This window comes from Pinus tabuliformis, chromosome 4_2 (assembly GCF_031772625.1).
Source record: "Pinus tabuliformis cultivar Carrire ecotype Pingquan chromosome 4_2, CPIR1, whole genome shotgun sequence".
In the NCBI taxonomy this organism is placed as follows: Eukaryota; Viridiplantae; Streptophyta; class Pinopsida; order Pinales; family Pinaceae; genus Pinus; species Pinus tabuliformis.
Genome location: NC_142304.1, coordinates 201,293,724 through 201,365,812, shown reverse-complemented (window position 1 = coordinate 201,365,812; position 72,089 = coordinate 201,293,724).

The following is a 72,089-nucleotide window of genomic DNA, read 5'->3' as shown; positions in this document are numbered from 1 at the left end:
TGGCTTCTACATTTTATACACCACACTTCCTCCTGGGCCTCTGGCTGGGGTGCCTTTTCTTGTCTTAAACTCTGCATTTCTAAACATAGGTTTTGTATTTGCGTGTGGATTTGTTGAACTCCCAACCCTGGATCCTATATTGGAGTTTCACACAACCTCATCGTTGTCTCCAATGCTTCAGCCTGGGTTGAGATCTTTTGCTGTGATAGTGTCGTCCTCAGATGTGGTGTCAATGATGCCACAAACCACGTGCAGTGCTACACATCTGCCAACATCATGTTAGCCTCGTGTATTGTACCCTTATATCTTTGATCCAGATCCCACGGGGTTTCACCAGGCAGCATCGCGATCTCCTTGAACCTACTGATCAATTGCGTCTCTGATTTCAATCGGCTAAATTATTTTTTCAATTCAGCCCGGATATCCATTATTCCTCCATTCGGGTGATCGCTTGAGTACTTAATATACCATGTGAGCACGCAGTCCTGCAGCACTCTAACCAGAGTAGCCTTTTTTATGTTATCATCTATTATGCCTTGGGCTTCCCATACAGCCTTTACCACAAACCATAACTGACTTGGTTCCTCATTTCCTACACCTCTAAATACTGGCAACTTGACTGTACTCACCATCCCAACCCTCGGTGGTGGCAGAGGTGGGGTTGGTGAAGATGGATTCGATGTAGGTGAAGTAGGGGATGGTGTGGACAGTGGTGGTATCAGTGGGATGCACTGCTTAATCAACTTGACTGTGCTTCTCAGAGAGAACCCTACGAGTTCTTTCTCGCTTTCTCATGAAATAGAAGTCAGATGGTTGTTCTCTGATCCTTCGATTCCTCGGTAGCCTCTTCCGCTCCGCGTTATTCCAAACATCAATAAATGTGCATAATCCATTTTTCACATATCAAAATTTTAATCCAAGTATTCAATGATTTGATGTACTTACCCCACGGTCCTTGGAGAAAACACCTTTCTGCTTCACCATAACTCATAGTTGTGTCTATCGCGAATTCAGTGATAAACCCTACTATTATACAATCCAACCAGTGATCTACTATGCATGAGATTTTATCTTCAGATGCTTCTAGCCTGCACACCAATTTTGGAGTCCACACAATGGGTTGATCTAGTCTACACCTTCCCACACTATCAAATAGCCTTGCGATCCACTCATATAACTTTGTCGAGAATGAAGCAAAGAAGATCTCGTGGATCTCTGTGTATATGTAACAATCCAACCACCTTTCTTCTGATATCCGTGGATTTCTGTTTTCCTGAACCGCGAACTCGGGAAGCTTTTGATCCAACCAATCTTCAAGCTCTTTCTTTGTAGGGTTGCAGTGTTCCAACATTAGACATCCCTTAGGTAGATCCTCATCCCGGCAATGGAACCATTTGTTGGCTTATTGGACCATGACCCAGTTTTGGAAGAGTTATTAGCCAAACAAATCCCTCAGCTACTGGCCCTTTTGGTAATAGCCCACAGAGTGTGGACTAAGGTCTCATCTGAGGTAGCAGGGAAGGGTGTTGGAACTAGGTTTTTGCACCCTTGGGATGTCTTGCTGGTGTTTTGGAGGGGTCACGAACCGTTCTGCGGCCTCGTGCCACTCTGGATAATTATCAGACTTCTATGATGATCCACCTGGGTGTACTTGATTATTAATGAAATTATTAGAGATTTGATCTTCTTGTTACAGTATTTAAGGAAACATATAAACTTAAAACCCCGTGCGCACAATTATAAAGAAAGATATAAACCCATATAATATATCATGCATAAATTCAGAACATAAGCAACAAACAGATCTGCAAGAAACCACACAATGGCTCAGAAATTGTTATCTTTATTGATCTTCTCTTCAGTACAACCAAATCCGCCGTGCGCACTCAGCTGCAAGGGTCCGCACACATAGCTGCAGACTCTACCAAGCCTTTTCACACACAGCTGTAGAGCCTCTATCTCTCTACCAACACCCTTGACTTGGACTTACAGATGCTCCAAGACTTCTTGCTTCATAAACCCACTACATTCCAGATCAAAAATACTTGCTAAAAACTACCTTCTAACCATAGAGCCTTACTCTATTTATACATTTCCATGGTCCGCGGACCATGGATAGGCTGACTCATTTTACATTTTTTTGGGCGGACAACCCTTTGACTTGACTCACTACACTTCGCACTCCATGCATCTCGCAGAGTCTTTACCATACCTTTACCCAAAATTGCGGTCTTTGAGCCCCAAAACCGTTACATGTGGCCTTCGCTATCCAAAAGTTGCTATCCTCCACAGAACCTCAGAATGTAAATGAAGGCTACAAAGATGAATGTTGTGTCAAGGCCATGGATGAAGAACTTGACCAAATTGAAAAAGAATGACACGTGCGAATTAATTCCTAGAACTCATGATAAATATGTTATAGGAACAAAATGGATATTTAAGAATAAGATGAATGAAAATGGAGAAGTTATTAGAAATAAAGAAAGACTTGTTTGTAAAGGGTATGCTCAAAAATAAGGTATAGATTTTGAAGAAACTTTTTCACCTGTTGCCAGACTTGAAGCCATAAGGATGTTTCTTTCTCTTTCTATTTTTCAAAAATTCAAAGTATATCAAATGGATGTAAAATCAACTTTTCTTAATGGAGATATAGAAGAAGAAGTTTATATTGAACAACCAGAAGGATTCATTCTTGGAAATGATGCAAAACTCATATGCAAGCTAAAAAAGTCTCTCAATGGTCTAAAACAGGCTCCAAGGGCTTGGTATTACCGCCTTGACAAATATATACAACAACAAGGTTTCACAAAAGGTTCCGCAGATAGAAATTTATACACAACTATTGAAAATGATAAAGTGCTAATTATTGTTGTTTATGTTGATGATATCATCTTTGGTAGAAATGAAGAATCCACGAGTCATAATTTTTCTGCAGTAAGAATTTGAAATGTCCTTGGTGAACTTACTTATTTTCTTGGTCTACAAGTACAACAAAAAAAAGATGGTATCTTTCTTTCACAAACCAAATATCTCAAGCAGATCTTAAAGAAGAAAGGAATGGAAGATTCTAAACAAGTATGTACTCCAATGGTAACAGGATGCGGTCTCAGTTCTAACGATGAATCACCAGCAGTAAACCAACCAACTTATTGATCTATGATTGGGATTTTGCTTTATCTAACAGGTACCAGATCTGATACCATGCATGCAGTAGGAATTGTTGGAAGGTTCCAATCAAACCCAAAGGAATCACATCTCGAGGCAGTCAAAAGAATTTTCAAATATCTTCAAGGAAATCAAGACTTTGGACTATGGTATCCTGAAGATAGAGACCTTACTCTTCATGCATATACAAATGCAGATTGGGCAGGAAATGTTGATGATCGAAAGAGCACTAGTGGAGGTGCATTCTATATGGCTTCTCGGTTAGTGTCATGGTTCAGCAAGAAAAAAAGTTTGATTGCCTGATCTACAATTGAAGCAGAATATGTGGCTGTTGCATCTTGCTGCACACAGCTACTTTGGATGATACAAACATTGCAAGACATTCAAATCACATGCACTCCACCCATCTCCATTCTATGTGATAGTACAAGTGCCATCAGTATTTCGAAAAATATTGTCATGCACTACAAGACCAAGCACACACCCATTGAGTATCATTTTCTACAAGAAAAATTGCTTGAACAAAAGGTTAAATTGGAGTATGTTCCCTCCAAAGAATAGGTCATTGATATATTCACTAAACAACTTACTAGAGAAACATTTGAATATCTCAGACAAAAGCTGGGAGTAGCTGTTGCATCATCCTGCTGTTAAATCTAGTTTTCAGATGAAGGTTATTATACATGGGTTTAATTAAGTATAGTCATGTATACACGTGGGTTTCTATGGGTGAAGGAGCATATATGTTTTTCTGACAGAAAAACAATGGGTCAGACCTGATATGGGTGCTTTGTCTGATATTAATGATTACAGTTTGACAATATGTTTTGTTCATTGATTTTTATTTGACTGGCAAAGATGCCTCGATGAATGACTTGTTGGCAATGCACAGGTAGCATGGGTTCAAGGGGAGCATTAGCCTTCACACACATTTAGCATTGTTGGCATCATGGTTTCTGATTTCAGCTATGGCTTCAAATACTTATATCATTTGTTGCATAAGTCATGTAAAGATCTAGGGTGTGATATGACTTCTTCTTTCATGGTCTATATTTGAATGAGTCCTATTGGACATTTGATGTAATTTGTATCCCCACTTTGCATGGGATGGATGATGTAATAATTATTGTATTTCTGTCATGTTTAAAAAATTGGAATATCCCCACTTGGTTGGCTAGATGAGTCAAATATGGTGTATCCCCACTTGGTTGGGTGATTGATGTATGTATGAGTCATACGTCATAGAGAATTCATACTCACTTAGTTGAGTTATAGAGTCATGTTATTCCTTTGAAACATATCTTTGCAGAATCAACATGTACTCAGGGGGAGCATGGACAACATAATGTATATCAAACGGGGAGAATAGCTTGGTCCACCCTTTGCCCTTGATGTCAAAGGGGGGGAGTATTTTGGTGTTGCTTGTTATCTCTAACAGTTTCTTCAGCTTGTAGTAATCAACACAAGCATGGTTGCCATCAAGTCCAAAGGGGGAGATTGTTGGCATTATGATATAAGTGTTGTCCTTGATGGCAACTCACTTACAGGTCAGTTCAGTTTTGATGAAAGGCAACCCACAGTGTAACAGTTCCATTCAGATGTAACAGGGCAATTGGTACATAAGAACAAGAAGATGGAACTAAAGTCTACTAATTTGAAAGAAAAATTTGAAGGTAAAGGATGGTGAAAATAAGTTTAAGATGTATACGCAGGTCAACTTAGTCAAAACAACATATACACACACTTTCAAAAGAAGAAAAGCGCATATATGTTTGAAAATCAAGGAAATTCAAGATGAGACAATACCAGGGGTTAATACCATGGTATTAGCCCACAATATTGAGCGGAGTAACAACTAATCGATCTCGTCAAGAATACCACAGGGCCTAAATGGTTTTGGTCAGAGGTATTGAGAAAGGCCTAAAACTATAAGGAGGAGAAGATCATAAGGCCAAGGAGTGCAAGTGAAAAGGGTCTCTAAGGAATACTTCTAGTTGAAGTATATTTTATGTTGCAGGGTCTATGTTTGTGATTTGATCTGAAATATTTTGTGCATGTTGAATTCAATGTTGGATTAGGATCATGAGACCTGAAATGAATTATCATTAAATGATATGATATTGGTTGGACCAGATCTGATTGTGTACACCTATTTTATTCTTTAAATGTCATGATCTAGGTTTGTCTAAAGTCTGGAATAGCAGTGAAGTTATGAGTTAATATTTTCAGATCTATATGTTGGTTCATCTCGATAAACACACGTGTACACGCAGGTTCTACTCTTCCAAGTGGCATATACAAAGGAAAAGCCTATTCTTCAAGATCTAACTGATCTATCTAATCAGTTCTGTTCTTTTACTCTTGCCTGTCAATGAAGCCTTCTTAGATCTGAATGTAAAACTGAATGCATAAGGAGTTTTATATTGATTGATTGATTGTATAAGTGAGAAGGGTGATTTATGCTACTACCTATGTAAATCTCTATCAATTTACAATAGATATTCATTATATTGCTAGTTGGTACATAATTGATTCAGAAGCTTTATGTTTCAGTAGTTTTGAAGGTAGACACAGGTTTGATTAAAGGAAGTTGCCTATACACATAGATTGGGTTCAGTAAAGTAGCATATACATTTTGATGCATGATTTTTGAGGTTGGAGTTGGTTTTGAATGATAATGCAGGTTTCTAGGTTCAACATAATGTTATGGTCAAATTGATCTGACTGTTTAGATTCACTAATTATTGGTTGATGCAGTTTGAAAGTTCTGATGGGTCCAATATGAAAATTTGATGAAACAAGGTCTTCATGTGTATTGTTGTCTACCAGGAGCATCCAATCTAAAAATTTATGAAACATGGTCCCTAGAGGAAGAGAGAAAGTTGTAGCCTTCTCTAGGTTGGTGCCTACATATTAGTAAACACATTGGCTAGTACAAGAGCTAGGTGGTTGTAGCTCCCTTCCAATAGAAGCTAGAAAACGAGAGAAGGTTGTAGCCTTCTGCAGGTGGATGCCTGCGTACTGGTATGAGTCTACACCAGTACAAGATTCTAAACATATTTTCTTATTATTAAAAGAAGATAGAGACGAAAATAGCAGGTGCTTTTCATCCACATTAGGCTTCCATCTTAAATCTTGTTATTTATGTGTGTTGCTTATGTGTGATGGTTTATTCTATTTTTTTATTGCATTTTTTAATAAGTTACTGATGCACTTATTAAAGATGAACACATGATAAATTAACTAAATCACAAGTTCTTTGGGTATATGCTGGTTTCTCTAATCACAATAGCATGTACATGCTAGTTCACTTCACAGAAGTAGCGTACATAAATCTATTTGGGAAATAAAAAATTATTGATCTAATAATACTGATTCACCCCCCGTCTCAGTATTATTTCCAACAAATCTAACACGAATCATGGCAAGGCCATGTGACTATGTGAACACCCTGAAATCATAGTTAACGACTCTGTAAACTTGGAATACCCTTACAATTAGGGCAATAGCAATGGAACAATGTATGATCATCATGCATGATCCAAGAAGAACCCCTGCCTTGTTTAATAGATAAGACCACTCTTTACACTGGCCCTCCAGGTATCCCGACAAATGTAAAGAGGTCGAGGTCCTGCAATTCGTTGCCAAGGAAATGAGAACACGGACTGTGTGACTCAGAAGGAGTTATAGTTTTGTGAATCTATAAGTGAAAGGTGGTGGATTATAGTTTGACACTTTTGATAACTTATAGTTTTTATAGATGCACATCAAAGTACAAGGGCATGGAATTATAGTGGAATGAAAGTCACTTTGGCTCTGTAAAAAAATAGATTTGGTCTGGCAAATATGATCAATGGCTATCTCTTTTGAATCATTGCTAGTTCATGGAAAAGATGCACGCAACTCAAAATTGTGGTGGAAGATATTCAATCTTGTGAAATCTCTCTACATGATTAAATCTCTTTGCATAAAGCTCTCGATAGAGTGAAATATCTTGCAAATTCAAAGCTCTCCAAAGAACACAAAGTTAGCCAACGAAGCTAATTAATTCATTAAATGTTGTGTGGTACTACTAATTAATTAAAGCTTGTGTAGAGTATGAACAAAACTCTAGACAATCAACGCTCTCCACACAAAACTCTCGTTCTCTACTTGTCCATGATGTTGAGGCTCCTTTCTTAAGCTTTTTTGTCATTATCGTGCTTGCATGTGGGCTTTTTTTTGGTCATTTGTTGTTTAGGATTCTTTGTTGTTATCATTATTGAAGTCGACGCATTTCTCCTACACACTGTAGTATGCCCTCATTGTTTGGATGGTTGTTTTTTATTAACTTGATGGAGCCTTTACATCTATTTTTGATATGGGCATTGATGCTCCGTTCCTTTTCTTTCGATCCCATTGTTGGGTTGTTTTACTCTAGGCTTTGTGGGTGGCCTATGCTCTCCACTCTTTGGGGTTTTGGCAGCTATTTTTTTCATGCTATATATTCGGGTGTATTTACGAGTCATGTTTTTTTTGGTATTAGTCATATGTAATTTCATAGTAAATACTAGCACATATTCTAGTTGGGTTTTTCTTCTATTAAAAATTATTACATTACAAATTAAATTTGTTGTTCATAATTAAATTAATTACGCGACCAACACTCTTTGAAATTGTTCTATCATGAACTGATATTGATAGCGTAAGCTGAGCTACAACACAAAGAGAGTGAATTGTTTGAAAGAGATGTACCTACATATGAAGAAATAGAAATCGAATACGATATCGAATCAGATTTACAATTTTTGCAAAAGATTAGAAATGAAAAATTAAATGTTGAGAAGCCTTAATAACTTGTAAAATAGCTATAAGTACTAGAAGAAACATATATCAAATCAAATTTACAATTTTTGCAAAAGACTAGAAATGAAAAATCAATTGTTCAGATACCTTACCAACCTCTAAAAAGACCACATGTACTAGAAGCAACATAATAGTATTAACTCAAAAATTATTCATAGTTAAATTAATTACATGTCATCCCCCAGGGGTGCAACTTTTTTACCAGCGTACGTGTTTCTAAGGTGTTTATGCCACTGTGTAAGTCACATGTTCAATCCTCATCTTACCCGTGTCATGCTTGGGGGCGATGTGGCTGCACCTGGAGGTTATAGTGGTAGACATTGGGGATCAACCCCATGTCATGCAAGTACAAGAATCACCATGTTACCGATTCCACCAGCAAAAAAAAAATATGCTCCAATCGTAAAAAGTTCCCTTTGCACTTTTGTTCTCCTACACATGCAAATGAAATGTTGAGTCTTTGAGTGCATATTTTTTGCAAAAAAATTGTACGAAGGGTATTATAAAATAAAACGCCATCCACCAGGAGAATTATATGTCATCAAAGATCCATTCTAAAATTAGAAATAATATTTCCAGAATATTAAAAAAAAATAATTTATGTGAAAATAGAAATATTAAACATTTTCCTGAAACTACCGAGGTAGAGACTTTGCACACTCGTTCTTTCACACATACCTCGTCATTTTCACATGCTTCATTCTGCATAGATTCATATCTATATGTAACTTCTCTCCTACACAACTTAATAAAGTTCCCTATGTGGAATAAAGTTCTATTTGCACCCGTGTCCACTTGCACATTCCATGTTCTCCACACACGTAAAGCTTCGTATAAGGAAGCCCCAGACACTTATAAAATAAAAATATTAGTTCTAAATTTGGTCATAGTAAAACTAATTATGTATCAACATGCACTCGTTCCTCTGCAAAGTAAAATCTTTGCACAAAGAAAAATAATAATATTAATTATAAATTTGTTTGGCCCCGCAAACCACCCACCCATCCCCCGCCACCCGTGCAAGCTCTATCCTCTGCACAGTAAAATCTCAACAAAAGCAAACATAATAAAATTAATGGTAAAAGAAAATTCATCCAACCCCCGCCGCCCCCAACCCCGCCACTCGTCCATGCAAAAGACATGAAACCATGTCATTTCATCATCCGCACATCCTACATTCCGCAAATATTCATAGTTATATGAAATTTCTCTCTCGCACAACTATAATTGCAAAAGTTTCAAATCAAAAGGAGTTTAAAACTAATTTTGTCCACCCATAGACACCTCCTCCTATGCATAGTAAAATTTATGCACAAGGAAACACAATAATATTATTTACAAAAATTTTCAACCCCCCTAGCCCATGTAAATTACCTACGCCCACATCAATTCAAGTATCTCCTTTGGGTACAACAATAACATAATAAAGTCAATTTTAGAGCACTAACCAATGAAATCATGCAAATTTGCGCAACCCTATTAATCGTAAATTTTTTGAGCCCCACCCCACCCATGAAAAGGATCTGCAACCACATCAATTATGGCATCATTGGGCACAGTAGTAACGTAATAGTGTCAGTGTCAAAGCACTCACCAACAAAATGGTCACTCACAAAATTACATTCTTTTTTTAATGATTTATCAGGAACTAACAAATACTAAAAATAAAACACCCTCCACCAGTGGAATTATGTCCCGTAAGATCTCCCTCAACCAATCAAAAAATAGAATCAACATTTTATAGAAAACTAGGAAATTATTTTTAAATTTATACAAAGAAAAATAGAAATATCAAGCATTTTCCCGAAACTTTTGTTAAAATTGAAAAAACACAACAAAATAATCCTAAGTCAATGCACTTTGACCATGAAGTGATTACTATAGTCCCTGGTAAGGCATATACTAAAAATATAGGTAATATGTATAATAAACAAAAGAATTTAAACTCACCTGATGTGGTAAAATTGCATTATTATAACGATGTTATTTATAATTGTTGTTCTTCCTTTTAATTGTAACTTATGTACTTTTTACTTTGGTATCATGTTTAAATATTAATTTTGATGATATCCTAAGATCATTTATGGACTTCATCTTTGAGATGAATGTGAATACGAAAATATGTATATCTATATTACCAATATCAATTGTTGTATTTTTACATTCAATTTTTGTGATTTATGTATAGTTAAAGTTCAAGCCATATAGAATGAGATCTATTTATGATTTCCACTCATAGTGAGTGTGTTGGCATTATGGCATAGGTTTGGCACTATGGCACAGGTGTTTTCCTTGATGGAAACTCACTCAAAGGGCAGATCACAGTTCATGCTCTCAGAATGAAAGAAAATGAGGTATTCGTAGGTTCATCTTAACAAAATCGTATATACACGCGGGTGTACCGTTCAAAAGGCGCGTATACGTATGCACGCACTTTCATGCAAAGAAAAGCGTGTACATGTCGGAAAACTTATGGTTGGTCCATGGTATTTAGTTCGTCATATTTGAACCTATGGTTTTGGTCCTTGGTATTGCATCCAAAGTGTTGAACCCAGGTATTGAGTCCCTAGTATTAGATCTCTATGGTTTTGGACCATGGTGTGAGTAAGGCCTAAGTCTATATAAAGGGAAGGAGATCATTTGGCAAGGGATCAACTGAAGTATTGAATATCTGATGAAGAGCAAAATTGAGAATACTATCATTGGGTTATGGTGCATCACTAGATCTAAATCAAGGAGGAACCTGAGCGCAAGGAGAAGGATCAGTTCTATTGATGGGTCAAGATATTAAGGCAGTTTGAAGAGAAGTATCTTTGTGAAATCTTTGATCTGTTTGATGCATGACGTGATCTATAAATATGATAATCTGGGTATAACTAATGTATGAATAAGTAAAAAGATAAGTTATCTTTTATAGATCTATACGTAGGTTCAGCGCAGCAGAGGTGCGTATACACACTGGTTCGCTAACATAAAATAGTGTATACGGTGGATAGCCTTGATACAAAAGCGTATGCATGCAGGTTCTATATATTGAAGTAGCGTATATCTCATGAAATATGTTTTAGTTGCTTCTGTTTATTGCTGCAGTATTCTGGGTTCAAGATTGGAGTTTGGTTACTGGTACCGTTTTCTGGTTACAGCATTCTAAGAAGTTATTGGTTGATTTAGTATTTGTTTGTACAAAGGAGTTTGGTTAATGCATATATACTTGATGTTTTATTTATATACATGGATCCAGTCTGAAAATTTATGAAACGAGGTCCTTGTAAGAAAAGATAAGGTTGTAGCCTTCTATAGGTTAGCACCTACATACTAGTACCTCAGTTAGTACAAGAGCTAAGGGGGTTGTAGCTCCCTTCCAGGAGAAGCTGGAGAACGAGAGAAGGTTGTAGCCTTCTGCAGGTAGCAGCCTGCATACTGGTATAAGACTGCACCAGTACAGAAACATTGTAAAAAGAAGTTTCTAATTGAAAGAAGATAGAGACGAATTGCAGCAGGTGGTTTTCACCCACATTGGGTTTCCACCTTATATCTTGTGTTCTTATGTGTAATTTCTTGTTCTGTTTTATTGTTCCTGGTTACTGTTCATATGGTTTGATGCACAGATTAATGATCAACATCTGAAGAATAATTTAAATTACAAGTCTGCTCATATACGCTTGTTTCCTTAACTGAAGTTGCGTACATACGTGGTATTTACTAACTAAAGTAGCATATACAAATCTGATTGTGAAATGAAAAATAATTGACCTGATAATACTAATTCACCACCCCTCTCAGTATTATTTCCAACAATTGGTATTAAAGCTGGTCCTTCAAAAGAAGCTTGATCGCTTCAAGGAAGATCTATCATCATGAGCAACTATGAAAAAGAAGTATCAATCAGGCCACCAATTTTTTATGGAAGCGACTTCGTCTATTGGAAGGTAAGAATCATTGTCTATCTTCAATATCTTGGTACAGAAGTTTGGGATATTGTGGAAATAAGATACACTTTTCCATCAGCAACTCCTACAGATACCGCTGGTAAGAAGCAGTATGAAACAAATGCAAAGGTTGTCAATACTCTATTAGGGATCCTATCTCAATTAGAATTCGTCAAGGTTATTCAGCTCAAAACCGCAAAAGTAATATGGGACAAGATTGTTCTGAGCTATGAAGGAGATGAACAGGTAAAATGAGCAAAACTACAAACTCTCAAAATTCAATATGAAAATCTCAGAATGTACAATGATGAAAGTGTGGCTAACTATTTCCTACGTATAGATGAGATTGTTAATTGTATGAAAAAATTGGGTGAAGAAATAAAAGAAGTTGTTTTGGTTGAAAAGGTTCTAAGGATCTTTGTCTTCTAAGTTTGAATCAAAAGTTTCCGCCATAGAAGAAAAACAGAATCTACAGAGCCTTACCATGTCACAACTATACGAAATCCTAACTTCTTACGAAATGAGAAAAGTGGGACCATCAGACAAGAGCGAAGCCACATTCAAAGCCTCAGGAAAAGGAGATTACAATGATTCAGGACATATGTCGGAAGAAGAGGAAGAGTCAAATTTTGTCAAGAACCTTCAACGGGGTTCTAGAAGATTCATAGGTAAGTTATCTTTCAAATTTTTTGCTTGTGGAAGAGTCGGTCACTATGCTGCCAAGTGTCCTCATAAATATAAGCTTGACAAAGGTAAGGAACCAGTTATATGGAACAGAAAACAGAATGTAAGTAAGAAGAGCTATTACACACATGAAGACAATGATGGACTTTCAAATAGCGATGAAGATAAACAAGGTAATGATTATAGACTTTTGAAGGCTTTTGAAGATGATGATTTCTTGGATGCTATAGATGAAGAAAGTCTTTATGAAGAAATTTGTAAAATCAAAATTTGCTTAGAAGAGAAAAATATGATTATAGATACTTTGACATACCAACTTGCTAAAATGGAGAAACACAATGAAAAGCTAGAATGTGAAATTGTGGGACTTAGAAAGGACATTGAGAAAACGAAAGCTCTTAATCTTAGATTTGCTAAAGGATCTGAAACTTTAGATGAGATTATCATAGTGCAGCGTTCTCCTCTAATCAAGATAGGGCTTGGGTATACTAAAGAAACATCTCAAGCACAGAAGCCATCTACCTCCAAAAGTTATCTTGAAGTTGCAAGGAGAAGTGAATAGGTTGACAATCGACAGCAAAGGCCCAATGGAGATCACCAGGTAAATCAGGGACAATTTACTTCAAGAATGAACAGAAATCACCAAGTAAATTGAGGGCAAGCTACTTCAAGGATGAAAAAAAGCTACAACCAACCACAGGTAAATCATTCTCAATTTACCTCAAGAATGAATGGCTATTACAATGGAAGGTTTGATGTTCGTAGGAATTTCTTCAATGGCCAATGTTTCTCTTGTCATAACTTTGGACATAAAGTAGCTCAATACGTTGCCTACAAGAGCATCATGACCAGAGAAGCATGAAATCAAAGGAGTGTGACTGGAATCATGAAAAGAACCTACAACAACTTTTCTTCTCTTGAAAATGAAATAGAATGTTCTATTTGTAACAACTTTGGTCATGAAGATTCTGAATGCAGGAGTAGGTTTGGGCAAACAACTCAAAAGGAGCAAGCTTCATTAAGCCCAAAAACATGGAGGAAGAAAGAACCGCAACCAGAAAGATGTGGTATAGCCTTATATGTGAAAGGACAAGAAAATCAGTGGTACATCGACAGTGGATGCTCGAAACATTTGACAGGTGATAAAGAAAAAATTTAATCATATAGTGTGTTAGAAAAGGAAAAGAAGGTCTCATTTGGAAATGGCACCCCTGCATTCAAAAAAGGTAAACGTTCAATTCTTTTGAAAGAAAAGGTCAAAGCTGGGAATGTTATGTATGTTGATGGCTTAAAGCATAATCTATTAAGTCTCAATCAAATGTGTGATCAAGGAAATGAGGTAATATTTCGATCAAATGGATGTATTGTTCGTGAGCTTGATACATGAGAAATAGTCATCAAAGGCATAAGAACTCCAAATATTTTATACATACTCAAGGTAGGACAACAACAATGCTATCTTAGCAAGAATGATGAACACTGGCTATGGCATAGAAGATTGGGGCATCTAAGCTTCTCTCAGATAAGGAAAGCATGTAAATATTAGGCGGTTCGTGATCTCCCTAACATCAGAATTCCAGACAATACAATATGCAAATCATGTCAGTTTGGTAAGCAAACCAGAACTAATTTCCCAGAGAACGAAGGATCAGCTAGCAGGCCACTTAAACTTGTCCATACTGATGTATGTGGACCATCTAGGAAAAGGTCACCTCGAGGTGAAGAATACTTTATATTGTTCATTGAAGACTTTTCCAGGATGTGTTGGTTAGGACTTATGAAGCATAAAGACAAACCTTTCGAAAAGTTAAAAGCATTCAAAACCTTAGTTGAAAACGAATCAGATGACAAAATCAAATGCCTGAGGTCTGATAGAAGTGGGGAATTTACCTCGAATGAGTATTTCGATTTTTGTGAAGAACATGGAATAAGAAGGGAATTCTCTACTAAGGACTCCTCAACAAAATGCAGTAGTGGAAAGGATGAACAGAACGGTTCAACAAATGGCTCGTGCTATGCTTGATGAGTCTAGAACTCCTGCAACCTTCTGGGGTGAAGCCGCATTTGAAGCAATTACTATTCTCAATAAGACAAACATCCAAGTAAAAAACACTCAGACTCCTCATGAACTTTGGTATGGTAAGATTCCCATGGTAAAATACTTCAAAATTTTTGGGAGCAAATGCTACATCAAAAGGACTGATGAAAACCTTGGCAAATTTGAACCTAGAGCAGATGAATGCATTCTCCTTCGTTACTCTCCCCATAGAAAAGCATATAAGTGTTGCAATAAAAGACTTGGAAAAAGTGTTAAAAGTATTGATGTAGTGGTTGATGAACAAGGAAACATTCCAAGGAAAGTAAAATTTGAAGAGTTCGAAGATGATGAGGACTATCCTTCTACAACAAATCAAACTCATGATGAAGAAGAAACCCATGAGGCACTAGAAGAACAGATAAGGATAGAAGAAAAGACTCCATCCAAGTACGTTCAGAAGAATCATCTAGAAACTCAAATTTTGGGGCAAAAGGGGGCAGGTGTACAAACAAGAAGAACCATTTCAGAAGCTTCAAGTTATCTAGCATTACTCTCCTCCACTGAACCACAAAATGTATGAGAGGCATGCAAAGATGAATGTTGGGTAAAGGCCATGGAGGAAGAACTTGACCAGATTGAAAAGAATAACACTCGGGAGTTGGTTCCTAGACCAAAAGATAAGAATGTGATAGGAACAAAATGGATACTCAAAAATAAGCTGAATGAAAATGGAGATGTGATTAGAAACAAGGCTAGACTTGTTTGTAAAGGGTATGCTCAACAAGAAGGTATAGACTTTGAAGAAAATTTTGCACCAGTTGCAAGATTTGAGACCATAAGAATGTTCCTTGCTCTTGCTGGCTTTCAGAAGTTCAAATTATTTCAAATGGACGTGAATTTTGCCTTCCTGAATGGAGACTTGGATGAAGAAGTATATATTGAACAACCAGATGGGTTTATTCTTGGAAATGATCCAAAACTTGTATGCAGGCTCAAAAATGCTCTCTATGGCCTTAAACAGGCTCCAAGGGCTTGGTATTATCGGTTGGATAGGTACCTCCATCAACAAGGTTTTATAAAAGGATCAACAGATATCAATCTATATATAAAAATTGACAGTGATAAGTTGCTAATACTTGTTGTGTATGTAGATGATATCATCTTTGGTAGCAATGAAGAAGACATGAGTCAAAATTTTGCCTTGGTGATGCAGAAAGAGTTTGAAATGTCCATGCTTGGTGAGCTCACATATTTTCTTGGTTTACAAGTCCAACAAAACAAAGACGACATTTTTCTATCACAAACCAAGTATCTCAAGCAGATCTTGAAGAAATATGGGATGGAGGATTCGAAACCAGTGTGTACCCCTATGGTAAGAGGATGCAGCCTCAGCGCAAATGATAAATCAGCAGCAGTACATCAACCAACCTATAGATCCATGATTGATAGTCTGCTTTATCTAACAGGAACCCGACCAGACATTATGCATGCAGTAGGAATAGTTGGAAGGTTTTAGGCAAATCCAAAGGAAACTCATCTTCAGGCAGTTAAGAGAATTTTCAAGTATCTTCAAGGAACTCAAAACTATGGCTCATGGTATCCTAGAGATACAGATCTCACACTTCATGCATATATAGATGCAGATTCGGCAGGAAGTGTGGATGATAGAAAAGCACTAGTAGTGGTGCATTCTTTATGGGTCCTAGATTAGTATCTTGGTTCAGCAGGAAACAAAGTTCAATTGCATTATCTACAGCTGAAGCAGAATATGTAGTTGCTACATCTTGTTGCACAAAACTCCTTTGGATGATGCAAACATTGCGAGACCTACAAATCACTTGTACTCCAACTATCTCCATTTTCTGTGATAATACAAGTGAAATCATTATTTCAAAGAATCCTGTCATGCATTCAAAGACTAAGCACATACCTATCAAGTATCGTTTTCTCCGGGAACAAGTTCTTGAACAAAAGGTCAAGTTGGAGTATGTTCCCTCGGTTAGAGTCGGTCTGGTCAGTCCTCCGTCAGAGATCAAAACTCTTTATGCATTTCATTTTTAGGTGTCCCGCTCCATTCACTCAGCTGCATTCCACTAGGGGCATGCCATGATCTAACGGAGAAGGTCATGCTAGTCATCTCCCCTCATGTCTGGCTCCTGCTGGCTTATGTCTTTGTGTCAAATAATCAAAAAATTCCATAACAATCAAGGTCTGGCCCTTTAACAGACAAAAGTCATTTTTGGTCATTAGGTCTAGGGATTGATCAACTTGGTCTTTAATATGTCCAGTAAAGCCATGTAAGCCAGAGTGATGCTATTGCAAAGTAATGATCCGCAGAGTTTCATCATCATATTGATAGACTTCGACTATTCTTCAAAACTCTGTTTTGAAGAAAAGTCAAACAGTGTCATTTGTGACAAAATTTTCAAAAAGGGTCGACAGTTGATTTCTTTAGGTGCAATCATGGTTTCCGTGACCAGATGCTCTGCCATGCAATCCATGCAAAATGTGTCGAAAATTTCATGGTTTGAGCCAAAATTTCAGAGGAAAAGTGAAAATCAGGGTTGTTTTAAAGTGAGTGAAAAAAGTGCCAAACATGACATTAGAAAGGTGGGTTTTTTGAAAAAGTAAATTTAATCATGACCTCCAAGTCTTATACACAAGTTTCCATCACGAATCAAACTCGTTGTGCAATCAAGGCATAGGAAAAACGTTGCAAGGTCTAGGAGAGAGCAATTGCATGGTTTGGAGCAGTTTGGAGGTGATTACAGAGGCGCAGCGCACACACAGGGCACAGCACACACAAAACCCGCCCAAATTTTAAACTTATAACCAGCGTGCTGCACACCCGGAGCGCGGCGCACTGGGCTTTGTGCACGGCGCACAGAGACAAAGCGCCCCGAACATGCCAAAACTCCCTCAAATCTTTGGTGAAGCCCCTCTAATTGCAAGGTAGGCTCTCAAACTCACTTGTTCATCAAATTGGATAAAGATATGGTGGTTTTTATGCCCATGGTTGAAATGAAACAAAACTCTTAAAGAAACCATAAAAAGACACCAAGAAACCATCTTGCTAGGGTTGTGTAACAGTGTTATTGCTGCCAAGGCTTATTTTTCCTACCCTACCCCTGTTCCTTATTCCCCTATGCCATTTTTCCTACTATCACTACCCTAACACTACCAAAATCATATTCCCTTACCCCTCCTCCTATTACTCAATACAAACCCTAAAACCCTACCCTATCTAAATACCCAAAACCCCCTACATATCCCCAAACAAAATTCTCCTATAACCCCTATTCCAATTTCATTACTCCCCTCCTAATACTCCCTTGTTTCATTCTCCCCCTTGGTGGCAGATTATCAAAACAACACCCAACTTCACCATCATCAAAGGGGCAGCCTAAATACAGTTTATAAATAGTAGTCATGGCATCCGAGATTTCATCAGAGTATGAGGTGGAGACCCATAGTAATACAGCTTCAGGAGAACAGGCCCCCAGGAGACATCACCAGAGTGGCAAACATGTTAGAGATGAGCTAAACACCCTCACTGAGTTGCAGGCATGCCCTCTTGCTATGTCATGTTTCCAGCACCTAGCATGTTTTGAATTTTGTCAAAGGGTGGCAAAGTCAGAGTTCATCATGAGTTGGCCCGTCTTTTTGCACTTCACCTACATGGAGGTCAGTCTATCTTGGCTGGGGTCACTTTCACATTGACACCCGAAACCATATCAGTGGCAACAAGCATACCAAATGTTAGAGAACAGCGGCATAAGAAGAAGAAGGTGGAGAGGCATCATTATGAGCCTTACATTAAGGCCAGTTGTTTGAGTCAGCTCAGGAGAGTTTTCACATTCAGATTTTTGAGAGATGAGTATGCTCCGCTCATGAAATTGATCATGAAGTACTTCAGTTGTGAAGGGAGGTTTTATCGCCTTTATGCCTATCACATTAGGTTGCTTATGCACTTTACCAGGGTGCGGATGATGAACCTCCCATTTTTCATTTGCGGGAACAGAGAGAGGATGAAAAATTTCATGCAGCATAAGACCCCTCGGCAACAGCTCAATAGTGTTTATCACTTTGCTCTTATCCGGATTTTGGTGGATCATCAGTTGGGATTGCAAGGCATTGCTTGGGAGGACTTCATCTCCTGTGACTTCTTCAGCCCTCCAAAGGTAGTATCAGAAGCAGAGCATGAGATAGGTGGTCCTTCACATCAGTATGAGTACCACGAGACCGCTACTATGCCAGTATTCATCACCTATCAGAGAGGCAGTAGACATTTGTTTGCAGCGGCAAAGCGAGTGTTATCTCCACCCGGGGTGGAAGGGGCCTTGCTTCCGACATCAGAATCACAGGAGCAGGACAAGGGTAAGGAGCTGGTGGAGGAGGAAGGGCCATCAACGAGAGACCAAATTCATTCTCCTCCATGATGATGAGATAGATACAGAACCAACAACTGCAGAGCTTACAGAGATCATCCAGGAGCAACAATCAGTGATTGAGGCCTTATCCCTTGACTTGGAGAGGGCCAAGTGGAACATGAAGTACCTGGAGTAGAGAAACAAATAGCTAGAGGATTGGCAGGGGATTATGGAGCTGCAAAACATTTGTGAGCATCTCCAAGCTGCTCAAAGGAGAAGAGTTGAGCTCACATCATTGGAGCAAGAAATCAATGAGGATCGGGAGGCCAACCTCGAGAGGGTCAACATGCACTTGGAGAGGCTACTAGAAAAGGGCGATTAGGACCTTGATCTATTGATACACATGGCTTTTCATTACAGGGCACGAAACATGAGCACTAAGGCTCGAATAAAGAGTTTGAAGGCGAAATTGAGGAAAGAAACAAGAAAGGAAAAAGAGGAAAAAGAGCAATATCAGCTTAGACTCTTGGCTGAGGCTTCCTTGGCCCATCATAACACCCCATAGAGAACCTCCAGCCCAAATTTCAAGAAATTTGGGGTATTTTTGGTCACATGACAATTTTTTGGGGAAAACACAGGGTTTTTCTCCCTGCAGTGGCGCAACGCTAAAAATCGGGAGCTCCAAATGAGGAATGGTTTGCAGTTTTGGATTCATCATGGAAAATCACGACTACTGGTGCTCGAACAAGAAATTTGGGCAAGATATGAGTGTCCAAAAGGTCAAAAACACCCAAAACATGGCCTCTCTACCCCTTTTTTGACACACAGGAAGCAGTCTTGGGAGAATGGAGATTTGGAGGGGCAAATGAGCACTAAATTCAAAAATTCTAGTGGGGTTAGAAAGTAGACAAGACATGATTTCCAACAAGTCCACTTGGGCACATTTTGGACACCTGAAAGTGCCCCAAAACAGGCCCCAAAGTAGCACGGCGCAAAGAGAAAATGGTGCGACACATATAGGGAAAAAGCCCAATTTTACCTCTGTTTCATGAAATTTCGATTCACGACTTCTCCAAGTGGGCCCGCTCATATGCATTTCAGTTTTTTGGCACCTAAGGTAGAATTTAAAGTATTTCCTCTCCAAATTGGCTTCTATCCAAGTGGCGAAGGAAGGCAAACGGTCACCCAAGCCATTTGTCATGTTTCTAACGCTGCACCTGTAGCTGATGGTTGGCTCTTCACCTCCATTTTGTAATGATTCGAGTAACTGCCCAACCCTTGGTCGTTATATCTCTTCATGGCACATTCTATATATTGTATGCAAGCTATTTTCAAAGGGTTGGTTAGTTGGCAACTTTTGGGAGACTGTGGGAAAGAAACTCTGTTTCTTCACTGTGTATTTTTGACAGAGAATTAATGAAAGGCAGTGGCTCTGTTTCATGAGATTCTTGTGGTTGTGAGTGTAGAAAATGTGTCTCTTATGTTTTCATATGTATTTCGTTATGTTTCATATTTCAATTGATGTTCATTTCTAGTGAAATTTTCTGAGTGAGATTAGGTAGAATTCAATTTTATTGCTCTGCCTGTGGGAAAATTTCATGTTCAGTGTTCTTCTTCTGTTGAAAAGGATTCATCTTCCTATGCCCTTTTCACACTCCTCAGCAGTCTCTCTATTCCGCGTTATTCCAAACTAAATTGCTACACTTTTCGCCTGCCTTACCTCACGAAGTAATCCGTGCCTTTGTATTAAATTCTCTGTTCTTTGCTGACCGTTGGTCCCATACCATCCCAGAAGCTCGGTCATTCATAGAAATTGTTTCTTGTATCTATATTCACTTACTTGCCTAAGATCAATATTTCATTGTAAGTCATCTCAGACCATTTTTGCTTATCTATTCACTGAGCATGACGCGGAGAGAGCCCTCTCCTGTTGTGGTAGGGCTAGCTACCAGACTGAGCGTGGTTTGTGGTTACCCTGAATTTTGCCTTCCTTCAGCCTAGGGCAGATTTAGGTGCTAACACCCTCTAAGGAACAGGTTGCTGATATACTCACCAAAACATTGCCCAGGGAGACATTTGAATACCTTAAACAGAAGTTGGGAGTAGTTGATGCATCATCTTGCTGTTGAAACTCGTCTGTTCCAGAGAAAAGTGGGTGTACGCGAGTTTAATGAGGAGGATTCGCGTACGTACATCGGTTTATGTGAATACAGTCACGTATATGATTGTTTGAAGGAAAGCAGTGTGGTCAGACTCGGGTTGGAAAGAGTCTGATATAGGTCTGGCAGAGACTATCTGGCACTGGTTGAGGGGGAGCATATATTCTTCTAATAATGCATTGTTGGCACTATCTTAGAAGATCTTGGTTTACATTCACAGTTGTTTTCGTTTCAGGTGGAGAGGGAGATTATGGTTGTTGATATGAATGATGATTGTCAAATGCTGCTGATGACTTTCGTAGAATTGTTATAGATATTTTGTCTCTATGTCATGTATATATTTTCTTATCAAGGTCGTGTAACGACCTATTTTGGTTTCCCCACTATGCCTGGGATGAATGATGTAATGTACTTATTTTTCATGTGTAAACTTCTGGTGTATCCACACTTGGTTGGGTGGATGAGTCAATTATCGTATATCCCCACTTGGTTGGGAGATGGATGTATGTATGAGTCTTTGGTGATAGTAAGGTCTTTTATAATGTATAAAGTCATGTTTCTTGTGTAGATCATCTTCTTGCAGACCTTTCCTGCAGTCAGGGGGAACTTGGATAGCATAGCAGAGCAGAGGATTCAACATGTATTTAGGGGGAGCATAACCCTTTGCCCTTGTTGTCAAAGGGGGGGAATGTTTTTAAGTTACTTGGGATTGCCATCAAGTCCAAAGGGGGAGATTGTTGGCATTATGGCACAGGCTTGGAACTATGGCACAGGTGTTGTCCTTGATGGCAACTCACTCAAAGGACAGATGACAGTTCAGGCTCTTAGAATGAAAGAAAATGAAGTATATGCAGGTTCATCTTAACAAAATCACGTATACAAGTGGGTGTACTGATCAAAAGGCGCGTATACATATGTGTGCACTTTCATGCAAAGAAAAGCGCGTACATGTGGGAAAACTTATGGTTGGTACATGGTATTTAGTATGTCATATTTGAACCTATGGTTTTGGTCCTTGGTATTGCATCCAAAGTGTTGAACCTAGGTATTGAGTCCTTAGTATTGGATATCTATGGTTTTGGACCATGGTGTGAGTAAGGCCTAAGTCTATAAAAAGGGAAGGAGATCATTTGGAAAGGGATCAACTGAAGTATTGAATATCTGATGGAGAGCAAGATTGAGAATATTGTCATTGAGTTATGGTGCATAACTAGATCTGAATCAAGGATGAACTTGAGCACAAGGAGAAGGATCAGTGCTATTGATGGGTCAAGATCTTAAGGCGGTTTGAAGAGAAGTATCTTTGTGAAATCCTTGATCTATTTGACGCATGACGCGATCTATAAATTGATAATCTGGGTATAACTAATGTTTGAATAAGTAAAAAGATAAATTATCTTTAATAAATCTATACGCAGGTTCAACGCAGCAGAGGTGCGTATACACGCTGGTTCACTAACGTAAAACAACGCATACACTGGATAGCCTTGATACAAAAGCGTATGCACGCAGGTTCTATATATTGAAGTAGCGTATATGTCATGAAATATGTTTTAGCTGCTTCTGTTTATTGCTGCAGTATTCTGGGTTCAGCATTGGAGTTTGGTTGCTGGTACTATTTTCTGGTTACAACATTCTGAGAAGTTATTGGTTGATTTAGTATTTTTTTGTGCAAAGGAGTTTGGTTAATGCATATATACTTGATGTTTGATTGATATACATGGATCCAGTCTGAAAATTTATGAAACGAGGTCCCTTGAAGAAAAGAGAAGGTTGTAGCCTTCTGTAGGTTAGCACCTACGTACTAGTACCTCAGCTAGTACAAGAGCTAAGGGGTTTGTAGCTCCCTTCCAGGAGACGCTGGAGAACGAGAGAAGGTTGAAGCCTTATACAGGTAGTAGCCTGCGTGTTGGTCTAAGCCTGCACCAGTACAGAAACATTGTAAAAAGAAGTTTCTAATTGAAATAAGATAGAGACGAATTGCAGCAGGTGGTTTTCACCCACATTGGGTTTCCACCTTATATCTTGTGTTCTTATGTGTGATTGCCTGTTCTGTTTTACTGTTCCTGGTTACTATTCATATGGTTTGATGCACAGATTAATGATCAACATCTAAAGAATAATTTAAATTACAAGTCTGCTCATATACGCTTGTTTCCTTAATTGAAGTTGCGTACATAAGCAGTATTTACTAACTGAAGTAGCGTATACAAATCTGATTGTGAAATGAAAAATAATTGACCTAATAATACTGATTCACCTCCCCCCCCCAAGAATTATTTCCAACAGAGTGTTATTGGTACAATGTTTGGATTAGTATATATCATGGTATGTCATATACTTATGAAAAAAACAATAACATAAATATGGTGTTTGAGTAGTTTTCAATCAAAATTGTAGAATTTTTTTCACATAACCTCAACAGGTCTACCTACTAAAGCGGGACACAAAAAATGTTCATATTCTAGTTTATCATAATTATTGTTGGATTCCTTATATTGGGGAAAATATACCATATGATGGGATATTAAGTCACTTGTGTGTATCTATTAGGTAAATTCACCAAACTATTAGTAAGAAACAAATAATTATTAAAGTACAAAGTATTTCACTCAATACTTTCATAGATAGATCAAATTTTGACATAAACACATAAACATCTCCCAAGCTTTAGGAAAGAATTTTACATTTTTAATATTTATTAATATACTTAAGAAATTTAATTACTTTACTTCAATTTCGTATTAATGGAAAATCATGTCCAAGGATAACCATTTGGAAATGTTACTACAAACATTGCAAACTACACAACTAACATCTAATACATTATCCCTTACTATGAGTTACTTGTCCCAAGTCATGAACAAGTACAATGAATGGATTTGTTTGAATGAAAGATATCACCCATGAATGAAGATGTTTTGATGACCATGCTCCTACTTAACTTATTTCTTTAATTAAAATACATTTAATTTTTATTTGAAATCACACAAACTTGATTTATTGAAAAGTTATATTCGTGATTTTTTTATTGGGTATAACTTTTGGTCAATTTTACTTGAAAGTTAGTAGGAATTTTTTGGAATCATAAATTTGAGTTATAAAATCTATATGATATGAGAAGTTTGAGTTGTGAAGTATATACAATATGAACATCCAAATATTTTTTTAGATTGTTGAATAAATTTGTCCATTCAAAATCAATTTTTAAACAACAAAAAATTATATTCTCACCAAAATTATACCACAAAATTGCAAAAACCAAAATCTACATTTATTGCAAAACTAAAAAAATAAATAAATAATTAAACTACTCTTATCGAAAACAAAAAAATAAATAATCACAAGTAGATGCAATGGGTTCATTCTATTTTCCAACCCAAGAAAAAAAGGTTATAAAGTATAATTTGTTGAAGAAAGTGTAACTAGGTTTGGTTTTCATACTGACATGATCTTTGTATTTGATGTAATAAGAGAAAATAAATTATGTTTGTAATATTGTTACATAGGTTTTATGAACAAGAAACATCATTAGATGAAAAAATTCTTCTTGATATCTTTAGGATTTATTTCTATGTGAAAGAATCATGTCATGATTCTGTATAAATGTATACAAGTCTTCATCAAGTATAGCAGCCCTCCAAGACCATGACCAAAGCTTCAAGATCAAGCAATAAATTTATGCAAGCGAAAATATTAAATAGAGATCATGTCGGCTCAAATAAATGAATTAAATATGTATAAATATATGACAGATCAGATTGAATTAGAGTCATGTCCGTTCATGGTTAGATGTCGGCTCAAATACAATGCCCAACCACTATAAATACCGCATTGGGGTATCCACAATTATACAGAATAAAAATCGCATGAAGAGCAGCCGCAAAATTCACATATACCTCTAGATCTTCGCATAATGGAGCTACAGTAAGGGTTGATGGAGCCACGGTCAAGGTCAAGGAGCCAGAGTCAATAGCTGCAGTCAAATCTGCATTGAGGTAAGGCATGTCTAAGGGTTCAAGCTACCTCCGAGGAAAGGAAACCATATGGTATGGCATCTCTGTAATCTTCAAGCACACTATTGCCAATACAGTGATAAGATCCCATAGATCAGTAACGTGTGATCTGGCAGAGTAGACTAGGCAATGTGTAGGTAGCGTGTGATTTGGGAATTCAAGTGAAGTTCCATCATGATGCAGAGATCATAAAGTCATCCATGGTGTAACAATAATGAACTTAATGATATTTCTACCGCAATGAAGTTATCAGAGGAGTAGCAAGATGATGATCTCAGCAGTGCTCAAGGGAGAGGATTGATATCTTGGACTTGGAGAGGCAGAGTGTGTGTCATGGTCTTGGTGTTCATCAATGGATTCTCTATAAGAAGAATTTATGCAAGGGTTTTCCTCTCCAAGAGGGATAAGGTTGGCTCTAGCAAAAAGCCAAAACATTTTTGTCCTTGTCTCTAACAAACACATGATAATAATGAAGTAACTATCAAGCTAATATAAATTTCTTAAATGCTTCACAAATTGTTATCATGTAACGAAGAATCATCTTAATTATGCATGCCCTAGATTCTTCAACATAAATTTTTCCAACTTGATTAACCTACATTTGATATATTTGGAGAAAAAGAATGTATGTTTATCTTTCTCTATGGTTTGGATGTTCTTCATAAATAAAGTAATCTCTCTATATTATTTCTTAATCATCAGATGGTGCAGAGAAATAAGATCCTAAATAATTACAATTAGATTCTCCTTCTTAAGGTCTAATAGACCACATTGGTCTTAGTAAACATTTGTCGTCGTCATCATTATCAATTTTAAAGATATTTATATAGTCTTCCATATTTTTCATTTTTATAGGGTGTAATGTCCTTTTACAAATAAATTACGGTTGTTTCCATATCTAAAACAAGAAACTTCTAAATAGTTTATTCAAAATGAACATGGAAATATGATACAATTATCATAAATAATTCATTTTCAATAGCACTAATTATTTCAAAATAAAAAATAACTCAAAAATAACTCTTAAATAGTTTAGTGAAAGGAAATTTTGATACAATGGTAGGTTAGTAAAATTGAATATGGAAATTTTTATATAGTCATCATAAATGAGATAAATTTTAACATCGATTAATATTATTTAAATTAAAATATACATAAGAGAGCTCTAAATATATCAATCCAAGTTCTAATAAGAATCAATCTTTTTTAAGTAAATTGTAACTAACATTAACATAAGTATAGTCTATATGTCATTCAAAAATATGCTTCTTTGGTAACTAAAATACCTTCGAAGAGAACAATTGCTTCCTTTTAAAGCTTATTTGTTGGCTAATTAAATTATCAATATACATGGTCAACTAAAGTCTACTAGTTCGAATGAAAAAATTGAAGGTAAAGGATGGTGAAAAGTAGTTTAAGATGTATACGCAGGTCAACTTAGTCAAAACAACATATAAATGTTGGTTCACAAAACAAAAACAGTGTATATGTATGCATGCACTTTCACAAGAAGAAAAGCGCGTATATGTTGGAAAATAAAGGAAATTCAAGACGAGACAATACCAGGGGTCAATACCATGGTATTAGCCCACAATATTGAGCGGAGTAACAAATATTTGATCCCGTCCAAGAATACCACGGGCCCTAAGTGGTTTTGGTCCGAGGTATTGAGAAAGGCCTAAAACTATAAGGAGGAGAAGATCATAAGGCCAAGGAGTGCAAGTGAAAAGTGTCTCTAAGGAATACTTCTAGCTAAAGTATATTTTATGTTGCAGGGTCTATGTTTGTGATTTGATCTGAAATATTTTGTGCACCTTGAATTCAATGTTGGATCAGGATCATGAGACCTGAAGTGACTTATCATTAAATGATCTGATATTGGTTGGACCAGATTTGATTGTGTACACCTGTTTTATTCTTTAAATGTCATGATCTAGGTTTTCCTAAAGTCCGGAATAGCAATGAAGTTATGAGTTAATATTTGGAGATCTATACGCTGGTTCGTCTCGGTAAACACGCGTGTAAACGTAGGTTCTACTCTTCCAACTGGCATATACAAAGGAAAAGCCTATTCTTAAATATCTAATTGATCTATCTAATCAATTCTGTTGTTTTACTCTTGTCTGTCAATTATGTCTTCTTAGATCTGAACATAAAACTGAATGCATAAGGAGTTTGATATTTGATTGATTGATTGTATAAGTGAGAAGGGTGATCTATGCTACTACCTATGTAAAACTCTATAAATTTACAGGAGATATTCAGTATATTGCTAGTTGGTACATAATTGATTCAAAAGTTTTATGTTTTAGTAGTTTTGAAGGTATATGTAGGTTTGATTAAAGGAAGTTACATATACACGTAGATTGGGTTCAGTAAAGTAGCATATAAATTCTAATGCATGATTTTTGAGGTTGGAGTTGGTTCTGAATGATAATGTGGGTTTCTGGGTTGAACATAATGTTTTGGTGAAATTGATTTGATTGTTCAGATTTACTAATTATTGGTTGATGCAGTCTGAAAGTTCTGATGGGTCCAATATGAAAATTTGATGAAAAAAGGTCTTCAGGTGTATTGTTGTGTACTAGGAGCATCCAATCTGAAAATTGATGAAACATGGTCTTTGGAGGAAGAGAGAAAGTCATAGCCTTATGTCAGCCAGTGCCTACATACTAGTAAAAATATTGGCTAGTACAAGAGCTAAGGGGTTGTAGCTCCCTTCTAATAGAAGCTGGAAAATGAGAGAAGTTTGTAGCCTTTTGCAGGTGGGTGCCTGCGTATTGGTATGAGTCTGCACCAGTACAAGATTGTAAACATATTTTCTTATTATTAAAAGAAGATAGAGATGCAAATAGCAGGTGGTTTTCACCCACATTGGATTTCCACCTTCAATCTTGTTGTTCATGTGTGTTGCTTATGTGTGATGGTTTATTTTGTTTTTTTATTGCATTGTTTAATAAGCTACTGATGCACTTGTTAAATATCAACACATGATAAATTGACTAAATCACAAGTTCTCTGGGTATACGTTGGTTTCTCTAATCACAGTAGCGTGTACACTCTAGTTCACTTCACAGAAGTAGCGGAAATAAATCTATTTGGGAAATGAAAAATTATTGATTTGATAATATTGATTCACCCTCCATCTCAGTATTATTTCCAACAAATCTGACACAAATCATGGCAGGCCCATGTGACTATGTGAACACCTTGAAATCCTAGTTAATGACTCTGTAAACTTGGAATACCCTTACAATCGGGGCAGTAGCAATGGAACAAGGTATAATCATCATGCATGATCCATGAAGAACCCATGCCTTATTTAATAGATAAGACCACTCTTTACACTGGCCCTCTAGGTATCCCGACAGATGTAAAGAGGTCAAGGTCTCGCAATTCGCTGCTAAGGAAATGAGAACATGGATTGTGTGACTCAGAAGGAGTTACAATTTTGTGAATCTGTAAGTGAAAGGTGGTGGATTATAGTTTGACACTTTTGATAACTTATAGTTTTTACAGACGCACGTCAAAGTATAAGGGCATGGAATTAGAGTGGAATGAAAGTCACTTTGGTTCTGTAAAAAAACATAGGTTTTGTCTGGCCAATATGATCAATGGTTATCTCTTTTGCATCACTGCTAGTTCATGGAAAAAATGCATGAAACTCAATATTGTGGTGGAATATATTCAATATTGTGAAGCTCTCTACAAGATTAAATCTCTTTGCATAAAGCTCTCGATAGAGTGAAATATCTCGCAAATTAAAAGCTCTCTGCAGAACACAAAATTAGCCAAAAAAGCTAATTAATTGATTAAATGTTGTGTGGTACTACTAATTAATTAATTAAAGCTTGTGTAGAGTGTGAACAAAACTCTGTACACTCAGCGCTCTCCACACAAAACTCCCGTTCTCTACTTGTCCATGATGTTGAGGCTCCTTTCTCAAGCTTTCTTGTCATTGTCATGCTTGCATGTGGGCTTGTTTTTGGTTGTTTATTGTTCAGGATTCTTTGTTGTTATAATTATTGAATTCAACGCCTTTCTCCTACACACCGTAGTATGCCCTCATTGTTTGGATGGTTTTTTTATTAACTTTATGGAGCCTTTACATCTATTTTAGATATGGGCATTGATGCTCTGTTCCTTTTCTTCTGGTTCCCATTGTCGGGTTGTTTTTCTCTAGGCTTTGTGGGAAGCCTATGCTCTCCACTCTTTGGCGTTTTTGCCCCTATTTTTTTCATGCTATATGTTGGGGTGTATTTACGTGTCATGTTTTTTTGGTATCAGTCATATGTAATTTCATAGTAAATACTATCACATATTCTAGTTGGGTTTTTCTTCTATGAAAAATTATTACATTACAATTTAAAGCTGTTGTTCATAATTAAATTAATTATGCCACCACCACTCTTTGGAGTTGCTCTATCATGGACTAATATTGATAGCATCAGCTGAGCTACAATGCAAAGAAAGTGAATTGTTTGAAATAGATGTACCTACATATTAAGAAATAGAAATCGTATACGATATCGAATGAGATTTACAATTTTTGCAAAAGACTATAAATGAAAAATTAAATGTTGAGAAACCTTACTAACTTCTAAAATAGCCATAAGTACTAGAAGAAACATCTATCAAATCAAATTTACAATTTTTGCAAAAGACTAGAAATGCGAAATTAATTGCTGAGATACCTTACCAACTTGTAAAACAACCACATGTACTAGAAGCAACATAATAATATTAATTCGAAAATTCTTCATGGTTAAATTAATTACATGTCATCCCCCAGGGACGCAACTTTTTGGACAGAATTTGTGTTGCTAAGGCTTTCATGCCACTGTGTAAGTCACATGTTCAATACTCGTCTTACCCGTGTCATGCTTGGGGGCAATGTGGCTACACTTGGAGGTTATAGTGGTAGACATCGGGGATCAACCCCATGTCATGCAAGTTCAAGAATCACCATGTTACCAATTCCACCAGCAAAAAAAAATTATGCGTCAATCGTAAAAAGTTCCCTTTGCACTTTTGTTCTCCTACACATACAAATGAAATGTTGAGTTTTTGTGTGCATATTTTTTGCGGAAAAATTGTACGGAGAGTATTATAAAATAAAATTTCGTCCACCAGGAGAATTATGTGTTATCAAAGATCCATTCGAAAATTAGAAATAATATTTCGAGAATATTAAAAAAAATGAACTTATGTGAAAATAGAAATATTAAGCATTTTCCTGAAACTAGCGAGGTAAAGACTTTGCACACTCATTATTTCACACATACCTCGTCATTTTCACATCCTTCATTCTGCACAGATTCATATCTATATGCAACTTCTCTCTTGTGCAACTTAATAAAGTTCTCTATTAAAGTTCTGTTTTCACCCGCGTCCACTTGCACATTCCCTGTTATCCACACACGTAAAGATTCGTATAAGGAAGCCCCAGACACTTATAAAATAAAAATATTAGTTCTAAATTTGGTCATAGTAAAATTAATTATGCATCAACATGCACCCATTCCTCTGCAAAGTAAAATCTCTGCACAAAGAAACACAATAATATTAATTACAAATTTGTTTAACCCCCCTGCCCAACCCCCGCCATCCCCACCCGTGCATGCTTTATCCTCCACACAGTAAAATCTCAACAAAAGCAAACATAATCAAATTAATTGTAAAAAAATTTCATTCACCCCCCCCACACTCGTCCATGCAAAAGACATGAAACCACGTCATTTCATCATCCACACATCCTGCATTCTGAAAATATTCATAGTTATATGCAACTGCTCTCTCGCACAACTACAATTGCAAAAGTTTCAAATAAAAAGGAGTTTAAAACTAATTTTTTCCACCCATAGAAACCTCCTCCTCTGCATAGTAAAAGTTATGCACAAGGAAACACAATAATATTATTTACAAAAATTTTCAACCTCCCCAGCCCATCTAAAGGACCTACACCCACATCAATTCAGGCATCTTCTTTGGGCACAACAATAACATAATAGTGTCAATTTTAGAGCACTAACCAATGAAATCATGCAAAATTTCTCAACCCTATTAATCGTAAATTTTTTGAGCCCCACCCCACCCATGAAAAGGACCTGCAACCACATCAATTATGGCATCATTAGGCACAGTAGTAACATAATAGTGTCAGTGTCAAAGCACTCACCAACAAAATGGTCACTCACAAAATTACATTCTTTTTTTAATGATTTATTAGGCACTAACAAATACTAAAAATAAAACGCCCTCCACAAGGGGAATTATGTCCCATAAGATCTCCCTCAACCAATCAAAAAATAGAAACAACATTTATAGAAAACTAGGAAATTATTTTTAAATTTATACAAAGAAAAATAGAAATACTAAGCATTTTCCCGAAACTTTGGTTAAAATTGCAAAAACACAACAAAATAATCCTAATTCAATGCACTTTGACCACGAAGTGATTACTATAGTCCCTGACAAGGAATAGACTAAAAATATAGTTAATATGTATAATAAACAAAAGAATTTAAACTCACGTGATGTGGTAACATTGCATTATAATAACGATGTTATTTATAATTGTTGTTCTTCCTTTTAATTGTAACTTATGTACTTTTTATTTTGGTATCATGTTCAAATATTAATTTTGATGATATCCTAAGATCATTTATGGACTTCATCTTTGAGATGAATGTGAATACTAAAATATGTATATCTATATTACCAATATCGATTGTTGTATTTTTACATTCAATTTTTGTGATTTATGTATAGTTAAAGTTCAAGCCATATAGAATGAGATCTATTTATGATTTATACTCATAGTGAGTGTTATTGGTACAATGTTTGGATTAGTATATATCATGGTATGTCATATGCTTATGAATAAAACAATAACATAAATATGGTGTTTGAGTAGTTTTCAATAAAATTTGTAGAATTTTTTTCACGTAACCTCAAGAGGTCTACCTACTAGTTTGTCATAATTATTGTTGGATTCCTTATATTGGGAAAAAATATACCATATGATGGGATATTAAGTCACTTGAGTGTGTATCTATTAGGTAAATTCACCAAACTATTAGTAAGAAACAAATAATTATTAAAGTACAAAGTATATTTCACTCAATACTTTCATAGATAGATCAAATTTTGACATAAACACATAAACATCTCCCATGCTTTAGGAAAGGCTTTTACATTTTTAATATTTATTAATATACTTAAGAAATTTAATTCCTTTACTTCAATTTTGTATTAATGGAAAATCATGTTCAAGGATAACCATTTGGAAATATTACTACAAACATTGCAAACTATAAAACTAACATCTAATACATTATCCCTTACTATGAGGTACTTGTCCCAAGTCATGAACAAGTACAATGAATGGATTTGTTTGAATGAAAAAATATCACTCATGAATGAAGATATTTGAATGACCATGCTCCTACCTAACTTATTTCTTTAATTAAAATACATTTAAGGTTTATTTAAAATCACATAAACTTGATTTATTGAAAAGTTATATTCGTGATTTTTTTTTATTGAGTATAACTTTTGGTCAGTTTTACATGAAAGTTAGTAGGAATTTATTGGAATCATAAGTTTGAGTTATAAAATCTATATAATATGAGAAGTTTGAGTTGTGAAGTATATACAATATGAATTTCCAAATATTTTTTTACATTGTTGAATAAATTTGTACATTCAAAATTAATTTTTAAACAACAAAGAATTATAATCTCACTGAAATTATACCACAAAATTGCAAAAAACAAAAACTACATTTATTGCAAAACTAAAGAAAATAAATAAATAATTAAACTACTCGTATCGAAAAAAAAATAAAAAAAATAACCACAAGTAGATGCAATGGGTTCATTCTATTTTCCAACCCAAGAAAAAAAGGTTATAAAGTATAATTTGTTGAAGAAAGTGTAACTAGATTTGGTCTTCATAATGACATGATCTTTGTATTTGATGTAATAAGAGAAAATAAATTATGTTTGTAATCTTGTTACATGGGTTTTATGAACCAGAAATATCATTAGATGAAAAAATTCTTCTTGATATCTTTAGGATTTATTTCTATGTGAAAGAATCATGTCATGATTCTGTATAAATGTATACAAGTCTTCATCAAGTATAGCAGCCCTCCAAGACTAAGATCAAAGCCTTAAGATCAAGCAATAAATTTATGCAAGCGAAAATATTAAATAGAGATCATGTAGGCTCAAATAAATGAATTAAATATGTATAAATATATGACACGTCGGTTTGAATTAGAGTCATGTCGCTTCATGGTTATATGTCGGTTCAAATACAGTGCCTAACGACTATAAATACCCCATTGGGATATCCGCAATTATATAGAATAGAACTCGCATGAAGAGCAGTCGCAGTAAGGATTGATGGAGCCACAATCAAGGTCAAGGGACCACAGTCAATAGTTGCAGTCAAATCTGTATTGAGGTAAGGCATGTCTAAGGGTTCAGGCTGCCTCCGCAGATGGGTATAAGGAGCAACAAGACCAAGGCTTGTCACCCTCTCGACATACCTGTAGGTTGAAGGAGAAGTCTAGATTATTCTTGGATGAATGAAAGGAAACCATATGGTATGGTGTCTCTGTAATCTTCAAGCAACGTATTAGCAATACATTGATAAGATCCCATACACATGGCAGACTTAGAATAATGCTCCCATTACAGTAACAATAAATGAATGATGTTACTGCAGATATTACTGCAGTCTCGGATTTGGCAGCATAGATTAGGCAACGTGTGATCTGGAAAAGTAGACTAGGCAACCTGTAGGCACCGTGTGATCTGGAAGAGTAGATCAGGCAGTGTGGATTGGGGGTTTATGAATGCTTCAACACATGCATAATGTATTGTAACATTGGAAGGAATATAATGAAAAACAACTGATGAACCTCAGTATTGCAACAAGAATGTTGCAACTCCCAAGGCTACCAATTTTAGCTATCAACTTGGGGTTCACACAAAATTAAGAGGTATCAGAACTATATGTGCAACATATAATATGTCCTTCCTTTGTTGTCATGATGAAATGGAGTTCATGTAATGAAATCAAATCCTAAACTAATTGCATAAAATGCAATGCTTGAAATGGAAACCTTAACCTATTACAAGAAAGAAAATACAAGGAAAAAAACCTATTCTAATTGCATAAATTAAATATCATGAACTAAATGTTAAACATTACATTTCAAAGAGTTTAGATCCATTAATGGAGTTCACTAGATGTGGCAATCAAGAAAATCATCATTATATTATCCAATTCATAAACTTGTTCATTAACCCAAATCGGTGAGATGTTTTGCATGGGTAAAAAGGCAAGTCCTAAGTAGTGTTTATCCCTCCTCAACCATTGATTTAGAGCCTAGGGGTAATGATTCAAGTCTGAGGGAGGAAAACCAATCTTTTTGAGCAAGTATGGACAAGTATATACACACCAGAAGAGTATTACATGAAACTACAAGATGTTATAGATATAATACAAGAAGTTATAATTCATTGAATGACCAAGAAAATCAAATCAAAATTGGATGGGAGAAACTTTTCTATTGAATAGAATGTATTATATCTCTATTTCAAGTGGAATTACTCAAAAATACCTTTGTTAACCCATGCTAAAAATAGCAGAAAATTACTAGTCTAAAATCTAGAAATTCGAGAACTAGTGAACTAGTAAATCTATCAAATGCCTAACCTAATCAAGTAAAAATGAAATGGGGTAAATTTTGTTATTAAATAGAATTTTTTTTTGATCTATTGCAAGTGGAATAAACTCGATTGAAGCTTGTTAGCATGTTCTAAAAAATAGCAGAAATTTAGTGTTATTTGCCACAAGGGACTTCCAGAAATCTAGATTTTGGAATAAGAAAACTAATCCAAGCAGCTCAATGATTACTATGAACTTAAAAATATATTCCAAGGATGAAATGATGCTTGTGATCCTGAAAAATAACTTACTTCAACCATTTAACCCAATACTACAACAAGAAATCATCAATACTAGATGTAGAAAGGAAGAAGAGTAAACGATACGAAAGGGATCTGAGGCTCTTGGGATGGCCAAGCGCAAGGAAAATCATAGTCCTATGAAGGATACCGGGATTTATAAGCTGAACATGGCACCAATTTTCATTATTTTCATCAACACAATTACATCCCTGTAAGAAATGAAATTGGAGCTGCAAAAATATGAGTTCTCTCCACAAGAAGACTAAGAAAAATCAACACCTAGAGGCAAATTAAACTTGGTACTTATACAAAATGATTAGGAAGCATTCCTTGTGAAAGGAGGAAGCTTTCCCCAAAAAACTCCATCAAATAGTGGATTTCGTTCCCAATACTAGGAATCTGCATTAAATGACATGGAACACATTCCTAGATTTTCTCAATCATTGGAGCTCCAGAATCTGTGCAATAATTTCAGAATATATTCTTGATTTATTATTTAATATTGATCCTCTTGTAGTATGAAGCAAGTCCCTAAATTATCTCCTCCTCAAAATCTTCATAATCTGCCCAATATTCTCACAATATTCCACAAAAATAAATAATATTAGGCACAAATATGCAATTATCCATAAACCTTCGTAATGAACATATTAAAGTTAAAAATACATTATCTAATGCAAAAAGAGGGGTTTAATGTGTTGAAGCATGGTCAAGTGGGCCTTAATTTATGTCTAATTTGGAGGCCCATCATACCCCCTTGCTGAAATTGTTGCTCATCTTATGAGCAACTTAGCGACTTCATTATGCCTCATTCATGGCCCTAGTGGCCTCCCTGATTTGTACATTCCTTCATTTTTTCCCTTATGCAAGATAGGTTCTTTAAGATTTTTTGGTTTGGCAAGGTATTCCACATCCTTTTCCAATATCCTACTACCATTTTCCACCATTTGGACACCTCTGGAACCCTCAAAATGCCCTTAGGTAAGATCTTGTAGTAAACTAGGACACCCTGTAGTAACTCCTGTAGTAAATATAGGAAACCCTGTAGCAGCCTGTTTAAACCTATTTGAGCAAAAATGATAGTTTGAGCCTAGGTTAGGCCCCCAACATGACTTCCATGCCCCTCAATGCAATTTTGGACCAACTTTTCCATGCCTTTCTCCCCTTTCTATAATATCCTTTAGACCTTCGACAAAAGCTAGAAAGAGATTAGAGACCCCTTGGAAAGCCTCTTTTCATCATTCCAGTTTGAGTTCTATTTTGATAATGAATGCCTTATTGCCTTTTGTTTCCTTCTTCTTATGTTTTTTGGCCTATATGATTGCCTAATGGGCTTTGGATTTCTCTGTTTTGATTAGGTCTCTCTCAGGCACTGCCATTTTGGTTTTTAGCATAATTTATTCCTTTCTTCTTTCTTGTAGCAGCATTATACCTTCATGTAGCGGTCATTACCTCTCTTTCAGGGTCTTCTAACTGTATGGGAGTGATGAGAAATTATGTATAGGGTTTGGAGGATGATGTTAGGGCTTAGAGGGAGCAGTGTAGATTTGTGAAACTGCTACTGCTGAGATTGTTGACCCATCCTTAGCTTTATAAAACCTCACCTCTCATGAATTGAGAACAAATTTCTAAATATAATATGCTCAAGTGAAGCGGTCCACAATATTGCATACTTGTACCTACCTTATGGTTTTTGGAGAGGCATGCATGTTGCTACTAAGTTGATGATTGTTCCATGCTTCCTGTGAGGTGATAATTTTCTTTGTTTTCTTCTGCATAGGTCTTCATAGTTTGTTGATTCTTTGACTGATAATGTTGTTGTGTGCAATTTTATTTCTAGCGTTCAATATTTTTTTGGTGGAGTAGATGGACTACTTCCTAAGGAGGATGTGCCCCCTTTTCAATCTTCAGAGATGGCTTCATGTTGCTGAAGGTGGCTAGACCCTTTGTTGTGTGAGTGGAAAAAAATGATGTTGAGTTCAATTATAACTGTGTAGGTTGCTTAAAGGATGAATCCTCTTCATATAGCAGTTATTTAATTCCTCTTAAAGACCTCATTGATTCATGTGGGATTGATGGAAAGTCATAGGAGGTACATGCATAGGGTTAAAATCATCAAGAGGTGGTGTAAGTGGTGGAAAAGTTTATGACAAAATTTTTTCTGATTTTTTCATGGAAGGCAGAGTGGAATTTGACAATGGATTTTGGTTACATGGAATGGATGAGTGATGAAAGTGATGTTGGGGGACCTATGTCAGCCTTCCCTAAAGAATAAATGACCTCTTCACCCCTTTATCGAATCAGATTGCCTCCTGTAGCTTCTTCTCAGCCATCCTGTAGTACTACAAGATCTTCTTGTAGTAATTTAGGACAACCTCCTGTAGCAGACTTGTTTTTCCCATATCTCCCAAATGGTAGAATGGATTGACCCAAAAATTTTGGAACATGTTTCCATCATCCTTATTGTTATGTGTAATTTTTCATCTACGAATAAATAGAATTTCCCTAGGTGGGTAATTACACCTAGAACAATAGATTTAAAGTGATTATCCTTTTTCTATAGAAGATAAATAAGACAAGGGACCTACTTGTTATCCTTCTCTTTCCCTTTGTCTCCTTTGTATGGATCTCGTCACTCCTTCTCAAACTTAATCCGCTCGACAAGTACCTACAATTGTAAATAGAGGAAAAAAACCAATCAAAGCAGGAGATCTATCTACTATAAGCAAATGGAATCGAAAGCATTTACACATATAATCATCATACATAAAGACAAGAATATGGGAAAAGGTGTAAACAACTTTATTAAGTAGAAGGAAGAGTTACAACCATGAAGTCCAATCCAATGTCACTCCTACAGCTTGAGTTCCATCCAAAATCACATCAAAAGCACAACACTTCAGCAGCATAACAATACTTGCTTACAATCTTAAATCTCACACCAACAATATCTCCTTACAAATTCTCAAAGTCCAACCCCTGATCACTTAGATGAGTGCTTAATTTATAGGAAAATGGTGGTGGTTTGGTCATAAATGAGGGTATTGAATGGCCTTCCAAACTTAGAGTTAGTTTCCATGGAGGAAGGGATGAGAGGACAGGAGGTTACTTAACTCATTCCCTATCCAATTTAAAGCTCATAGGAGATGATAAGTGTGGGAATCTTCAAGAAGGATCTAGAAGATAAGAATATTCCTAGAACCCTATGAGGATTCCCTCAATCTCTTCCAACGCAGGTCAAAGTGAGCCTAGGTGCATTGAAATTCACCCTTACATGGGACTACCTGTAGTGAAGCGCATTTACCGCTGACCAAGGCTGCTCTGGTCCCTCAAGGAGGCATTTCTGGAGGGATTCAAGCTAGGAAACTTTCAACTAAGGAGGCATTCAAAGTGATGACTTGTCTAGGGCATGTAGCAACTAGATTAGGGTTTGATGAGCCCTAATAGTACTGATCTGAATGTTGGGAATGATGTGCCCAAATGGATCTGTAATAGCTTCCCCCTAAAGCATGATGTCAAAAATTATAATTTTGAGTGATATGATTTACGATGTGATGAGGAGGTTTCGAAGCAGATGGTGACTTGCATCAATTACAATACATAATATCGTGATATTTTTAATTTTTTCATGAATTACTGAGGGAAGGCATACCCATGCTTTACATGTAAACTTTCATTACATGTACATAGATAGTTGTCTATAGATATAGACCCATGATGGGATGACCAACAATGTAAAGCCATTGTACAAATGATTTAGTACTATCCTGAAATTGCAGCCTGGATGGATGAAACTAGATCTGGGGTCTTCTATATCATTCAATCGTTCGCTCAAGTATGAGTCTAACCATGTGAATATGTGATTTGATGTTGAACATGGGAAGACACCGTCTAATTACCATCCAATGATGTAAGTCATTAACAGACACGAGAGAAATCAATAATGCTAATGATCCTCAAGGTAATGCAGTACATTATCCATGGTGTGAATAGATGTTTTGGTGTTGAACACCATACAAAGTCTTTCGATCGAAGGCCAGTGATGTCAACCTATCACCGGAAGCAAGAAACTTGCCATTGATGTATGCAAGCCCCAAGGTACTAAAAGGGTGTTTCTAAGTCAACTTCTTGGATAATGGCCTGAAGTCAACAAGAAGCGACTTGTCACAGGAGGGCCTTGATGTATCGGACATCAACGACACGAAACAAGTGTAATGATTTTTTTTAGAGATAGAATGTGACTGACGACACAAGGTTAAGGAATGGCGATCATGAAAATGAAGGTTTATGAGTATTGCAAAGGATGAATTTAATTGAGTGACTTCTCTTGAACATTTCGGCGACATTGAATGAATTGGTAGAATTGACCCAAAACCAAAGTAATGGATTGTATGATAGACCATAGGTGTGATAACCGTCAAGTAGATAACCCAACCCAAATAGTCATAGTGATGAAGTGAAAGTGTCATGTTGAAGAGAAACCTGCTACCATAAAGTGGTTTACCACTTTTCCCATTTTCCTGAGTCAATACTGACCAGTACCTCTTTATTTTTATCAAGATTTAGGAGGATAACATATGCTTGTTGTATAATTCAACCCTTCATGTCAATCCATCGCTATGTGATGTTTTAACGAGTCTAGCAAAGATGAAACTCGATCTTGTCATGATGGGCAAGTTTGTCACTATTTGATGTTTTAACGAGTTTAAAACAATGATAACTTGGTACTTTTCATGTTTAGAGAGTTTGAAAATGGAAAAAAAAGAAAACTCCACAAGTTCTTTCTTGTACATTTGTCTCTCAAGTTCGAAAAAACATAAAATAATAGGAGAGAGAACCTATTGACCATGTTCGATCAACGCATTCCTTTTTCAACAATAATCTATCTTAGTCCAGAAAAGATTTAAACTGATACTGAGTAGATGTCTTTTACAATCTGTTAACGAGTTGAAAAGGACAAGCTCTCGGCAATCTTTTCATATTTTGAGTCTAAAAAGAGCTTAAAGAGGACTCCAAGGGGGTTCCTTTTTCGATGTTTAACAGAGCTAAAAAAAGAGATAAAAGTATGCTCTGTGGTCAAAGTACAATTTATGATCATGCCAGTCAAATTCTGTAAGTCAGGCGTAAATCTATTCAAAGCAACACCAAATGGATCAAACATACCTGTTTCATCGGTAAAAATATGTAAATACTAAAGTTTACTCATTTAATGAACATAAAACAAGAATTTACCATGTCATTTTCACCATTTGATATTTACCATTCAGTTTGTGCTCTAACCCTATTTTTTACCTCGATCTTCAATAGCTGATTGCGAGAGATTCTATGGATCATTTCTCATGTCATTTAGACCAGGTAGAAGACCTACCCTTCCTCTTTCTTCTCATGTCATTCTTTTACAGTTTTAGGCAATTTTTAGGGGTTTTTAGGGCCCCTGGGTTAGAATATTTTTCCCTGGGATCAACGCAGCCTTCCATGTCAAAAAATGCGTTGCAAAGCACCCAAACAGAAGGGTATCTACTCTACAGCATATTGTCTCCTTGCCTGGGCTGTGGTGGGCAAGTTTCACAAATTCGTTTCACCTGTTAGGCCCAAAATTTCTCCAGTTTTTTGCATGAAATGGATTTCATTAGATAAAAATGTCTATTACTTGGCGAGTAAGAGATCATCAAGAACAAGACATGGTTTCCCTAAATGATCTGGGTACTGTTGAGGCCCTTCGAAACTATGGGTTTCTCAAATACTTCAGGTTCATCCGGGATGAGGTAACAATCAAAACTATTGCAGTTCCTAGTTCATGCATGGGATCCAACGGATCAAGATTTTCACATAAGGGACAAAGTGGTTCTTATTATGATTTATGATGTTTATTTTCCTACAGGGTTGTTGAGGCGTGTTGCCCCCATTTCTGTTTCAGGTCTTCCCATGGGGGTGAATTAATGAGGTACTATGTTCGACAATTCTATCAACCAGGTACATAGCCTAGCAAAGACAAAAAGATAATCATCAAAGATATTCATGATTTGCCTTTTAGAACAATCCTTTTCACTGTCACAAAGTTGGCAGGCAGTGTGACACTTCATCTTGTGAACAGATCATACATGCAGTATGAACTTGAGTTTCTTGAGCCAACTTTATTCAACTGGTGTGAGGTCGTACTTTCTTTATTGAAAGAGAAGCTGACAAAGGTAAAGAGCGGTAAGACAAAGAATTTTAGCTATGGATTGCTCTTAATCACTTTTACCATAGAGAGAATTCCATTGATGCAACCTTAGTATGTAACACTGGGTGTTGCTGGTCCTAGAGATCCATGGATGCAGAGGTGGGTCGAATTGATGACTAGACATGCTAGTCGGTCATCGATTACATTTTCTACTACATTCTTCAGTTGCCTCGGGCGACAACACATTGTCACTGAGGAGCATCCATATGTAGGGATGTATTTTCATGGAGATTTGGAGTTGATTTTACCAGTGGGTGCTCAATGGAGTGCTATAGGTAAATTGTTTTTGACCAAGTGTTTTTGTTTTTTAAGTTTCCACATGTTTTTGTGTTTTTTATGTTTCCAAGACTAAACTAAAATCATTGTCATGCATACATATGTTGGTATTGTTCAACCTATGGGACATCAATGGGAGGCAGGTGGATCAGCGTGGAGAAATGTTAAGAGGGCAGTTCTCCAGGATTTGGATTTGACTGAGACACTAGCAGAGTTGCAGGATCATGTAGAGGGGTTAACCCTCGATATTCCAGATATCGGGATCGATGAGTTACCTATGAGGCTGAAGCACCATACTATTGGTGTTCTTGGCCATTGGATGTGACTATTTCACATGATAGTTCAGGTTGTGACCTGTTATCATGAGCATCACTAGGTCTACTTAGGATGATTTTTGTATGCATTTTGAGTTTTTAGGTCAGACGACCAAACATGTCTTGGATGAAAATTTTGTAAAAACTTTTAAACATCTATCTATTTTTTACTTTCAAAGTTTTTATATATGGTTATGTGCAATGCTATTCAACTAATGATGTGAATTGAAAGTTTACTTTCACGTGTCGCAAATGTCTATTTAACACATAGTTCACTAATGAATTAGTTAATGTGTTAAAGTTTCTGGAAATATGTTGATATTGAATATACTCAAAATGTCTTTCCGAAAGAGTAACTCTAAGGAATATACAAAGAATCGTTTGGTTTCTGATGATATACACGTTTGTTAGTTGCAGTACGATGAGTTGCGAATCCAGCCTAATGATGATTTGGCGAATGCCAAGTCAAATGGCATAAGGGAGAAGTTTGATTAATTCGTTATACTCAATGATATTGTTCGTATAAAAACCCATACAAATCTCTTGAAAACTCACTAACTGGCCACTTGAAGTGAAAATGGCCCATGTTGTAGAAGATAGGTTCTGCGTACTATGACTAGCACCATTGGCGTAACCAACAAATGGTTCCAAAGATTCCGACATCTTCAACAAATGCAAAGTAGATTACTTAACCACAAAAATTCTAAAAGACACACTGACACACACACATGCAATTAAAGCAGATATATAATGATTTTACTACACTTAATTAAGCATAGTAACGTTTGAGATACAACCTGTTTCGGGGTTGCGACAATGGAATTCCATCATAATCCACCAACTCGTAGGCACCTTTTTCAAAAACACACTTGACAATGTAAGGGTCCATCCATAATGGTTAAAATTTTCTTGGTCCTAGTTTATCAGCTTCCTAGTCATAAAGCAAGACCAGGTCTCCTTTTGAGAAAATACGAGGCTTGATATTTTTTTCATATTGCACCTTGATTCATTTCTTATGTGCTTCATTAGATAATGCAGCTTCATGACGAGTTTCATCTAGATGTATGAGTTCTAAGAAACGTGCTTCTTCATTAGAAGTGTCGGGTAGCAGGTTAATTACGATTTTAAGAGATGAAATTTCACATTGTATTAGCAAGATTGCCTCCAGACCATACACCAATTGGAAGAGTGTGAATATAGTTGCATTCCTTACTGATGTTCGATATGCCCACAAATCAAAGTACAAGATTAAATGCCAGTTTTGTTTATGAACCCATATCATTCTTTGAAGCATTTGCTTCAGGACTTTGTTGATGGCCTCAACTTGTCCACTAGCTTGCAAATAATAAGGATTAGAACTATCATGTGAAAGTCCTAACTTGGCAATTAACTCAGTCATCATGTGATTGTGAAAATGTGACCCATGATCGGTAACTATAGCCTTTGGTAGACCAAACTAGGAAACCACGTGGTTGAAAAAGAAAAGTGCAGCCATCTCGCCATTGTTGTTTAATGTAGGGATCGCCTCAGCCCATTTTGTGAAATAGTCAACAACGAGTATAATGTACCCATGCCCCATGGCCGAGTGAGGGTTACATGTCATGAAGTCAATTCCCCATTTGGCGAATGGTCCAACAACGACGATTGGATGTAGTGGTGCAAGTGGTAATCTAGCTTTACGGTCATATATCTGGCATGCATGACAACTTCTGGCTGCAATAATGCAATCTTTTGATATGGTAGGCCAGAAGTAGCCAACACGAAGAATCCTCTGAGCGGTAGCATAACCAGATAGTTTCCACTACAAGGACATGAATGGGAATCATTCAAAACTTTCTCAGCTTCCTCATGTTTGAGGCACCTCTATAAAATCTTATTGATACCATGACAGTAAAGAGAGCCACCAATGATCAGATAATATTTGTCTTGGTATCTGATACATCGTTGTTACGAGCGAGAGGTATCGGGCTAGAAAGTTTGGGTCTAGATATAAATCAGTATATCTCCATACCATAGGTTAGATAATGAAATCAGGAACAGAGACTCATCCAAAATTGATGGTTCTAATGTTAAATCAATGGTATTTGAGGGAAGGTCGCAAAGAAGCTCGACAAAAACTAGAGATTTCTTTGATTTGGATTTGATGAATAACAAATCAAATTCTTGTAAAATGACTATCCATTTTGAGTATTTGGCCCCCATCAATTGATGTGATAAAATATATGTCATAGGTTTGAAATCTGAAATGACAGTGGTCTTTTAGAGCAGGATATAGTGGCGAAATCTCTGTACAGCTTGAACAATAGCTAGAGCTAGCTTTTCAACGTAAGAGTACTTAAATTATGTATCATTGAGATTGTGCCTCAAATAATATATCATATGTTCAATCCCATCTTCTTCTTGGACTAAATCCATTCCAATGGTTGCACCTGCAGCGGCGAGATACAGGAAGTAGTCATTTTGATAGTTTGGGGAATACATTAATGACGCTCTAATCAAGGTATTTTTAAGAGCATCAAAGGAAGCTTGATCAACCTGATCCCAATGGAAGGGTATCCACTTTTTCAAAAGACGAGTGAATTCTTTATCCATTTCAACATAATTGGGAATGAACCCCCTCATAAAGTTAGCCTTCCCTTGGAGTCCTTGTAATTGTAATATATTGAAAGGTGGAGGCAAGTCAAGAATTGCCTGAACCTTAAGTGGGTTGAGTCGAATTCTCTCCTTAGACACTACGAAACCAAGAAAATGACCAGAACCAACACAAACACAAATTTGTGTGGATTGAGTCATATTTTGTAGTGTCGACATCGTAAAAATATAGCTCTCAAATGTTGTGAGTGATCAACAAGTTTTCATCAATGAGCAGGTAAATCATCAAGATATGGTTAAACAATATGTTTGATGTGATGGAAGGCATAGTTCATTGCCCTCTAAAAAGTTCTAAAAAGTTTCCCCCACATCCTTCAAACCAAAAGGGAGTTTACTGTAAGCAAATGTGCCCCATGGACAAATCCTCTAAGCGGATATTGATTTGATTATAGCCAGAAAATCCTTCCATAAATGAAGATATTTTACATCTGGTACATTTGTCAATAATATGGTCGATAAAGGGAGTGGGAAAATTGTCTTTTGGACATGCCTGATTAACATCCCTGTAGTCGATGCACACTCATATTGTCCCTTGGTTCTTCATGACGGAACAATATTGGAAACCCAATCAATAAGAGGAACAGGGTATATAAAACCAACATCTAAAAGTTTTTCAACTTCTATTTTAATGGTAGCAACCTTCTTTGGATGAACAGGTCAGAAGCGTTGTCGCATTAGTTTGACATCAGGATACATTTTGATTTCATGTTCAACTATACTATAGTCAATACCTGGAATATGACCATGCAAATATATCTCGAAATTCACGAAAGAGAGCACGGTAAATATCAAGTTCTGATGGAGAACAATATTTTCCAATATGAATGTTTTCTACAACTTTAGGTTTGGTCAAAATATTGATAGAAATTGTTTTTCGATATTTGACAACTTTAGCTCAGAATCTACTGTATCTATGAAAAGATAATTCGAAAGGAAATCAAAAACTCAAGGGTGATTGAGTTCATTTGAAAAATCTTCTATGTGATCTAGAAGATGGGAATGATGATGATAATATTCCCATGGTTCTTCTTCTATCTTCATTCGTTGGATGATTCCTTCATCAGTAGAAAATATATGTGAAAAAGGATCAGAAGATGTACCATATTCTAATGAATGATCTACCCATACAATTGGTGAAGATAGATTTGGGTTTTTCGTGCAAGCCAGAAAGATTGATTGCTATGCAAGCTCAATGGGGCTTAGCGGCATGATTTCATTACTACTATCAATTTTAGAACTATTGGTAATCTTCCTTAAATCAGATGCAGTGGAAGATATCATGTTGCAAGTCTCAACTTTTTCCACCTCTGCCATGTTTGATGGTGGTGGTAGTGAAAAAGTACCCATTAGGGAAGAATCCTTGAAGAGACCTACACCAGTGTTTTGAAGAGATAGTGGGGGTCCGTTAACTAACGAAATGCTTCTAGTAGCCTATGAACTAGAGGCGAAGAAAGTGAGCTGATCGATAACTGTGATTCCACCCTTATGAGGGAATGCAATCATACGAAAGTATGTTGAAACCACAGCAGCCATAGCATAAACCCACGGTCTTCCTAGAAAAATGTTGTAGTCAAGGGTTCTATCAACAACCTCAACTTCAACAGTTACTGTTTTTCCCCCTAGTTCAATTTGCACATTACTCAAGATTCTGTAGGTTTTAATCTTGTACAGAAATTACCTGCATACGAATTCTAGAACACAAAAAATAAACATTGCGAGAGCATAACACATATACATAGACATTTTCCCCTGGATCCCAAAACTGGGACTACCGACTTGATATTTCATTATATTCCTTTCAATGTTACAATACATATTTATACATGCCAAAGAATCCAATACCATGGACCGAAAACCATTGCGTCCAAAACCATGGACCAAAAACCATTACGTCCAATACCATGTGCGAAAAATCATGCACAAAACCATAGGTAAGTCTGCCCAACCTAATATAGAGTCCAAAACCAAAATTTTCTGGGGCACTGCCCCGGACCCCATAACAAACCCCCTGTCACTCCCCCCGCTACGCAATCAGCGCAATGGGGGGGGGGGGGCTCCGCCCCCCTTCTAACCCCCCAGATAACTACGTGGGATAGTCATGGAAAGAATATAACACAACCCAACATTCTCCCACTTGTTGTTCTCTTTCCATAGGGGTCCACAAGAGAGCTTAGTCATTTATCCAGCCCTGCAACGCCCATTGTTTATCGACACCAAGAGAACTTCTCAAAGCTCATAGATTTTGTTAATGCATCTATAGTATTCTTTGAAGTCTCCACCTTTACCAACAACACCTTTTTGTCTTCTATCATATCCCTCACAAAGTAATACTGAACATCAATGTGCTTTGTCTTTGAATGATATGTAGGGTTCTTTGCCAAGAAAATTACACTTTGGCTGTCACAATCTATCCTTATAGCTCCCTGTACTGACCCCATACTTGAACAAAATCTCTGCAACCAAACTACTTCCTTGCTTGCATGGGTGCTGCCATGTATTCTGCCTTTATAGTTGATAGTGACACTACAGATTGTTTCTTACTCATCCAAATGACTGCACCTCCTAATAGGTTAAACACATACCCACTTGTAGATCTTCTCTAATCCAGATCTCCAACCAAGTTTGCATCAACAAAGCCACAAATATCCAACACTCTGTTCAATCTTGGTCTTCCTTGGTAGCACAAACCATAATCATTAGTGCCACACAAATACCTGAAAACCCGCTTCATCGCTGTCTAGTGCTCATTCCCTAGTTTTAACATAAACTTGCTCAATACTCCCATTGCATGTGCAATGTTTGGTCTAGTACAGACCATCACATACATCAAGCTACCGACTGAACTTACATATGGAACACAGGACATGTCCTCTTCCTCTTCTTGTGTCTTGGGACACTGTTCAACTGATAACTTTACACCTATAGGAATAGGAACCTTCAGCTATTTACTATCCTGCATATTAAACGTCTGCAATATTGTCTCGACATACTTCCTATGGTTTAACCAGAGCTTCCTCTTTGTCCGATCTCTTTTAATTTCCATGGCCAAAATATAGTTTGCAACACCAAGATCTTTCATGTCGAATTTGGAGGAAAAATGGGTCTTCAAATCCTAGATAATGTCTTTGTCATTTCCAACCAGCCAGATATCATCCACCTACAAGATCATATAAATAACATGGTCACTAATTAATTTAAAATACACACTGTGATCTTCCATGCTTTTGGTGAAGCCAAGTTCCCATATAAATGTATCAAATTTATGAAACCACATCCTTGGTTACTGTTTTAACCCATACAAAGCCTTCAGGTTTCTTCATGTAGATCTCCTCTTCTAGATCCCCGTGAAGAAACGTTGTCTTCACATCCATCTGTTCTACCTCAAAATCAAAACTAGCAGTAACAGATAAAAGTAATCTAATAGAAGTTACCTTGGAAATAGGAGAAAAAATAGCACCAAAATCAATTCCCGGCACTTGGGAATAACCTTTTGCTACCAACCAAGCTTTGTATTTCTCCACCTTTCCTTCTGCATTTGTCTTCTTCTTGAACACCCATTTTCTGCCAATCGATTTTCTTCCAGCCTACAACTCCATTAGATCTTAAGCCTCATTTTTTTGCAAAGATGCCATTTCATCAACCATGGCCTCTTTCCAGAGTTTTCCATCCTCTAAATCTACTGCTTCCTTCACAGTTATGTGATCATCATTAGTAATAGATAAAGAAAAATTTGAATAGAAAGTAGATGGACTATACCTTTCTAGCCTCCTTCTTTCTCGAATTGATCTTCTCAGACCCGAAGTTTGTGGCTCTTCATCTTCTGATTCCTCCTCTGTTGCAAAGTCTGATGCTTCCTCCTTTAGCAAAAACTATATCTTCTTAGGTTCCTTTGGTTGGACTTCATGTTTAATAACATCATTCACCTCGCTGAACACCACATCTCGGCTGTACACAGCCTTCCTTATTACTGGATTCCAAAGCTTATAACCATTTAAACCTTCCTTATACCCAATAAAGGTGCACTTTTTAGATTTACTATCCAACTTGGTTCGTTTCTCCTTTCAAACATGTACATATGCATCACATCCAAATACTCTCAAATGTGAAAGAGAGGGTTTCTTACTAGTCCATACCTCTTGTGAAATCTTATCCTCCAACGCTGATGAAGGTGATCTATCGACCAGGTAACATGTTGTCTCCACCGCCTCTACCCATAATTCCTGTCCTAACTCGGCACCACTGAGCATGCTTCTTGCCCTTTCCATCAACGTCTTGATCATTCTTTTTGCAACTCCATTTTGCTGAGGTGTATATGGAGTAGTCTTCTGCCATGCTATACCACACTTCTTATAGAATTCTTCAAATTCATTACTGTAAAACTCTCCACTGTTATCTATCCTTAGCATCTTTATCTTCTTCTCTGTTTGGTTTTCCACTAGAGCCTTAAATTCTTTAAACCTGTCAAAGACTTCAGATTTCTTCTTAAGGAAATATATCCATGTTTTCCTTGAGAAGTCATCTGTAAATTATACATAGCACATAGACTTACCCAGTCATGGAATCTTCATAGGTCCAAACACATCACTGTGCACAAGCTCTAATATTTGTTTCACCCTCTTACCACCAGAGGGGAAACTCACCCAATTCTGCTTCCCATATACACAATTTTCACAGAAATCAAAATCCAGAGAGCTATTACTAATACCTTCTACCATACCTTTACCATGAAGTATTTGAAGACCCTTCTCTCCAATATGTCCAAGCCTTTGATTCCATAGCATGGTCTTCTCTCCAGAGACCACTAGATTTTTTGCTCCACTTTCATGAACCATAGAACTGTTGCACCCATGAACAACAGTGCTACCTTGCAGCTTGTAGCATCAATACCAGTGCCCGTCGAACCATCTTGCAGGTATCCTTCTCGAACACTGTTTTTACACCTGCATCATCCAACTTTCTTATAGAAATCAGATTTTTGGCTAATGCAGGAATATGCAGAACACCTGGAAGTGTTCTAACCCTTCCACCTTGCAAATTCAACTTTAGTTTTCTACGACCAACAATTCTAGCCTTCCTATCATCCCCTAAGAAGACATCACCACCATCGTATTTCTCATACTCATAGAACTACTCTCTATGGGGAGTGAAGTGAAAGGATGCACCTAAGTCAATCAACCATGGCTCATGATCTACATGTGTACTTGAAGAAGCCAAGTACACATCCCCACCTTCACCTGAGGTGGTTTTCACCTTTGCAGAAGGAGCATCATCAGATCCCTTTCCTTTGTTAGGAGCTTTATATTTACAGTCCCTTTTGTAGTTCCCTTCCTTTCCGCATTTCCAGCACATCACCGTTATAGGTTTTCCTGGAGATTTAGATCTTCCTCTAGATTTAGATCTCCTACATGATGAATTATTTTTGTTTCTATTCTGGGACCGTCCTTGTACAGACAAGGCATCACCATTCTAGCTCTCCATATTTTTCCATCTCATCTCCTCCATCAGCAAGGATGAGACTATTTCATGAACTGCAAGGCAGTTGCATTGCTACCTATTACAATAACTAGACTATCCCATGAATCTGGTAGAGAACACAACAAACTAATGCACTTATCTTCATCTAAAATTTTGATATCAACAGATGATAACTGACTTACCACAGTATTAAATGCATTCAGATGCTCTGTCACCAAGTCTCCATCTCTCATTCTCAGGTTATACAACATTTTCCATAGGAACATTTTATTCACCAGAGACTTAGATTTGTACAAAGTACCTAACTTGTCCCACAAAGCCATCGTCGTAGCTTCCCTTGATACATTCAGCAATATTGAATCTGAGACACACAATCATATTGTGCTCTTTGCATTCCGATCCAACTTATTCCATTCTTCATTGGACACTCTCATTGCTTTAGTACCTAGATATACTATGATCCACTGATCTTTATCCACCAACAGATCCTCAATCTTGAGTTTCCACAACTAAAAACTCTAACCATTAAATTTCTTGATCTCTATCTTTCCACTACCCACCATCTTCTTTCACTACCAGAATCGATCCCACGAATCTCCCACTGACCAGGGTATACCACAGGCCTGAGCGAAAGCCCTCAGCAATAAAGGCATCCCCTTGAAGCCAAAATAACTCTAGTACCAAATGTAGGTTTTAACCCTGTACAGAAATTACCTGCATACGAATTCTAGAAAACAGAAAATATACAATGCGAGATCATAACACATAAAACAAATATACATAGACATTTACCCCTAGATCCCAAAATTAGGACTACCAACTTGATTTTTCATTATATTCCTTTTAATGTTACAATACATATTTATACATGTCGAAGCATCCAATACCATGGACCAAAAAATATCGCGTCCAAAATCATGGACCAAAAACCATCGCGTCCAAAACCATGTGCAAAAAATCATGCACAAAACCATAGGTAGGTCTGCCCAACCTAATAGAGTGGGGTTACCTACACCCCTCAAACCCCCTTTGACTCTCCCTGTTACACAATCGGCGCAATGAAGAGGGGGATCCTCCCCCCTTCTAACCCCCCGGTTAACTACGTGGGCTAGTCATGGAAAGAACATAACACAACCCAATAGATTACACAAGGCGTATATGTGTGACCGTCAAAAGCTTTTAACATTGTTGGTGAACATGACAAAGGTGGTGAGCCAAGTTTTTTCCAGCAATTCATAGACATAATACAAGTAGATGCCCCCTCGTCAATAACAGTTCAGTGAATAAGTTTATTCAAGGCATTTACATCAATTAGGAATACTAATTGTGCTGGTAACTGTGGCATATAACCTGCATGGTTGAAAACCACAAGATTGGAATCAATTGGATCGATTCCACCAATTGCTAACAACAAAGCCTGCTTTTGGGAGGGACAATTTTGAGGTACCTCGAGTGTCGACATAACAAAAGGTGACTGAGCCAAATCTTCCACTATGTTATATTCTGTGTTGCTCGAGCTCGAGGGTTAAATGTTTATTTATGTACAACTCCCTTAGGTGGTTTTATTGTTAACTCTAATAGACTGGAATAGGATTAGAAGAAGTCGAAGTCGAAGGATTAGATTGTTAAGCCTAGTTATTCGAAGACTACGGTTGATTTCCATAATCTTTACTTCGTGTTGACACCAAAACTTCAATTTTAGGCTTAGAGGCAGATAGCATAAGCACTTGGGAAGTGGAAGCATGGTCTATAGCAACCATATTTGTCTCCGGGTTTGGAAAAGGATCAGTCAACAACATAGATGTATTAGAAGCCTTAAAAAGCTTTGAGAATTCATATCCATGAGGAAAATCTAGCGTAAAGTGCTCATTGTTACATATTAAACATGGGTAACAAGGTTTCCTAGCCGAAGGAGAGGAATTACATCATTTCCCTTGAGGGGAATTATTTTGTTTTTTCTTGTTTTTCCCCTTCTTCTTGCTTCCTGGTTGCTTTTCATTCTTGCCTTTGTTAGATGACACAACATTGATTTCGGAAGCAAGAGTGTTATCAAATGCATTTGAAGTTTGATTGGAAATGGAAAGTGTTTGACCAGATGATCTACCTACAGTTTGTGTGCTCAAAGAACCAATCACATAATCACCAACATGAGAGTCCTTGCTCGATGGTGGTGGAGGAATAGTGAAAGTTGGTCGGGGTGCATTTAGGATCTTGTGATAGAGTGTGTCAGACTGTGTATGAATCAAGTCCAAATATTGGGCATGAGGAATTACTTGCTCTTTAGTGACAACTCCACCTTTCGCTACATCCTTAGTGATAGATGGAAACAAGGATTTTATAAACCACTCAGTTAAAAGCTGATCAGGAACATAAGTTTTAACCATTCGATGACGACAACTCCACTCATGAATATGATCAGAGATATGGGTAGTAGTAGTCTGTTTAAATTTGTTTAATAGTTCCGTTCCAGTTTCATATCGTATGGGTAACTAGAAGTGGGTTAAAAACGTGGTAGCTAAGGTTTTAAAGTTATGAAAAGAAGCTCGTGGTAACTCAATGTACCACTTCACATCGGACCAGTAAGCGTTCTCTGGAAATGATGTAGTCTAACTGAATCATCATTCAAGGAGTTTGATGAACACCATAAATGAAAATTCATGACATGGTTGGATGGGTCTTCTCCAAGGTTTCCATTGAATTTTGGAATATCGGAAGGTAATTTATGAGGAATCACCGGCCACCAAGGTGCATAAAGAATTGGGTCATTGGTGAGCTGATTTAGATCTGGTAATTCAAGTGTTGCAACAAAAGGAAATTTTCTATTGAGGTCAAGTTGAGCATATCCAGGGTAAGATGGGATTGCCTGGGCAATAGGCCTTTGCATACCAGCATAAGGCATATGCTGTTGGTAACCTTCATAAGGGTAATTTTGCTAAGAAACTTTGGTGTAAGGTTTTTTTTAGCACTAGGATACATTTGCTGTTGTCCAAACCCAGCATAGGCTTTTTGACTAGGACCTGGGTAAACTTGTTGTCGACCAAACCCAACATAGGCTTGTTAACCAAGTCCAAGATGAGGTTGGTATTGCTAGAATTGTTGTTGTTGATATTGGGGCTGCCAAGGCTGTTGAAACAACTGTTGTTGTTATTGATACAATGGTTGTTGATTTAATGGTTGTTTCCCACCAATGTAAGCTTAACAAAGTTGTGAATACACTAAACCAGTGTAAGTCTGAGTCATTCCAGTAAAAGGTAAACTGGCCTGAGGTTGTTGGACTCTAAGCACAAGTTCTTTTTGTAAAACTGCCTGAGAAGGTTGAATATGTATGCTTGAAATTTTTGGGTCTGAGGTTAAAGGACCAGCTTGCACAGGTTGAGATACAAAAATTTGAGCTTGTGACTGCAGTAAAGCTATAACAATAGGTGTAGTAGGTATGGATGAGAAATATTTCATAGGTTGTGATGGATACACAAGCCTAGGTTGAACGGGCATTGTTAGTTGCCACTGATAGACAGTCATTCCAGGCTGACCTAAAGACGAAGGCATACCGACATATGGTTGCCCCCCAGAAAATCGAGGATAAAGAGATTGTGCATATTGTTCTCTGTATGGGGGTAGTCTAGTGTAAAGTGGATACATAGGATGGCAACCAGATGAACCAACTTGATATTGACTTGATGGATCCAGTTGTTTAATATCCGTTAATGAGGAACCAGATAAATTTCCGGTAGAGGGAATTGCTGAAGACCAAGGGCTAGAAGCAACACCTGAGTGGGTTCTAGATAAAGATTGGTAACTCGATGGAATGGATAGAACACCATACAAATGTGACTCAGGTGTCATAGTAAAAATAGAATAGGTTGTGACAGAAGATTATGTTGTAGCTATAATAGATGGTACAGTCTGGGATGTTGACTTTGCCATAGTCAAATGTCCAAATAAATTTCCTAACGAATCAATGGGTATCTGAAAGTAATAAAGATCAAAAGGAACAGTAAAATGAGGAGTATGAGGATACAAATAAAGTCCAGTTCCAAAATGGAATGGGATGTTTCTACCTCAGGTTCCTCTTCTATTGAAATCAAAATAGGTGGAAGAATTTCACCGTCACGTCCGTAATAGATTTCCAATATTTGTTCCTGAGGTAAAGAGGAAGTCTTGACAGTTATAGATGTCTGAGGAAGTACCAGTTTATCTTCTCCCTTTATGGTAACAACTTCTAATTGTTCAACCTCAAGATCCAAGTATTCTGGTAAAAGAACAGGTTCAGGTTGGGCTTCTTGAACAACTTTTGGTTCAGAAGTAACTTCTGATTGAATGGTGATAGGTTCAGGATCAACTTCTAGTTGAACAGATTCAGGCTCAGAAGTAATTTCTTGTTGAATAACTTTGGGTTGAGAACCAACTTGTGCTTGAACTACTTGGATTACTGTTTCACTAGATTCAGTTCTAGTATCCTCAGGTAATTGTGGAGATTTCACTTAGTAACAGATGTAGCAATAATTACAGGAGTAACTGAGGTTACATTACTTACCGATATAGGTGTTTCTGGTAATTTAGATGAAGAACCAGAAGTTTTTGAAGTAGTGGATTCAGTCAAACGAGACTTCTTTGACCAGATAAGTGTAGATTCAGGCGGTAAAGGTGGTTTACTCGTTTTCCTCCATGGACGAAGAGGTAAGGGTTGATGTTCCTCCACAATTTCTGATTGATTTTATTACAAAAAAGAAATAAACAAAAAGGTGTAAACTAGGCAAAAGGTTTACCAAGCAACTGTGAACTACCAGATACCTCCCAGTAAACTGAGAAGTACGGGCTCCCCGAATGCTGTGTTCGGTGTATCACAGTGTACAAGGCGGCTGACTCGGTTACATAAGGATGGATAGAAACTTAATGTTGTCCTCCAATATATACCCAAAAGTACATGGAGGCCCAATCTGTATTAGCATTTTCTAATGTGAAACCGCACAGTGAGATCATTCCTTTATACTTTATGTATTGTAACACTGCCCTATATACCTGAAGCTATGTGGACGAGCTATGATATACTCATGTACTTGGAATGAGGTATCACACTCAGAATTTATTGCAGAAAAGTTAGCGACAACTGCTATGTTTTACAATACCGGAACACGTGTCTAGCCTAGAACCTCTAAATTTTTTGCATTAGGTGACAATGCTCCATTAAGTTAATTGAGGTTAATTTTAAGTTGATCTTGATTAAGAATTTTCCTTTCAAGGTTCACCATGTGATGTCTTTGAAATTCCTAGAATGCAACTAATATGATAAGCATCCTTTTCATTCAATTTTAACAATTAAAACCTTATCTAGTAGGGATATAGCAATCAGATTCTTTTAATCAAAGAACAAAGAGCACATCTAATGCAATTTCCATAAACTATTCCTATGAGCACATTCAACCTTTTTCAATGCACAATGCAAGTTTTTCTTTTCAATTCCCTTAATGTTGAGATGAACAAAAGGAAACTAATGCACATACAATCAGTCAATCTTTTGTCAAGAATGAAGACTTTACGATAGTTCCTTTTCGAAAGAAATGAATACTTTTATGACACTTTCTTTTGAACAAAGATTAATCGATTATAAACTAACTTTGACAATGAATTGATAGTGATAAATAAATAATTTAAGAAACACTAAAAAACCAAGGCCAAAGTAGGGCTAGCAAAGGAAACACAAATTGATTTCAGAAGTACAACAATCATTGATCTTTTAGCAAGCAAAAATAGACAGAAATTTGGGAAAAATCAAGTCAAAGGAGGATTTTTTGACCTAAGGAGGATTAGCATAGCCCTGAATGGGAGAAAATGTGCTTCAGATCACTGTACTCAAGCCAAGGGTGCTATGCAACGCTCTGTCTCCTGACCAAGCCTGCGCTGGTGCCAGAGAGATCATTCTAGGGGCTTTCAAGCACAATTTTTACCAAAACACCACTTCAAAAAGGTTGAAACAAGATCAATGGAAGCAAGTAAAGTCTACTAAGGTGTACTAGGATGAAGGTAAACTACCTGAAATGATGATTTTTCCCCAGTGGAGTTGCCAATTTGTTATGTGGAATTTTGCATCTATGGATAAATAGAATTTCCCTAGGTGGGTAGCTACACCTAGAACAATAGATCTAAAGCATTTATCCTTTTTCTATAGAAGATAAATAATACAAGGGACCTACTTGTTATCTTTCACTTTCCCTTTGTCTCCTTTGTATGGCTCTCGTCACTCCTTCTCGAACTTAATCTGCTTGACAAGTACCTGCAATCATAAACAAAGGACAAAAACCAATCAAGGCAAGAGATTTGTCTACTATAAGAAAATGGAATCGAAAGAATTTACACATATAATCATCATACATAAAGATAAGAATATGGGAAAAGGAGTAAACAAATTTATTAAGTAGAAGGAAGAGTTACAACCATGAAGCCTGATCCAATGTCACTCCTTCATCTTGAGTTCCATCCAACATCACATCAAAAGCACAACACTCTAGCAGCATAACATTACTTGCTTACAATCTCAAACCTCACACCAATAGTATCTCCTTACAAATTCTCAAAGTCTAGCCCTTGATCACTTAGATGAGTGCTCAATTTATAGGAAAATGGTGATGTTTGGTCATAAATGAGGGTATTGAATGGCCTTCCAAACTTAGAGTTAGTTTCCATGGAGGAAGGGATGAGAGGATAGGAGGTTACTTAACTCATTCCCTATCCAATTTCTAGCTCATAGGAGATGATAAGTGTGGGAATCTTCTAGAAGGCTCCAGAATATAAGAATATTCCCATAACCCTATGAGGATTTCACTCATTCTCACCCAACACAGGTCAAAGTGGGCCTAGGTGCACTGAAATGCACCCTTACATGGGTCTACCTACAGTGAAGCACATTTACCCTAGACCAAGGCTGCATTGGTCCCTAAAGGAGGCATTTCTGGAGGGATTCAAGCCAGGAAACTTTCAGGGAAGGAGGCATTAAAAGTGATGACTTGTCTAGGGCATGTAACAACTAGATTAGCATATTGATTTGAATGTTGGGAGTGATGTGCCGAAATGGATTTTTAACACTTATGCACCTCCCCATAAAACATCTTGGCCAATGGATGCATGAATATCAAGAAAAAATAAAAATGGTTTAGGTGATGGAGGTTGATTTACCAAACACCATGCACTAGTATTTACTAAAATTTCTTAGGAATGTTACCATCATCCATATGCATCTCCCCATGAAACAACGTTTCAAATGGATGCACGAATATCGCGAAAATTTAAAAATGGTTTTCAGTGATGGAGTTCAATTTCTTGAAATTTGTGCACCAAAATTTTCTGAAATTGCTTTGACATGTTACTATAATCCATATAAATCTCCCCCTAAATCATCTTGGCAAATGGATGCATGGTTTTCAATATATGGCAAAATTAATTTTCTTCTCTATGTATTTTTGTTTCTTGTAGTAACTACAAGAGCTTCACGTACCATTTTAGGACAACAAAGAAAATGAGTGGTAAAATCTTGGGAATGATGAGTGGATGGTGGAAATAGATGAGGGTGATGGATTGGCATGGCCTTGGTCCTTCCGGAGCATCTGAACAAAGCAGGAGAAATTCCAAGTTTGACTTCCTTTGACTAGGCTTTTGATCAACTTTTCTTTTGGTGGCTAACTTGTTTTTGTTGCTTCCAGAGGTTGGAGAACACCTGTATTCATAAGAGAGAGATACACGAAGCAAAGATTTGTATTTTTTTCTTCTTTTTTCTTGTAGGCCTACTAGTCGCCCCGATGAGGATTTCAACTAGTAGGTCTTCCTAGGCGCCTCAAAGGAGGTTTTCACCTAGGATCTTTTATTTTTCTCTTTTTTCCAACCCATTGACTGCCTCATAGAGATTTTCAACCAATGAGCCAATCTCAAGCGCCTGATAGGAGGTTTTAACCTAAGATTTTATTTTTTCTCTTATTTTTCATTTTTTATTTATTTTCCTATCCTACTCTACTTGACAAAACAAAATCATTTTCAAGTGTAGGAATACTTCCAATGAAACCACTTGCATAACTGGATGACAAATAAAATCATGTCTAGGCTCAAAACGTATTCTTTGACACATACATGAATGTAAGAGACCAAATGCTTTGACTTTGATGATATCAAGCACAGTTGAAGAAGAGAGTATTGCTGCAACTTAGTGACTATCTGGAACCATATTTCAATATAGTTGTGATGTCCCTGGTCCACTTATTGATTTGGATCATCTTGGATGTCTTCTTCTTCCATGGAATTAATATCTTCTTCTTTTTTCTGATTATTCTCTTGAACACATGGAGGATTTGATGGTAAACATGAAGGCACTTTCCCAATCTATGTTTCTGATATCTGCTCTTTGTCAAGTGCATCTCATGATTCTTTGGTCTTCTCATTTGAATCTTATTTTTCTTCATGATGTCCTTCAATGATATCAAGAGAATCTATTTTTTCTTATACTCTTCCTCAGCTAAAATTAATACCATTTAGATCAAGATGACATGTTTGGAATTTTTGTACCTCATCATTGTAAGTGGGTTGAGATACTTCATTGTGTGGGTTCATAAATGGTGGTACAGGTAGCTGAGTGGGAGTGGATATTTGAGATGGATGTGGTTGGGGTTGTGGTTGTGGTGGAGGTGAATGGTATGGATAACATGGAGTTGGGTATGGAGGATATTGAGGAAAATATTTAGGATATTGTGGATGACTCCCATAAGTTACTTTCCAACCTTGTTTCTAATATTGGTTTTGGGGTTGAGATGGCCAAGGTTGCCAAGGAAAGTGGGTGTTCCAATTACTTTGAGATGGATCTGCATAAGCTTGAAATTGAGGGTTAGGTTCTTGCATCATATCAGGTTGAATAGGCTATCATGGTCCTCTTGGAGCTACGTAACATAGTTGCATTGGAAATTGACTTGCTCTAATGTCCTCTTGGTAAACTTCCTTCAACCTTGGTAATGAGGGGAAATATTTAATAGCATGTGATTCTTCATGGACAACACAAATAGCACCATCTTATTTTTGCTCATTTTTTATTCTTAGCATTTCTACTTGTTCACTTAAATTGCTAAGAATTTATGTTTTAAAATTATCAAGCAAATTTTCAAGTTTAGCTTGACTTACCGATCTTGATGTTGATTTACTACTCTTGCCCTTCCTCTTGATATGGGTTTTCACATTTCACAAATTTCTTCAAATGATAATTGGTATACATTTCCTCTACTCATGAGATCATGGACATGAATCCACTCATCCCTAATTGTTCTAAGTAAGAGGGTTTTTTGTGTGTCGGATTCTAAATGATGTAGTTTTTCATTCTTAACATTATACATGAACCTCTCTATTAGATTTTCAAGGCTATCAACTTATTTTTTATTCATTCTAAAGATTTCTTCTTTAAGATCATGATCTTTATATTTTTCTAGAAATATCTTGTGCATATCATTCCATGATCTTATTGAATTATTCCCTAAACTCATTAATCATTTAAGAGCTATATCCTTCAATATTTCTGGAAACAATCTCAATTTTTGAGTGTTTAATAAGTAACCATAAGATCTACAAACAATTTCAAATTCAAAGAGAAAGGTTTTTGGATCCTCTGACCTCATACCATGGAAGTTTGGAAGAAAAGATGGAGGGATGTTCTTCATATGCACACTGACATTAGTATCTTGAATGGGGAATCCAAGAAGATATTCTTCATTGTCATCATCTCCATCCATTTATTCTACCTTCTCTATCATATCTTCTTCTTCTACTTGAAAAAATGAATGTTGATGTGGCTCTTACTGTACCACGTGATCAAATGGGGGAGGTTGGTGTTGGAGATTTTTTGTTTTTGTTTTTATGATTGAATGAAAACACTAATGCAATGAAAAATTTGTTTTTGAAATGAAAGATGCCTAATGCAATTTATTTTTTGCAGAATGTAAAAGAAATGAATTGACTAGGGAATAAAATAGTGCATACCTTGACACCTCCACAACAACGACGCCAAAAAGTGATGAGCCTTGGTATCGCAACAAGAATGCTGAAACTCCCAAGGCTACCAACTTTAATTATCAACCTGGGGTTCATACAAACTTAAGAGGTATCAACACTATATGTGCAACATACAATGTGTCCTTCCTTTGTTGTCATGATGTAATGGAGTGCATGTAATGAAATCAAATCCTAAACTAATTGCAGAAAATGAAATGCTCGAAATGGAAACCTTAACCTATTGCAAGAAAGAAAATACAAGGAAAGAAACCTATTATAATTACATAAAGTAAATATCATGAACTAAATTTCAACCATTATATTTAAAATATTTTAGATCCATTAACATATTTCATTGGACGTGGCAATCAGGAAAATCATCATTATATTATCTAATTCATAAATTTGTCCATTAACCCAAATTGCTGAGATGTTTTCCATGGGTAAAAAGGAAAGTATTAAGTGGTGTTTATCCCTCCTCAACCATTTATTTAGAGCCTAGGGGTCATGATTCAACCATAAGGGATGAAAACAATTATTTTTGAGCAAATCTCGGCAAGTATATACACACTAGAAGAGTACTACAAGAAACTACAAGATGTTACATATTTAACACATGAAGTTATAATTCATCAAATGACCAAGAAAATCAAATCCAACTTCGATGGGACAAATTTTTTTGTTGATTAGGATGTATTAGGTCTCTATTCTAAGTGGAATCACTCAAAAATACCTTGGTTAACCCATGATAAAAAGTAGCAGAAAATTACTAGTCTAAAATCTAGAAATTCGAGAACTAGTGAGCTAGTAAATCTATAAAATGCCTAACATAATCAAGTGCAAATTAAATGGGGTAGATTTTGTTATTACCCAGTTAGGTCTTGATCAAACCTAGCAAAGTCAACAACCCCAAAAGGATTTCCCCTCTTCCCTAACAGTAATTTGGCATCCTAGAAGACCTGATGTTTGTTCGATTACTCTTTTACCTGCAAATGCAATGTACGCTTTAGGTTCAAAAGGTGGAATCGGTAAATCAACACCTAGTTGTAATATCTCAGTCACTCTAGCAAGACGTGGTCCGGTCCATTATTTTGATAAAAAATTTCATTGAATAGAACCTTTTTCGATTTTTTTGTGATCTAATGCAAGTGGAATCAACTCAATTGAAGCTCGTTAGAATGTTCTAAAAAATAGAGGAAATTTATTGTTCTTTGCCACAAGGGACTTCCAGAAATCTGGATTTGGGAATAATCAAACTAATCCAAGTAGCTCAATAATTACTATGACATTCCAAAGTTATTCCAAGGATGAAATGATGATTGTGACCCTGAAAAAGAACTTACTTCAATCATTTAACCCAATCCTACAACAAGAAATCATCAATAATAAATGCAGAAATAGGAAAAAACAAGAACAGGAGTTGCATGTGAATAAGAAGTGAAAGGAAGAAGAGTAAATGAAACAAAAGGGCTCTCAGGATCCTGGGATGATCAAACCCATGGAAAATAAGAATCCTATGAAGGTGACTAGGATTTAGAAGTTGAACATGGCACCAATATTCATTATTTTCATCAACACAATTACGTCTCTGCAAGAAATGAAAGCAAAGTTGCAAAAATACAAGTTCTCTCCACAAGAAGAATAAGAAAAATCAAACTGTAGACGAAAATTTGACTTGGTACTTATACAAAATGATTAGGAATCATTCCCCATGAAAGGAGGAAATTTTCCCCACCAAAATCCCTCAAATAGTGGATCTGGTTCCCAATACTAGTAATCTGCATTAAATGACATGAAACACATTCCTAGATTTTATCAATCATTGGAGCTCTTTGTGCAATAATTTCTTAATATATTCTTGATTTATTATTTAATATTGATCCTCATGTAGTATGGAGCAAGTCCCTAAACTATCCCTTCCTCAAAATCTTCATAATTTTCCCAATATTCTCACAATATTCCACAAAAATAAATAATATTAGGCACAAATATGAAATTATCAATAAACCTTCATAATGAACATATTAAAGTTTAAAATAGATTATCTAATGAAAATAGAGAGGTTTGATGTGTTGAAGGATGGTCAGATGGGCCTTAATTTATGTCTACTTTGGAGGCCCATCAACGATCTTGTTTCCCTAGTTTTGAGTTCAAGGAGAAAAAATAAAAATATATGAAAAAGGTGTGTTAAACACATTTTTTTCATGTATTTTCAATTTTTTTTATATGGATCTACCCAGAATTATGCAGGTGGATACTCATTGGATGTTGAATTTAATTCCACATCCAATAGGTGTCTGCACTTGACATTGGAGTAAACCTATAAGGAGAGAAGCCAAAATTAAAATTAAATAAAGTAGTTTTCTTCTTTTCCCTCCAACATATTTACCACTGGGGATGAGATAATATGTAACAACCCTAGTGAAAATTTCATGTAATAAAAGTAAACAAAGGAAAAATAATAACCATGGTCGATGGGACACTTATTCCAAGATGAATGTTGGGAAAAATCCTAGTGATGAAGATCACTTGTGATTGCTTATGGCTAAGGAAATTGGCAAAGGCAATGGTTAAGGCTTTGGAAAGGTAAAATGGATTTTTGGCACATTTATTTATGAAAATAATCAAAATTAGAGGAAAAGTGAGGTGAAAGGTCACAAGTTTCATGTGAGGAGGAAAATAATGGAAATCGAATAAAATAAAGACCTCATTCATAAAAAAGCTTATGAGGATAAGTTGGTAAGCTTTTGTCAGTTCAGTGTTGGAGCTCTCTTCTATTCTCTTTCTCTCATACTCTTGGAGACTTAGAGTTTTCTTGGAGCATATTCGAGGGTGTGGCATACTTGGATTGTTGGATCAACAAGGAAAAGGAAGAGTAGGAAAGTGCAAGAAGGCATCAGGATCAACAACTACATCAGGTTTGTTTGCAGGTACCGATTTTCATGTATGTTTCATTCACTAGTTTTTTGCATGCATGGCATATGCATGTGGGTTGTTGGTTGTGATCTGTCATTAGCATGGAGGATGGTTAGGATTGACAGTGGATTGCCTAGCTGTTCCATTTCCTAAATAGCCATGGTGATTGTGGGTTTATTTCCCCGTTGTGTTTTTGGTTGGTTGTCATGCTTCCTTAGCTTGGGTTGAGTTATTAGTCCCATAGCCTTCATTGGAAAAACACTCTGGAGACCTGGAATAGCTTGGGTTGAGTTACTAGTCTCATAGCCTCGGTTGGATAAATGCTTTGGAGCCCTTGGTGGGTTTAGTTACTTGTCCTGTAACCTTGGTTGGACAAACACTCTGGAGCTCGGTAAACATTGTGGGTTGGGTTATTAGTCTCGTAGTCGGGTTGGAAAAACGTTCTGGAGCCTTGGATGGTTGGGATAGAAATCGATTTTATGAAGGTTTTTTGATGTTTGAACGCAAGGTGGAATCAATGTTTTATGGTTTGAGGTGGATGGCCTTTGAAAGCCCTAGATGGTTTTTTATTGATATGTTCTATGAGATACCACATTCATTCTTGGAATATGGCATAGGGATGAATGGTTGAAGACAGATTTGGCTCTGCAATTCTACAATCAAGTGGAATGTGGAAGTCCCATCCTAGGTTTGGATTTGGCATGATTAATGAAAGGTTATTTATCCTTGTATTTCTATGAGAATTTTGATGGATTGTATGTGGTATATATGGTTGTACTTTTGTGATTATTTTTGTCCCTATAATGTTGGTTATGTATGTGTTTCATGATAGCAGCCATGTATGGCTTTCCTCATGTTTTTTTACTTGTAATTGAATGATCAATGTATTTATGACCATTATGGAATGACAGCTGATGTATTGAGGCATTAATGGTTCTTAGCGATTCTCAATTAAGTATGAGACTCCTATGCTCAGAATTGTTAATTACACCTACAGATTACACAATTGCAACATATTTGACGAAATGCTTGTAATGGCTAGAATGGGTCCAGTCAGGGTCTTGAATAAGTACTTTCTTTAGTACTATAATTTCCATGTTATTTTACTGATCTGAAGAGATGGTTCAATTCTAGGCAGTTACCTAGCCTCTAGGCCTAAAAAAGTGGCTCAAATTCTAGAGCCTTTGGCATAGCACTGACAGTTTTGGTCTCTTGTCGCTGGTAGGCAAGCCTGTGAGAGCGACTTTGAGTTGTTGGTCGCACTCATAACCATAACATGGGACCGAGTGAGCCTTAAATTATCCAAAAGGTTAGTGGGACCCCAAGGCAGGTTGTCTAAAGTATTGGATTGGTTCCTGAGGGTTCTATAGCTGGCAATTAATGTCTCTGCGGTGTGATTCCATCAGCTCCACTTCCTTAACGTGGCTTAGGAGGTTGCATCATATCATAGTGGCCTCTTGTCACATGTTTACCCTGGTTGGTCGGTTTCTTGGGTAGATGTGGGAGGAGGGTGTTATAGAGTGGTATTAGAGCATGGTTCACCCCTCAGACTTAATGGACTATGTGTTGGTCATGCTTGCATATCAGTTGCATGTGTGTCTGTCACCCTTGCATTCCATGTGCTTGTTTCATTTGCATGATGTTGTTCATGGTTGGAGTGATGTTGTTATGAGAAATTTGAGGTGTTATTATGGGATGCATCACTGTGAGTGTATAATTGGTTACATGTCAATTTATGTCACTTACATGTGTTGTTGTAGTATGTTTGGTTACATTCTTGTATGCTTGGTTGCATGTATCATTCTTGAAGGTTTGATTTCAAGTGTTGTTCATTCATGCTTGATCATACGTGTTTATGCATATATGTGGATGGTTATGCATCACTTATTCATGTTCGTGTTTGCATGTGGTCAAGTGTATAGTGACATAATGATGGTTTTTTTCATGCATGAGGTCGTGGTGTGTGTTGTTGTTGAGGTCATGCATTGATGATTGTACCCTAGCTAGAATGACACTTTCATGGTCGTATGATTATTTTTTATGTTTCTATATATTGTTATGATTATTTTATAAATTTATCATGTTTATTTGTTGATCTTGCAAACAAGGTATCCTCCCCGAGCTATACTAAGGTACGTTGGTTTATTGCGATTTGGTTTAGTTGACATGATATACCTTGTAGGAAGAAATATCAAATGGCTAGCAAGATGGTTGACGACAAAGACTCTCCTTATGAATCTGAAGATTAGTATGGTGTTGGGAACTCTTTCAACTTGGCAGGCACTTAGAAGCTTAAAGGAAGAGATAAGGAGTTTTCAGGTAGATAATAACAAAATCATACATGCACAAGAAAAGTTAGCAGAGGTAAATGGAGTCATACTTCAGAGCTTGTCATATTTGCAATGATAGGGACCGCTTTAGATCAACCATGAGCAGGAGGATAGAACTAATGGGGCATATGGTAGTAGATTGCATGGTGGTCACAGATCAAATAGGGATGACACAAACAGATATGGCATGTGGTCAAACACCCTAGATAGGAGAAGGGATAGACACAAGTATTACTCTAGTTTTGATTTATATAAGCACTATGATCATCATTGGTATCATCCTTACATGATAAGTGATAAGGGGTATTTTCTAGATGATTTTAATAAAGCAAAGCGACCTACTTTTGATGGAGAGGTAAATAAATCACAAGATGTAGAGGCATGGTTGTTAGGCATGAGGAAGTTCTTCAAATTGCATGAATATTTAGGGAACATGAAAGCTAGAGTGGCTACATTCAGTCTCAAAGGAAAAGACATTTGGTGGGAAGACGTGAAGAATGTCACGAGTATAAATGAGGAAGATATGACTTTCAGTGATTTTGAGTGTCTATTGAAGAAGAAGTATTTGTTAGAAAGATACTTTGATGTCAGGGAAAAATAATTATATGAGGTGAATATGGGATCTATGATAGATGATGAGTACACAAGCAAATTCTTGGAGTTACTGAGGTATGTGCCTTACCTCAAGGAGGAGAAGGCTAAGATTTAGAGATTCAATAGTGGGTTACTGGTTACATTCAAAGATAGGATTGAGTTTGATGAGCCTAAATAATTGGAGGAGGCCATCCAAATACTGAATCATTGTTATGAATAATTGAAGCGTCGAATTGAGATGAAGGCAGATTGGAGAGGTATGCAAAGAACAAAGGAAAATAGGACAAAAAGAAAGTAAGACCATAGATTCAGGTAACAAGGAGAATGTTGCACCACTTAAGAGGTTCAACGCATCATATAGAGGATAGGGACACAGATCTTAGGAGCAGAATAAGGAGACTATGTAATGTTGGACTTGTGGAGGATAACATCACAGGAGGGATTGTGCACAGTATAAGAGTGGGAGGCCTAAGATATACAGTGCGTAGGAGGCACAGACTATTGGAGACGTTGGTCAAATTATTCCACATACCTATGCATCCTTGGATAACAAACAGACAAAGCATCAAGCATCTATCATTGAGATGGATGGTAAGATTTGTGATCAATTTATTTATATTTTGATTGACCATGGATATCATTTTATCTATGTTAGTCCTAATTTGGTGGATAAGTGTGGTTTAAGTAAGGAATTGCATGTAGATTATTGGTTAGTGCAGTTGGGTATAGGTACAAAGAAGCAATTTCATCATTGAGTAAGACCATGTGCATTTGACTTGAATGGTATGCCTACCCTAGCACATTTGAATGGATGATTGGTTTTATCTTCATAGAAACAAGGTAGACTATTATGAAAAATCCATTGAGTGTGTTGATGACAATGGAGAACCAATAATCTTACAGGGTAAGAAGAAAGCCACATCAGTTAGGATGGTGAAAACTATGCAAGAAAGGTGTAGTCGCAAGAAGGGTGTAAGTTATTCGTAGTGCACATTTCCAGTGATAAGGGTAAGGAGGATGATGATTAGATGTGTTGAACAAGTATCCAGTTTTGTAGCAGTTCAAGGATGTATTTCCTAAGGACATTACAAAGTTTCCACCTCACATGGAGGTAGACTTTTCTATTGAGTTAGTGCTAGGGGTAGCTCCAGCATCAAAAACACCTTACATGATGAGCACACCTGAGTTGGTTGAGTTAAAGTTACAAGTGAAGGTAATTTTGGACAAAGGATACATTAGGCCAAGTGTGTCACCATGGGGTACACCGGTATTGTTTGTAAAGAAGAAAGATGGAACACTTAGATTATGCATTGCTTACAGGCAGTTGAAAAAAGTGGCCACCAAGAACAGGTACCCTTTGCCAAGGATTGATGACTTGTTCGATCAGCTAAAGAGAGAAACGATGTTCTTGAAGATTGACCTGAGATCCATATACCATCAATTACACATCAAAGAGGAGTACATTTACAAGACTGCATTTAGGACCAGGTATGGGCATTATGAGTTCGTTGTTGTTCCATTTGGTTTAACTAATGCTCCATCTACATTCATTTGTTTTATGAATAGTGTTTTGTGTCCATATTTGGATAATTTTGTTATTGTGTTCATTGATGTTATACTAGTATATTCTAAAAATGAGGAAGAGCATGCTGAAAATTTAGCAACAGTGTTGAGGTTGTTGAGAGAGAATCAGTTGTATGCTAAGCTCAGCAAGTGTAGTTTCTTTAAGAATAAGGTACATTACTTAGGGCATGTTGTCTCTGAGGAGGGAATTGTAGTAGATCCACAGACGATAAGGGCCATCATGGAGTGGTGGCTCCTAAGAGTGTGGATGAGGTGAGATATTTCATGGGTTTGGCAGGCTACTATAGGAGGTTCATGAGGAACTTCTTAAAGATTTCTTAATGTATCACATCATTCCAAAGGAAAGGTAATAAGTTTGAATGGAATGGGGAGTGTGAGGCTAGCTTTGAACATCTTAAGTAGTTTTTGATGCATGCACTGGTACTACAAATTACTAATCCGAACAAAGAGTTTGTGGTATGCATAGATGCTTGTAAGAGAGGGCTTGGTGGAATCCTTATGCAGGATGGATAGGTGGTATGTTATGAGTCACGGAAACTAAACGAGCATGAGCAAAACTGCTTGAAACATGATTTAGAGTTAGCAGTGATCATACATGCATTCAAGATGTGGAGACACTATCTTATTGGCAGGATATTTGTACTTATGAGTGATCACATTGGATTGAGGTATTTGTTTAACCAGTGAATCTAAATGCTAGGCAGGCTAGATGGTTAGCCACGATCAATGAGTTTGAATTTGATATCAGGCACATCAAAGGTAAAGAGAACAGGGTGGAAAATGTAGGAATTTACAGGGTAAGTTCCTCAGAAAGAACACCAAAAGGACACCGCTCACAACCAGATCACAGATCAATACACCAGTATTTTTGACGTGGTTAAAACCATCAAAGAGGGAAACAGTCCACGGCCTACGCCAACGTGGCTACTACAGGCAATTTATTAATCAAAGAATGAAAATTTACATAAGCTTCTCTCATGCACGGATTACCCGAACAATGACCCTCCATGCGCTTTAAATTGAACTCATGGACCAATCGGGTGTCAAGCCACGGATCAAGTGTCGGTAATACCAAGGAGAGAATGAACCGTCGGATCACTACATATCGTGACCGTCGGATTGTAAGTTACAAAATGTACAACGGTAAAGAAACACACTTTACCTAACTCTATACCTAACTCTACACTAGACCAAGTTGAACTTAACTATATCCTATGTGTCGGAATATCCTAACATCCCCCCTTAAGAACAACTTGGGATAGGATTGAAGGATTTACAAATATGACACAATAGGAGAAGGAAGGAGGCACTAGAGCCTATCCCCCCTTAGTGACAACTTCCTGAACTCCAAGCATATATCGAAGTTTAGTGAACTTCGCCTCTGTGAGAGCCTTTGTGAAGATGTCTGCAACCTGATCATCTGTTGGACAATATTGCACTTCAAGAACATGGTCATGAATGAGCTTTCTGATGAAGTGCATGTGTAGTTCAATGTGTTTGCTGCGCTGATGCTGGACTGGATCTTTGCATAGCTGAATGGCACTTTGATTATCACACCAAAGTGTGGTTGGATGCTGCTGCTCAAAGCCAAACTCTGATAGGATTTGACGAAGCCACAAGGCTTCCTTACTAGCTTCCACGGCACCACGATACTCTGCTTCTGCTGATGAAAGAGAAATGGCAGCCTGTTTCTTAGAAGCCCATGTAATAGGTCCTGAACCAAGAGTGAAGACATAACCGGCAGTAGATTTCCGATCATCAGGGTCACCAGCCCAATCAGAATCAGTGAAACCAACTAATAGAGGAGCTGCTTTGGCACTGTAATGAATCCCAAACTGTACTGTACCTCGAACATAACGAAGTATTCTTTTAGCTGCTTTCCAATGACTTTCACGGGGGTTTTGCATAAAACGAGCAACAAGGCCAACAGCAAAGGAAAGGTCAGGATGAGTATGGGTTAAATACAAGAGTTTTCCTACAAGTTGACAGTATAAGGTAGCATCAACTTCAGGAGAAGTACAAGAGACTGAAAGTTTGACTCCAGACTGAAAGGGAGAAGGGGTTGGCTTACAGTCTTCCATGTGAAAGTGACGAAGAATATCACAAGCATACTTGGATTGGGAAAGGAAAATACCCTCCTTGGATTGCAAGACTTGAAGACCGAGAAAATAGTGTAAGTGTCCTAAGTCTGTCATTTCAAATTTCTTTTTAAGGCTGGACTTCACATGGTTTATAAGGTTGGGATCACTACCAGTAAGAATAAGATCATCAACATAAAGAACAAGGATGATAAGAGAGTTGCCCACTTTCTTGGTGTAGACAGTATTGTCAGAATAACACTTAGAAAAGCCAGATTCTAAAAGAAAGCTATCCATTTTGGCATACCAAGCCCGAGGAGCTTGCTTGAGACCATAAAGGGATTTCTTAAGTCGACAAACAAGGTTGGAGTCTGGTTGTGAGCTCTGATACCATGTAGGAATTTACAGGGTAAGTTCCTCAGAAAGAACACCAAAAGGACACCGCTCACAACCAGATCACAGATCAATACACCAGTATTTTTGACGTGGTTAAAACCCTCAAAGAGGGAAACAGTCCACGGCCTGCGCCAACGTGGCTACTACAGGCAATTTATTAATCAAAGAATGAAAATTTACATAAGCTTCTCTCATGCACGGATTACCCGAACAATGACCCTCCATGCGCTTTAAATAGAACTCATGGACCAATCGGGTGTCAAGCCACGGATCAAGTGTCGGTAATACCGAGGAGAGAATGAACCGTCGGATCACTACATATCGTGACCGTTGGATTGTAAGTTACAAAATGTACAACGGTAAAGAAACACACTTTACCTAACTCTACACTAGACCAAGTTGAACTTAACTATATCCTATGTGTCGGAATATCCTAACAGAAAATGCTCTCAGTAGACAAGTATAAGTACATCACTTGGCAGCTATGAGCTCTTATGGGACAGACTTATAGGATAAGATATTGTAGGTAGGTCAACGAGATGTCAGGTAAATGGAGATTGTGCACAGGTTGTAGTAGGATGTTGGTATAGGTACAGGTGCAAGTGTACAAGGTATGGATTATTGTCTTACAACAGATGGGTTTTTCAAGTTCCATGATAGGATATATGTGCCATATAATAGTGAGCTCAAGAAGGTGATCTTGAGGGAGTTTCATGTGAAACCTTATTTAGGTCACCCAGGTTATCAGAAGACATTTACTATAATGAATAAATTTTATTATTGGTCGAACTAAAGAGAGTTGTAGCGGATTTTGTGGCTAGATGTGTTGATTGCCAGTGAGTGAAAGTAGAATTCAAGCATCCAGGTGAACTGCTACAACTAATTGCGATTCCAAAGTGGAAATGGAAGGTCATTTCCATGGAATTCATCATAGGGTTTCCAAAGACAGTGAGACAGCATGATTCCATTATGGTCATTGTCGACATGTTGACAAAGGTTTCACATTTCATTCCGGTTATGTCTACATTCTGAGCTAGCGATGTAGCATAGGCATTCATCAGAGATGTGGTTAGATTGCATGGTGTTCCAAAGAATATTGTATCAGATAAGGATGAAAAGTTCACTTCCAAGTTTTGGATGGAGTTATTTGCATTTTTGGGCATAGATTTAGCCTTCAACATATCTTATCATCTGCAAACAGATGGACAAATAGAGAGGGTCAACAAGATATGGCAAGACATGTTGAGAATGTTTGTGATGTATCAACAACGGAAGTGGGAAGAGTATCTCCCTTTCATAGAGTTCACATACAAAAACGGTTATTAGGACTCATTAAGGATGATTCCTTTTGAGGCATTGTATGGGCAGATTTGTAACACTCCCATCATTTGGAGTGATTTGGTTAACAAGGTGTTGATTGGACCAAATATGTTGGGAGACATGGAACAGGAAATGCAAGTAATCAATAAGAATATAAACACAACACATGATAGGTAGAAGAGTTATGTAGACCAGAACATGTTGTTCAAGGAGTTTTAGGTTGGGGAACATGTGTACTTGTGCATCAAATCAAATAAGAGCTCCTTGTGGATTGGATCATGTGCTAAGTTGGCACCACAGTTTTGAGGACCCTTCAGCATTATTGAGAGGATTGGTCTAGTAGCCTATTGACTTGCACTTCCTTTGGTAATAAAAGCCCATGATGTTTTCCATGTATCATTGCTTAAGAAGTATGTTAAGTATTTTGATCATGTGATTTACTGGTGTGTATTGCAGGTGGAACTAGATGGAGAATTCTAGTTGGAGCCTCAATGTATATTGCAAAAAAAGGTGCTCATGCTTTGGAACCGAGGAATTGAGCAAGTTAAAGTGCACTGGAAGCACTTTGGGCCTAATGAAGCTACATGGGATATGGTGGGTCAGATGCGGGCTATGTATCCTTCCTTATTTTCCAGTTGAGGCAAAGCAACTTCGATATGGTGGTTCCGTATATGCTTTATGGTGGCTTGATATGAGCTTTATGGTGGATTGGTATATGCTTTATG